The 71,565-nt window shown below is 47.4% G+C and overlaps 2 protein-coding genes and 1 non-coding gene across 4 annotated transcripts; all 3 read right to left on the bottom strand.

Annotated features, from left to right (window-relative positions):
- Positions 1–23,063: 23,063 nt before the first annotated feature.
- LOC124704939 lies at positions 23,064–23,172 on the bottom strand. Its single transcript, XR_007003799.1, has one exon. It is a non-coding gene; the product is annotated as a small nucleolar RNA Z279/snoR105/snoR108 (small nucleolar RNA).
- Positions 23,173–23,520: 348 nt separating this feature from the next.
- On the bottom strand, positions 23,521–29,479 carry LOC124698621 (diacylglycerol kinase 1-like). Of its 2 annotated transcripts, XM_047231099.1 has the most exons (9): positions 29,440–29,479; positions 29,254–29,353; positions 26,516–27,816; positions 24,978–25,344; positions 24,836–24,912; positions 24,532–24,651; positions 24,277–24,444; positions 24,060–24,197; positions 23,521–23,977 (listed from the first exon to the last, which is right to left on the bottom strand). In XM_047231099.1, exons 3-9 carry the CDS (start codon positions 27,710–27,712, stop codon positions 23,828–23,830), a joined length of 2,217 nt encoding a protein of 738 aa, XP_047087055.1. In that variant the 5' UTR covers positions 27,713–27,816; positions 29,254–29,353; positions 29,440–29,479; the 3' UTR covers positions 23,521–23,827. The 2 variants fall into 2 exon arrangements, with proteins under 2 accessions (XP_047087055.1, XP_047087056.1); XM_047231100.1 differs by lacking the exons at positions 29,254–29,353; positions 29,440–29,479 and adding an exon at positions 28,689–28,754.
- A 2,294-nt stretch (positions 29,480–31,773) lies between these two features.
- Positions 31,774–33,596, bottom strand: LOC124698620 (40S ribosomal protein S19). The gene is made up of 4 exons (XM_047231098.1): positions 33,429–33,596; positions 32,416–32,506; positions 32,138–32,321; positions 31,774–32,034 (listed from the first exon to the last, which is right to left on the bottom strand). Exons 1-4 carry the CDS (start codon positions 33,525–33,527, stop codon positions 31,956–31,958), a joined length of 453 nt encoding a protein of 150 aa, XP_047087054.1. The 5' UTR covers positions 33,528–33,596; the 3' UTR covers positions 31,774–31,955.
- Between the last annotated feature and the right edge of the window lie 37,969 nt (positions 33,597–71,565).

The raw sequence follows: 71,565 nt of genomic DNA, 5'->3' as shown, positions 1-71,565 counted from the left end.
TAGTTCTCCCCCGAGGCTGAGGGCTCTACCGGTAGCTATGTGGTTCATCTCTCTCTCCCATGGTGTGATCTTTATGTGATCATGAGCTTTGTGGTGCGTAGTTGACGTGGGAGTTAGAAATCTTTGTGGTGTAGCTTTTCTTCAAGTCCCCGGCAACGGCGCCAGAAATTTGCTTGATGCGTGTAGTTGACACGTCCGTTGGGAACCCCAAGAGGAAGGTGTGATGCGCACAGCAGCAAGTTTCCCTCAGTAAGAAACCAAGGTTTAATCGAACCAGTAGGAGTCAAGAAGCACGTTGAAGGTTGATGGCGGCGGGATGTAGTGCGGCGCAACACCGGAGATTCCGGCGCCAACGTGGAACCTGCACAACACAACCAAAGTACTTTGCCCCAACGAAACAGATGAGGTTGTCAATCTCACTGGCTTGCTGTAACAAAGGATTAGATGTATAGTGTGGATGATGATTGTTTGCAGAAAATAGTAGAACAAGTATTGTAGTAGATTGTATTCGATGTAAAAGAATGGACCGGGGTCCACAGTTCACTAGAGTTGTCTCTCCCATAAGATAAATAGCATGTTGGGTGAACAAATTACAGTCGGGCAATTGACAAATAGAGAGGGCATAACAATGCACATACATGACATGATGAATATTGTGAGATTTAATTGGGCATTACGACAAAGTACATAGACCGCTATCCAGACATGCATCTATGCCTAAAAAGTCCACCTTCGAAGTTATCATCCGAACCCCTTCCAAGTATTAAGTTGCAAAACAACGGACAATTGCATTAAGTATGGTGCGTAATGTAATCAATAACTACATCCTCGGACATAGCATCAATGTTTTATCCCTAGTGGCAACATCACATCCACAACCTTAGAACTTTCTCGTCACTGTCCCGCATTTAATGGAGGCATGAACCCACTATCGAGCATAAATACTCCCTCTTGGAGTTAAGAGCAAAAACTTGGCCGTAGCCTCTACTAATAACGGAGAGCATGCAATATCATAAACAACACATAGGTAATAGATTGATAATCAACATAACATAGTATTCTCTATCCATCGGATCCCGACAAACACAACATATAACATTACAGATAGATGATCTTGATCATGTTAGGCAGCTCACAAGATCCGACAATGAAGCACATGAGGAGAAGACGACCATCTAGCTACTGCTATGAACCCATAGTCCAGGGGTGAACTACTCACTCATCACTCCGGAGGCGACCATGGCGGTGAAGAGTCCTCCGGGAGATGATTCCCCTCTCCGGCAGGGTGCCGGAGGCGATCTCCCGAATCCCCCGAGATGGGATTGGCGGCGGCGGCGTCTCAGTAAGGTTTTCCGTATCGTGGCTCTCGGTACTGGGGGTTTCGCGACGAAGACCTTAAGTAGGCGGAAGGGCGGAGTCGGAGGGGTCACGGGGGCCCCACACAGCAGGGCCGCGCCGCCCTAGTGTGGCGGCGCCCCGTGGCTCCACTTCGTCTTCTCTTCGGTCTTCTGGAAGCTTCGTGGCAAAATAGGCCCCTGGGCGTTGATTTCGTCCAATTCCGAGAATATTTCCTTTGTAGGATTTCTGAAACCAAAAACAGCAGAAAACAACGAATCGACTCTTCGGCATCTCGTTAATAGGTTAGTGCCGGAAAATGCATAAATACGACATATAATGTGTATAAAACATGTAGATATCATCAATAATGTGGCATGGAACATAAGAAATTATCGATACGTCGGAGAAGTATCAGCATCCCCAAGCTTAGTTCCTGCTCGTCCCGAGCAGGTAAACGATAACAAAGATAATTTCTGGATTGACATGCCATCATAACCTTGATCATACTATCGTAAACATATGTAATGAATGCAGCGATCAAAACAATGGTAATGACATGAGTAAACAAATGAATCATAAAGCAAAGACTTTTCATGAATAGTACTTAAAGACAAGCATCAATAAGTCTTGCATAAGAGTTAACTCATAAAGCAATAAATCAAAGTAAAGGTATTGAAGCAACACAAAAGAAGATTAAGTTTCAGCGGTTGCTTTCAACTTATAACATGTATATCTCATGGATAATTGTCAACATAGAGTAATATAACAAGTGCAATATGCAAGTATGTAGGAATCAATGCACAGTTCACACAAGTGTTTGCTTCTTGAGGTGGAGAGAAATAGGTGAACTGACTCAACATAAAAGTAAAAGAAAGGTCCTTCAAAGAGGAAAGCATCGATTGCTATATTTGTGCTAGAGCTTTTATTTTGAAAACAAGAATTTTTTTGTCAACGGTAGTAATAAAGCATATGTATTATGTAAATTATATCTTACAAGTTGCAAGCCTCATGCATAGTATACTAATAGTGCCCGCACCTTGTCCTAATTAGCTTGGACTACCGGGATCATCGCAATACACATGTTTTAACCAAGTGTCACAAAGGGGTACCTCCATGCCGCTCGTACAAAGGTCTAAGGAGAAAGCTCGCATTTTGGATTTCTCGCTTTTGATTATTCTCAACTTAGACATCCATACCGGGACAACATAGACAACAGATAATGGACTCCTCTTTAATGCATAAGCATGTAGCAACAATTATTGTTCTCATATGAGATTGAGGATATATGTCCAAAACTGAAACTTCCACCATGATTCATGGCTTTAGTTAGCGGCCCAATATTCTTCTCTAACAATATGCATGCTCTAACCATTAAAGTGGTAGATCTCTCTTACTTCAGACAAGACGGACATGCATAGCAACTCACATGATATTCAACAAAGAGTTGTTGATGGCGTCCCCAGAAACATGGTTATCGCACAACAAGCAACTTAATAAGAGATAAAGTGCATAAGTACATATTCAATACCACAATAGTTTTTAAGCTATTTGTACCATGAGCTATATATTGCAAAGGTAAAGAATGGAAATTTTAAAGGTAGCACTCAAGCAATTTACTTTGGAATGGCGGAGAAATACCATGTAGTAGGTAAATATGGTGGACACAAATAGCATAGTGGTTGGCTCAAGGATTTGGATGCATGAGAAGTATTCCCTCTCGATACAAGGTTTAGGCTAGCAAGGTTATTTGAAACAAACACAAGGATGAACCGGTGCAGCAAAACTCACATAAAAGACATATTGTAAACATTATAAGACTCTACACCGTCTTCCTTGTTGCTCAAACTCAATACTAGAAATTATCTAGACTTTAGAGAGACCAAATATGCAAACCAAATTTAGCAAGCTCTAGGTGTTTCTTCATTAATGGGTGCAAAGTATATGATGCAAGAGCTTAAACATGAGCACAAAAATTGCCAAGTATCAAATTATTCAAGACATTTTAGAATTACTACATGTAGCATTTCCCGATTCCAACCATATAACAATTTAACGAAGAAGATTCAACCTTCGCCATGAATACTATGAGTAAAGCCTAAGGACATATTTGTCCATATGCAACAGTGGAGCGTGTCTCTCTCCCACACAATGAATGCTAGGATCCATTTTATTCAAACAAAACAAAAACAAAAACAAACCGACGCTCCAAGCAAAGCACATAAGATGTGATGGAATAAAAATATAGTTTCAGGGGAGGAACCTAATAATGTTGTCGATGAAGAAGGGGATGCCTTGGGCATCCCCAAGCTTAGACGCTTGAGTCTTCTTAGAATATGCAGGGGTGAACCACCGGGGCATCCTCAAGCTTAGAGCTTTCACTCTTCTTGATCATATTGTATCATCCTCCTCTCTTGATCCTTGAAAACTTCCTCCACACCAAACTCGAAACAACTCATTAGAGGGTTAGTGCATAATAAAAATTAACATTTTCATAGGTGACACAATCATTCTTAACACTTCTGGACATTGCATAAAGCTACTGGACATTAATAGAACAAAGAAATTCATCCAACATAGCAAAAGAGGCAATGCGAAATAAAAAGGCAGAATCTGTCAAAACAGAACAGTCCGTAAAGATGGATTTTATTGAGGCACCAGACTTTCTCAAATGAAAATGCTCAAATTGAATGAAAGTTGCGTACATATCTGAGGATCACGCACGTAAATTTGCATATTTTTATGAGCTACCTACAGAGAGGCAGGTCGAAATTCGTGACAGCAAAGAAATCTGTTACTGCGCAGTAATCCAAATCTAGTATGAACCTTACTATCAAAGACTTTACTTGGCACAACAATGCACAAAACCAAGATAAGGAGAGGTTGCTACAGTAGTAAACAACTTCCAAGACTCAAATATAAAACAAAAATACTGTAGTAAAAACATGGGTTGTCTCCCATAAGCGCTTTTCTTTAACGCCTTTCGCCTAGGCGCGAAAGTGTATATCAAGTGTTATCGAGAGGTGATGCATCTTCAGCGGGGTTTGGAGTTTTCTCAACCATGCATAGTATATTGGATACATAAGTTTCAGCGGCTCCCTTTTCATTAGTCTTGGGCTTGCTACTCTCATCAAACAAATTTTCGAGAACAAGCCAAGCATAGTTATTTTCTAGTGCTTCATTCATCGCTAGGAGCTTACATGGTATTGGTGCTTTGATCTCCCCACCATCATTAATATTATTAGTGTACCTTACTCTCTCCATGTCCATCTTTTCAAGGATACTAACAAAATTGGTATAAGAACCAAGCATCCTATATTTAATAAAGACCTTTCTAGCATCTCTTGCTATACTACCAAATTCTCTAAGAAGGGTTTCTAAAACAAAATCTTTCTTTTCCCCTTCTTCCATATCACCGAGTGTAAGAAACATGTGTTGGATTATAAGATTGAGATTAACAAATTTAGTTTCCAACATGCGAACTAAAGCAAGCAGACAGCAATTTCATAAGTAGGAGCAAGTTCTACCAAGTGTCTATCTTCAAAATCTTCAACGGTACTAACATGATTGAAAAATTCTTCTATATTATTTCTCCCAATTATAGACCCACGTCCTACCGGTATATCTTTTACGGTAAAATTAAAAGGAAACATGTTGAAATAAGTAAAGCAAATATAAGTAACTAATTTTTTTGTGTTTTTGATATAGTGTGCAAGACAGTAAATAAAGTAAAGCTAGCAACTAATTTTTTTGTGTTTTGATATAATGCAGCAAACAAGAAAGTAAATAAAATAAAGCAAGACAAAAACAAAGTAAAGAGATTGGATTGTGGAGACTCCCCTTGTAGCGTGTCTTGATCTCCCCGGCAACGGCGCCAGAAATTTTGCTGGTGCGTAGTTGACGTGGGAGTTAGAAATCTTTGTGGTGTAGCTTTTCTTCAAGTCCCCGGCAACGGCGCCAGAAATTTGCTTGATGCGTGTAGTTGACACGTCCGTTGGGAACCCCAAGAGGAAGGTGTGATGCGCACGAGCAGCAAGTTTCCCTCGAAGAAACCAAGGTTTAATCGAACCGAGTAGGAGTCAAGAAGCACGTTGAAGGTTGATGGCGGCGGGATGTAGTGCGGCGCAACACCATAGATTCCGGCGCCAACGTGGAACCCGCACAACACAACCAAAGTACTTTGCCCCAACGAAACAGAGTGAGGTTGTCAATCTCACCGGCTTGTCAGTAACAAAGGATTAGATGTATAGTGTGGATGATGATTGTTTGCAGAAAATAGTAGAACAAGTATTGCAGTAGATTGTATTCGATGTAAAAGAATGGACCGGGGTCCACGAGTTCACTAGAGGTGTCTCTCCCATAAGATAAATAGCATGTTGGGTGAACAAATTACAGTCGGGCAATTGACAAATAGAGAGGGCATAACAATGCACATACATGACATGATGAATATTGTGAGATTTAATTGGGCATTACGACAAAGTACATAGACCGCTATCCAGCATGCATCTATGCCTAAAAAGTCCACCTTCAGGTTATCATCCGAACCCCTTCCAGTATTAAGTTGCAAAACAACGAGACAATTGCATTAAGTATGGTGCGTAATGTAATCAATAACTACATCCTCGGACATAGCATCAATGTTTTATCCCTAGTGGCAACAGCACATCCACAACCTTAGAACTTTCTCGTCACTCGTCCCAGATTTAATGGAGGCATGAACCCACTATCGAGCATAAATACTCCCTCTTGGAGTTAAGAGCAAAAACTTGGCCAGAGCCTCTACTAATAACGGAGAGCATGCAAGATCATAAACAACACATAGGTAATAGATTGATAATCAACATAACATAGTATTCTCTATCCATCGGATCCCGACAAACACAACATATAGCATTACAGATAGATGATCTTGATCATGTTAGGCAGCTCACAAGATCCGACAATGAAGCACATGAGGAGAAGACGACCATCTAGCTACTGCTATGGACCTATAGTCCAGGGGTGAACTACTCACTCATTGTTGTGGGTATACTTCATAGGTGTACCATCGACAGTGCCTAGATCCGGCAAGCCCGGGTGGCCCACAGACGGTGATGAGGCATGTGGCCCATCGGGCGGCCCGATTGCTCGTTGATCATGAAGGAAGAAGTCCAGCCCAGGATCAGCAGGCCGGATCCGCACCGACATAGGAGTGACCCGGATCCATGGAGGCCCATGAGGAACCCGGATCCAGGAAGACGTGTATGGAAGGTGGATCCGTGACGTGCACGGCAAGATTTTGTACCATAGTTAGGTTATCTGTAATCCGGCTAGGACTCTCTGTGTAAACCCTAGATCCGTGCGCCTTTATAAGCCGGATCCCGGGAGCCCTAGAGGCACAACCACAACTCATTGTTACAACGCGAAAGCGCCCAGATAATTCCAGACAAGCAGCAGTAGGCCCTGTCATCGTGCAGGTGTTCCGAAGCTGGGTAACTCGCGTACCACCGTCCCGTGTGCACTCCGCCCTATGGCCCCTACTTCTTCTCCCCTCGTGAGGATCCCTCCTCCGAGGTACCGTCGATTAGGCAACGACGGTTGGCGCCCACCGTGGGGCCTGCGGCGTCTGGAGGCCGGAAGCGGGAGGGTTCCGCCATGGGAAGCTACGACGACACCATCGCTGTGGGGCGTGTCCTTTACGCCGGAAATCTGCCGATCGTCCCTCCGGATGAGTGTTGGATTCCGGCTAAAACCGACCCCGTCAAGCTCTCCATCGTCCCGGTTGGCGGCATACACATCTTCATCGGGGAAACCGTCGATTCCGACGGAAACCCACTGGTAAGTAGCGCTGACGCGACCGCCGCTGAGCAGGACGCAGCCGCGAAGATCCGATCCGAGACGCCGGAACTTCCTAGCGAAGATTCCGCCTTAGATCCGGAAAAATCGAAACCCACCCAATCCGCCCCCGAGCAGGAAGTAACGGTGGAAGACCAATGCGGATCCGCACGGGTCTCCCGGTGTTAGAGAAGCAAAGGTGTCACTTCGTACACTTTTTGGCCCATACCGCCGGAACCGCCCCTCATGAAGTCGGAGCCGGTCCCGTGCAGGTTGAGGCCCCGGAAAACAACGCTGCTCCGGATCGCGCAGGAGGTCGTCGGAGAAAGCGAGACTCCGGCTGAAGAATCGATCTTGGGAAACCTAAGCCCAATTTCCGGAGACTCCCCGTCCACGGAATCTGATGACTTCGTCCGCAAGCTAGGGGAGTACGGTTTCAGCGATCAACCTGAAGTCGACTCCGCCCAGCCTAAGCAGGTTCTCGCAATTGTAGCGGCGCTCGGAGAAGACGGATCAGAAGCGGCAGACACTCAATCCGACCCCCAGCCATCTCACCATGGATCTCCGATGTCGCGGGAACGACCCCGTAGGGATCCCTCCTCGGAGAGCCTCCTGTCGCCTGAAGAGATAGTTGCACAAGCACGCATGGATTTGGTCGCAAAATCAGACGTCCTCAACAAGCCAATAACTCCTGGCGATGCCGCAGATCCGGAGGCTTTAGAGGCCACCAAAAGGAGATGCTGGCCACGGCCAAAAGTTTGCCAATACCGCATCTGCTATATTGGATGAGAGGGAAGAAGCCGCACCGATCATGGATCGTTTTGAAAGACAGGATCGCGAAGTCACCGCAACACTCGAGCAAGTCAAGAGTATGAGAGCGGAGTGGGAGGTGAAAATGACCTACGCACGAGCGGAGGCCGATAGAATCGTCGGAGAAGCAATCCCTCCCCGCAGGATCAACTTCGCAACCCTCGCCGAACACGCAGCTGCTCGCCACCCCAAAGGATAATTTGGCAAGAGCTGCAGAAATTCCGAAGAAAAGTGACGAGGAGGTTGACATCAACTACTCGCGCACGCTCGTCGCTTCGGCGGTTAAACAGCGAGCAAGGCGGATACTTCGCGCAAGTTGGAATCCAACCCGGAGCATTGCGTCTCCACCGCGCAGAAGGACGCCCGCAACGATCGCCATCGAGATGACGAGTCGCGAACCGGATCCTCGGAACGCAGAAGGAGAGCCAGGGAACACCCAAATCCAATCCCCGTACCATCAAAGACGCCACCGTCAGATCCAAGAAAGGGAAAGGACGCAATGTACTCTGGACGAGACAAGTACCGCAACGCCTCTCCTCCGCCTAATGGTTACCCGCGTCCCCTCGTCGCCACAGTCCAGCTCGGAAACACCAGGCCTCAAGGGCATGGTGGAATTATTATCCGCGACATCGTGATGCCTTCCGGAAACCGGAACAGGGAGCGCACGCCGGAGCCTCGCCGGAATCAGAACAATGATCGTGAGCCCGAGCCTAGGAGGAGCCGGAATGAGGAGCGTGACCCGGAGCCCTGCCGGAGCCGGAACGACCAGTGGCAGCCGGCGTCATGGCGAGGGCAGCCACGAAGCCGGAGCCGCACCGGGAGGGCCGGGGAGAATCTGCAGGCGGAAGCGAGAGGTCGGATCGGCCCCCTCGCAGGTCTCCTCACCACCACCTAGCGGTGGCGGCGGAGGTGGAGGCGGAGGCGGTGGCCGGAGATCTCGCTCTCGCTCAAAGTCCCCCCGACACGGCTCGCGCGACGCGCGGGAACGCCTCAACGAATACAGAACCGACTACATCGGACCAAAGTGCTTTGGCAGGATGATTCGAGAGGAACCAAAGCCAAGGAGCTCCCTCAAGTTACCCGGAAACTTGAAGCATTATGATGGCACCGAAAGGCCGGATACCTGGATTGAGGATTACTACAATGCAAGTAACCTTCGCCGGAGGAACCCCTAACATCGCCCGCCGCATGCTCCAGCTTGTACCTTGTAGGACCAGCCCGGATCTGGCTCAGCGACCTCGAGAAAAACTCCATCTTTTGCTGGTTCGACCCGAAGACCGCTTTTGAGAAACACTTCAGGGGCACCTACAAAAGACCTGCCACGACAAGCGACTTACAAGCTTGTATCCGGAAGAAGGGAGAAACCTCAAGAAACTTCCTCACACGATGGTTGGCATGCGAGGAACGAGTGCGAAAACGTCGATCACACCACTCGCCATGTACGCCTTTATTGGTGGACTGCAGAGAGGAGGATTGCTGAGGCATAAGCTTACATGTTTGGCTAACGCCAACAAACCGACTTTGGATGAGATGATCTCCATTGCCGGTGATCACACCGCCGCCGATGACGACGCAGGCGGTGATATCGCAGCTACAAGCAATCCCCCGCACCGAGCAAAAGAAGAACCGTGATAACGGTAACAACAGCGGCCACAAGCGCAAAAACCCCGATGACCGGAAGAGTGGCGGATCCGAGATGGTCGCCATGGCGTTCCAACGCGGAGGTTCGGGAGGCGGAAGAGGACGCGGCCGTGGAGGCGGAGCCGGCGAGGGGTCGGCAGCATGGCACCGAGGTCACCGCCGGCGGATCCCGCGCCCCGCAAACCTACGAGGAGTACGGAGACATGCCCTGCCTGGCCCACTTGGATCCGGCTACAGGGAAGTCCACTCACACCAACCGCAACTGCAAGTGGGTCAACGACCTCAAGAACGACCCGGAGGCAGGATACAAGCGAGCCCGGAAGCACCGCCCACGCGGCAAAGGAGGCAAGGGCAAGAACAAGGACAAGGAGGAAGACAGTTCCGAGGCGATGGACGAGGATGATAACTCGCCGGATCCCAAAGCCGGATCCACAGGAAAATCCAACCCCTTCGAGAAAAAGAGCGTGGGGGCTTACCACACCTTCCTCGGAACCCCAACAGTCCGCGCTACAAAATCAGCTACCCGGATCCTGAACGCCACAGTTCCGGCTGTGCCGCAGTATGTCGGTGGTCGGAAGTTCCGTGCACATTTGACAGGGGAGGATCATCCCGCCATTGTGCCAAAAGAATACTACGCCTTGGTTGTGAGTCCTCGCATAGACGGGTATGACTTCTCCAAGTGCCTCATGGATGGCGGGGCCGGCTTGAACATCATGTACTCGGAGACTCCGGAGCGGATGAACCTCACCAAGGAACAGCTCAAACACAAGCACCACCGAGTTTCACGGCGTGGTTCCGGGTAAGAAGGCGAACTCCTCGGCAGCATCACACTTCCCGTGGCTTTCGGCGATGTTCATAATTTCCGCGAAGAGAAGATCACGTTCGAAGTTGTGCCCTTCAAGAGCTCCTACCATGTCATCTTCGGCGGGCCCACCTACCACAAGTTCCACGCAAGGGCGTGCTATATCTACAACAAGCTCAAGATGCCGGGTCCCAATGGTATGATCACCATAACCGGAGACTACAAGAAGGCTCATGAGTGCGAGTTGGGCGAAGCCGCCTTCGCAGAGTCCGTCATATCCGGAGAAGAGCCGAAAGGCTACAGGGCCGCGGTGGATCCGATCGAGATGCAAACCACCAAGAAGCGAGATCTCCGAACAGAAAAACTCCTTCGGGGCCGCGATTGAGACCAAGAAAGTCAGCTTCAAGGAAGATGACCCTAGCAAGCAAGTCTCGATCGGAGCCAACATGGACCCCAAATAGGAAAGCGCGCTCGTCGAGTTCCTCCGCGCTAACATGGATATCTTCGCATGGCAACCTTTCGACATGTCCGGAGTACCTAAGGAACTCGCCGAGCACTACCTCAACATAAATCCGGGGGCTAAACCGGTGAAGCAAGCTATGCGACGCTTTGGAGATAAGAAGCGCCGCGCCATAGGAATGGAACTAGCGAAGTTACTAGAAGCAGGTTTTGTAATAGAAGTTATCCACACCGATTGGGTCGCGAATCCCGTCCTTGTACCCAAAAAGAACACTGAAATACTAAGAATGTGCATTGATTACTCTGGCTTGAACAAGCATTGCCCGAAGGATCCGTTTCCCCTGCCGCGCATTGACCAAGTCATTGATTCGACGGCGGGGCGGAACTTCGTGTTTTCTTGATGCGTATTCCGGTATCATCGGATCCGGATGAAGGAATCCGACCAAAAGGCGACTTCATTCATTACCCCGTTTGGCACTTACTCGCTATGTCACTATGCCTTTTGGTTTGAAAAACGCAGGTGCCACCTACCAACGTACGATGCAGCGATGCCTGAAGGACCAAATCGGCCGGAACGTGCACGCCTACGTCGACGACATCACGGTCATGACCCGGAAAGGATCCGACTTGATCAGCGACCTCACAGAAACCTTTGAGAATCTCCGTCGGTACAAGATGATGTTGAATCCGCTGAAGTGCGTCTTTGGCGTGCCATCCGGAAAACTCCTTGGCTTCATAGTCTCTCACAGAGGCATTGAGGTTAACCCGGAAAAAATCAAGGCGATCTCGTGTATCAAACGGCCAACTTGTCTCAAAGATGTGCAACGACTAACCGGTTGTGTCGCAGCAATCGATAGGTTTGTTAGCCGTCTTGGCGAGAAGGCGCTACCTCTGTACAAGTTGCTTGAAGAAAACGGACAAATTTGTCCGGGACGATGCAGCCGACGCAGCTCTTCGAGGGTTGAAGGAAATACTTACCTCCCCACCTATCCTGGCAGCCCCAGCAGAGTCAGAGCCAATGCTCCTTTATCTGGCGGCTACCAACAAAGTCATCAGCCTCGTCATCGTGGTGGAGCGAAAGGAGGAAGGTCATGAATATGACGTCCAAAGACCTGTCTACTACATAAGCGAGGTGCTGACGGAGTCAAAGCAAAGATACCCTCACTTTCAGAAGCTAGCTTATGGAGTTTTCCTAGGCAGCCGGAAGCTGAGACACTATTTCCAGGAGCACCCAGTAACAGTTGTGAGCAACGCTCCGCTGTCAACAATTCTCAACAACGCTGACGCAACAGGACGAACAGCTAAATGGGGCATCGAATTATCCGCCTTCGACATCGCTTACAAGCCTAGGACTGCGGTCAAATCCCAAGTTTTGGCAGATTTCGTTGCAGATTGGACGAAGCTCCGGATGAAAGTCCGGAGCCGGAACCGAAACATGGGTCATGCACTTCGACGGATCCAAGCAGCATCAAGGCTCAGGAGCCGGAGTCACCCTGAAGTCCCCTACCGGAGAAGAACTGCAGTATGTCCCGCGATTCACTTCGAAGCTACAAATAACATGGCGGAATACGAGGCTCTACTTCACGGACTGCGCATCGCTAAGGAAATAGGGATCAAGCACATAATTTGTTGCGGAGATTCCGACCTGGTGGCACAGCAAGTAGCCGGAACCTGGAACGCCAGAAATTCCGTCATGGCGGCCTACAGAGACGAAGTTGACGAGATCGCCAAGAGCTTCCTCGGATACGAAGTCAAGTACGTCAGAAGAGACGACAATACAGCGGCGGACATGCTATCCAAGCTCGGATCCGGCAGAAAGCCAATTCCGCCCGGAATTTACCTAGAGCATCTCCGGATACCCTCGGTGAAGGGCGCTAACCCGGAAAACCCAGAAGTGGCAGTGTCTCCGGCTAAAGAGGTATTGGCTACCATTCCGGCTTGGACACAGCCTTTCCTGGACTACCTCATCGATCAGAAGTTGCCGCAGGACGAGGTCCTCGCGCGCCAGATCATCAGACGAGCACGATCCTACACAATCGTTGATGGACAGCTCTACAAACGAAGCGCAACAGGGGTATTTCTCAAATGCGTCTCCAATCAAGATGGCATTGAAATCCTCAGAGAGATCCACGCAGGGGACTCGCGGGCACCATGCCGCTCCCGGGTCACTCGTTGCAAAAGCTTTTCGGCTAGGCTTTTATTGGCTCACGGCTAAAGAAGATGCCGATAAGATAGTCAAGACCTGCCGAGGTTGTCGATACTACGCTACTCAACCAAACGCTCCAGCCCAAGAGCTGAAGACCATACCTATCACCCGGCCATTTGCGGTCCGGGGGCTCGATATGGTTGGTAAGTTAAAACGATCATCTCCCGGTGGTTGTGAATACCTCCCGGTCGCCGTTGACAAGTTCAAGCAAGTGGATCGAGGCCAAGCCAGTGAGAAAAGCCGACGGTGCTACGGCACTAAAATTTGTCATCAGCCTCGTAATGAGATTCGGCATCCCACACAGCATAATCACAGATAATGGCACAAACTTCGCTCGTGGAGAATTGAAGGATTATTGTGAGACAATGGGGATTCGATTGGAACTTGCATCTGTGGCTCACCCACAATCCAATGGTCAAGTTGAAAGAGCTAACGGTCTAATATTATCAGGAATCAAGCCACGCCTTGAAGAACCGCTACGACGAGCAGCTGGAGCTTGGGCCGACGAACTAGACGCTGTCTTGTGGAGTTTGCGAACTACCCCCAACAGGTCAACAGGGTTTACCCCTTGCTTCCTGGTATACGGATCCGAAGCCGTGATTCCCTCCGACATCATCCATGATTCACCGCGAGTTTCCGCCTATAGCGATGAAACAGCTGACGAGGCCAGACAGCTATCTGTGGACCTGATCGAAGAAGCTCGGAACCTAGCTGACCAGCGCTCCGCCATCTACCGACGCAGGCTCCGACGCTATCACGCGTCGTCGAGTTCGGAAACGCTCCTTCATGGCCGGAGACCCGGTCCTCCGCCTTCGACAGGTGAAAGACCATAAGCTGCAATCTCCATGGGAAGGACCCTTTGTCGTTAGCAAAGTGCTTCATAACGGATCGTATTACCTTGTCGATTTCCGCGAGCTGAGGGATAGACCTGCTAACTGGCGCCGGAAACGCAAGCGTGAGGATCCGGATGACATCTACGATGAAACAGATCGCCCTTGGAATATAGCACAGCTACGTCCTTTCTACACTTAGCATATTTTTCCGAGTTACAAACTCCGTAATAGTTATACATGATCAATGAAATAAAGCTTATGGTTCACTCTTTGAGTCTTTTACCTCCTTTACTTGTTCATTTTAGATCGTGTATGTTTTTTCCGACTAAAACCGCAGAGCTGGATGTTTTCCGCCTAGGCGTGTATAAAAGTTGTGATTTCTAAAATCGTCCTTTAGGACGTAAGCTTAAGTTTTCTGATTAAGTTGTTATCCGTTGCGAACTCGTGGATTCCTAGTAGCGATTTCCAGCACCTATGCCTGGGGGCTTGTTTCCGCGGTTATGGACGGATTGCCATTGGGCTTCGTCGCCGCTGGCGAGCATCTCCGGCTAGGTTTTCCGGCTCGTGGAAGGTCAAGCGGGTAAGCCGGAAAATGACGAGATCAGCACTTGCTTTCCGACATAAAACGAAACATGCACATAATATTAAAACGGATAGCAGGATAAGTGTTTCCGCCCCATGCATAATCGTTTCGTTCCTAGCTACTTAAGAATTTATAGTCTTATTACAAACCCTCGCTGGGGCCAAAAATGATGCAACTTGTTTCATTATTTCAAACAGGAACTCTACTCGGAGTCCTCCTCTTCGCATCGTCGGTAGCTGGAGCCGTCGTCACTGTCACCAGATCCGGCTTCAGAGTCGTTTCCAGAGTTTCCTCCGGAATGCTCGCTGCTGGACCCGGACCCTTCCCCATAAAACTCTGGCTCGCTCGCTCCCTCCTCTGCATCGGAAAAACCTTCGGGCAGGTTGTGCTTGTTATACCAGAACGAGTGATCCACTCGCCTGACAAACAACTCTTCATAGCCTTCAGTTTCCGCGAGGAGGGCGCTCATGTCGGAATTCTCGGGGGCTCCGCGTGCAACTTGCGCCAGGTTGAGTGAGGGGAAGAAAGCCTTGCAGGTGGCCAGGACCAAGGAGGCGGCTCCGCGCGCTGAAGATTTCTGCCAGTCCTTGATGAACTCCGGCACCTGTCGCATAAGATTGGTCATTGTATCGATGACTGAGGTTTTGGCCTTCTTTAGCGACAGAGCCGTGGCGATTCCGCGACAGGCTCCAAACAGCGCATCAATTGAGTTCCGCGCTTCCTCGTATGCCTCCGTCCTCGTCAGGTTTGAGTCTTTTGTCCACTCAAAGCCAAGGCTTGCTGTGGAAGAAAGAGGTTCAGTTCCGTCAGAGAAACCATGCAAGATGGTCGGAGCAACGACGCGGAAAAATGCTTACGGAAGATAAGTTTGTCAATGGCTTCCGCCTCCGTTTCCAGGGCTTTGTTCTTGGCAATTGTGGAGATCACGCGGCCTTGGCTCTTCTCCAGCTTGTCAATCAGCTCCGCCTTCTCGCGGGTATGCTTCTCGGAGAGTTCCCTCCTCGCTTCAGTCTCTTTGCTTGAGGATTCTTTCATAAAGTTTTGGAGGGACTCGTTCTCCGCCTCAAGCACCTTGACCTTGGCGGAAAGCTCATCAAGCGAGGAGCGCTTAGCAGATTCTTCTGAAGGCAGACAAGTTGCACATATTATGCATCATGAACTATGACAACACAAAAAGTAAAAAACCCGGATCTTGTACCTTTAAGGCGGGTCTCAAGCAGCTGGATAGCCTTTTGGCTGTTTTCCGCGTTCTGGCGCAGCCCCTCGATCTCCGTGATCTGCTCCAGCACATGGATGCGCAAATCTTCATGCAATTTCCGTGTGGTCTGTGAAGCGGCAGGGAGTTAGCCGGATATTTAAAATCTTGGGGGCTAGCGAGGAGTTCAGTTTGAGATATAAAAATTTTAAATTTCCGTCTAAAGTACATTTTGGGAAAGCATCGGATAATACACGTTATTCGGAACTATATCACCCAATGCTTGGGGGCTAGTATTACCCGCCGCACTTCCCTGTGCTTGGCGAAAAAATCCTTCAGGTTCTCCTCCAGGTCGGCGAGTTCACGCACCTCCTCCTCCGGTTTTCCCCATACCGTGTTCAGCATGACGGAAACCTTCGCGTGACGTTCTGCAAGGGTAAGCTTTTGGAGGGACGGAGTTGGTTGGAGGTTGACGCGGGTCGCGTTGGTAACTTGAAGTAGTTTGGCCTTTTGCTCCTGTTCTTCTCCGGTCGGCCCCGCGAAAGCGGAGCTTGGCTGATCAGGCGGAGGAATGGGTGAGGAGGTCCCCTTGGCGGAGTCGCCCTGGTAAACGGGATCCTCGGGAATGTCGTCAAGGTCAATGACGTCCTTCGGATCCGGCTTGCTGGCAGATGAAGCCTTGGGTGGAACTTCCACCTCAGGAGTGATAGGGACAGAAGCCGGAGATGGCTTGGCCTTCTTCTTGGTGACCCTTGGGGCCTTGGGAGGTTGGCTTCCGGAACTACAGGAAAAGCATACAAATATGAGAGCAAGTGTTAAAACTGGAACTTGGATCTCGGAAAGGAGACGCTTACCCGGAAGGCTTGAAAAAGTGCTGGATGGCAGGCTGCCCCTTGTTGCTGGTATTAATCAGCGCGAGGCGCTTCTTTTCCGCCTCAGCTTTCCGAGTAGCCGCGATACTGAGTGTTTCGCGGGGGCGTTTCGCTGGGGGGCTGGAAGGGGCTGGCCTTTTCCTCTTCGCAGGGCGGCTGGCTTCGGGAGCTTCCGCCTCCGATGCGGCTTCTGGATCCGGGTTACCGGTGGATGGGACTCGGAGGAGGTTTCCGAGTTCATTCTCCTCAAGCGCTTCGAGCTAATGCAAAGATAAACACTTAGACAAAGTTTGAAGAAAAACAATAAACCAAGTCCGAGATGCCGTACCGCGGTTCCGGATCCCTCCGTGTGGATGTCTTTGTTGCATACGTGAACATGGAGTTCACGTGGGATTTTGAGGAGGAGCCGGATCCTCTTATCAATAGCGTCGGCGGACAGATTATCTTTTGTGGCGCGCATTGAATCTTCGCGCCCTGTGTATTCAAACATCAGGCGGTCTCTGTGTTGGAGCGGCTGGATCCGCTTGGTAAACCAGGAGAGGGTTAAATCCTTCCCTGTGAGCCCCTCCTCCGTGAGCTTGCAGATCCGCCTTACTGCGCGGTTTAGCTGAGGCGAGTCGGAGATGTGGGGGCACTGTGTCCATGCCGGAGTTTCATTGGCGGGGCTGTTCTTGAATGTTGGAAGTTTTTTGTCGCTCGCCGGGTCGGAGACGTCCTTCAGGTAGAAGAAACCTCCGGACCAGTACCTCGCGGATTCATGGCGATCGGTGTGGGGGTAGACGCGACCCGGGCGGAGGAGGAAAGTGATGGATCCGCAAGTTGGCAATTCGGAAGTTTGGCGGATCTTCTCTTTCTTGACAGTAAAGAAATATTGGAACAAGGGAAGCTCTGGAGTTACCCGGAGGTGGCCTTCGCAGAGAGCGACGTGGTTGCTGATGGCGAGCACGCTATTCGGAGATATGTTATGAGGTTGGAGTCCGTACGTCTTCAGAATCTCCCGGAAGAAATCCGAAGGCGGGAATGAAAATCCACGCTCCACCAGTGCCTTCGTCAGCACCATCTCGTCGTCCCTTGGAGCCGGAGCTGGTTCATCTGGAACTGACCTCCAGCTTCCGGGTTGCAGGAAGCCTTCCGACTCGAGATTCTTCAATTCCATCTCGGTGGTGGTACAGGGCCACCACTTCCCCTTAGCTTCGGAGTCGCGCTTCCGAGCCTTTGATTTCTTGGCAGCCTCTTCTGTTTGCTGCTCCGACTGGCCCGCCCCGGAGGTTTTCTCCGGGTGAGCGGAGGTTCCCTCAGTCTCCTTGCCGGAATCCTTTGAAGGATCCAACTCGATGGGAACAAAGGGAGGAGGGGCGGAGGAGATTGGCGTCGCCATGATCGGTTCCGAGCTCGGAGGCGGAGTCGTTGAAGACATCTGAAGAAAAAGGTCGGCGGAAATTTTCCTTAGTCGGATCCCACTTCGTCTTCCCCAAGTTCATCCCTACCAACTGCGGTGCGAAAGTTGAGTTCGAGGTTTACCGTAATGGCGTGCGGTGGCCGGAGTTGCGGCAGCTCGTCGGAGTTATGAACACGAAGAACACTGCGGTGGCGGGTGTGCTCCGGTGATGCTCCGGTGGTTCTCCGGCGGGTTCCGGCACGGCGGCGAAGGAACTCTCGGGCGGCGCTCGGCAGAGAGGAGAGAAGGGGGTGAATGAGGGGTAAAGGGGTCGATGGCTGGTATTTATAGGCTGAGGGAATGAGATTCGTGTTCCGCATCCTGTGGTCGGAACGCAAGCGTCGCGCCGTTGGATGTGTGACACGTGTCCCAAACCCTAGCAGTAAAAATGGCTAGAGATAAGTTACCGCGCGAATCGCGGAAAAATGGCGCCAGAATTGGCGGAACCGTTTGAGTCTTTAAGATTCCGGGTAATTGCGTGAAGATAAGTTATCTCTCATTCGAGCGGGGAGTAACCCGGAGATGTTCTTTTGAACGTCGATGGATGAAGTCCCGCGGGGTGGGAGCATTTTCCGGCTATAAGTTGGAAAATAGAAAAAAATGCAAAGTTGGAGCTCTTCAAGTTTCTCCGCGTTACCAACGTTTGCCGGAGATTATAATGAACCAGCAAGGCGGAAACTGCAGGCGAAACTCGGAGAACTCTGGGGGCTACTGTTGTGGGTATACTTCATAGGTGTACCATCGACAGTGCCTAGATCCGGCAAGCCCGGGTGGCCCACGGACGGTGATGAGGCATGTGGCCCATCGGGCGGCCCGATTGCTCGTTGATCATGAAGGAAGAAGTCCAGCCCGGGATCGGCGGGCCGGATCCGCACCGACATAGGAGTGACCCGGATCCATGGAGGCCCATGAGGAACCCGGATCCAGGAAGACGTGTATGGAAGGCGGATCCGTGACGTGCACGGCAAGATTTTGTACCATAGTTAGGTTATCTGTAATCCGGCTAGGACTCTCTGTGTAAACCCTAGATCCGTGCGCCTTTATAAGCCGGATCCCGGGAGCCCTAGAGGCACAACCACAACTCCTTAACATACTGAAACGATTGCCATTATTCGTATCAAACCAATAGCGATTCATACAAGCTAAATCTTCTAATCAATGGTGGGCCAATAATGAATTTTTTTGCATATGTATTAAGACGCTCGGCCTGATTTCGAAATTGTCCAGAGTTTTATATGTTGTTTTCATTGACTCAGCTGATGATAAAGAAGGCTGCTCTACAAGGCTACCTATAGCACGGGAGATCTGCGCGTATGTTTTGTCTCTCCGTCTGGTTCAACGATGGAGTAAAAGCTGGTTTGTTTGATAGCTCTCTGTCGGCGGGCAAAGCATTCCAGGGGTGTGATCCGAGGACCACAATGGATAGCGCAAGCAAAGGTGTCACTTTCCCACTATCCAGCATCAAACTTATCGGAAAATCCAGCGGAAAAACACCTATTTCAAAACGGGATGCTCTTGATGGATAAAAAACCTATGCTAGGAGGCTTCGCCGATTGATAAAGGTGAGGTAATCAACAAAGCAGATATCGCACTGGGTGCACTCGAAAGCGCCCAGATAATTCCAGACAAGCAGCAGTAGGCCCTGTCATCGTGCAGGTGTTCCGAAGCTGGGTAACTCGCGTACCACCGTCCCGTGTGCACTCCGCCCTATGGCCCCTACTTCTTCTCCCCTCGTGAGGATCCCTCCTCCGAGGTACCGTCGATCAGGCAACGACACTCATCACTCCGGAGGCGACCATGGCGGTGAAGAGTCCTCCCGGGAGATGATTCCCCTCTCCGGCGGGGTGCCGGAGGCGATCTCCGAATCCCCGAGATGGGATTGGCGGCGGCGCGTCTCTGGAAGGTTTTCCGTATCGTGGCTCTCGGTACTAGGGGTTTCGCGATGAAGACCTTAAGTAGGCGGAAGGGCGGAGTCGGAGGGGTCACGGGGGCCCACACAGTAGGGCCGCGCGGGCCCCTCCTGGGCCGCGCCGCCCTAGTGTGGCGGCGCCCCGTGGCCCCACTTCGTCTTCTCTTCGGTCTTCTGGAAGCTTCGTGGCAAAATAGGCCCCTGGGCGTTGATTTCGTCCAATTCCGAGAATATTTCCTTTGTAGGATTTCTGAAACCAAAAACAGCAGAAAACAGCAACTGGCTCTTCGACATCTCGTTAATAGGTTAGTGCCGGAAAATGCATAAATAAGGGAGTGGTGTTTTGGAACATGGGAGCATATGCTCCCTCTATTTTGAAATGCACATTACACATGTTTTGGATTTCAAAAAAATTGAAACCAAAAATTCGCATGTAAATCTTCTCGTGCTACACGTTTACAAAGTTGTTTCATAAAAAATCGATTTATCATGTGATGTGTGTAAAAAAGACAAAACTCAGTGTTAAAATAATGCTTTTCACAAGATAAGTTTTCTCTTTTTTATATAGACCACAAAAATTATTGGTTTTTCGTGAAACTTGACGAACGAACATATATTATGAAGATGTACATGTAAAAATTTTTGTTAAATTTTTTCGACATTTTGAAATATGATTTTTTGGTAGAGGGTGCATACGCACCCGGGAGCCGAATTGAATTTCCGCATAAATACGACATATAATGTGTATAAAACATGTAGATATCATCAATAATGTGGCATGAAACATAAGAAATTATCGATACGTCGAAGACGTATCACTTTGTATCACTATTAATCTATGTGCTACTCTAGTGATGTTATTAAAGTAGTCTATTCCTCCTCCATGATGTAAAGAGGACAGTGTGTGCATCATGTAGTACTTGGCGTAGGCTATGATTGTAATCTCTTGTGGATTATGAAGTTAACTATTACTATGATAGTATTGATGTGATCTATTCCCCTTTCATAGCTATTGTTGACGAGTGTGTATGCTATGTTAGTACTCGATCTAAATTGCAACGGTATTATCTTGGATTATGATTTGATGAGGATATCCCTATGAGTGGTGTTTGTCAAGTACTTGATGAACTTTGAGTGGAGCTTTTGTAGCCACTACGTGATGATTAGTGATTCCAATAGGAGAGTAATTCAGAGTAGCACAAGTGAAGAGAAGTTATCTAATTGTCTAATTATGTGATCATTGTTGAGAGTGTCCACTAGTGAAAGTATGATCCCTAGGCCTTGTTTCTAAGCATTGAAACACCGTTTCCAACAAGTTCTGCTACATGTTCGCTTGCTACCATTTTTATTTCAGATTGCAATTACTACTTATAATCATCCATATTACTTGTATTTCACTATCTCTTCGCCGAACTAGTGCACCTATACATCTGACAAGTGTATTAGGTGTGTTGTGGACATAAGAGACTTCTTGTATCTTAATTGCAGGGTTGCTTGAGAGGGATATCTTTGACCTCTACCTCCCTGAGTTCGATAAACCTTGGGTGATTCACTTAAGGGAAACTTGCTGCTGTTCTACAAACCTCTGCTCTTGGAGGCCCAAAACTGTCTACAGGAAAAGAAGCGTGCGTAGACATCATGACACACGCACCATGACAAAGATAGAGATACAACACTTAATGTTCCATATGATTCTTCTCTATCAAGACACCATCACAATGGAACACCAAACTAATCGCAGAAAAATAACTTAAACTACTCTTAAACATCGTTGTATGGTTCTTCTGCATCTCGATGCTAGATATACTTGGGCATCTTGCAAACTAGGCCAGGCCGAGAAAAGCCCGACGTATGAAATCTGGGCCAGCCAGGCGCGTCCAAAAATCCTAGAAGCCCATCGGTCGGGGCACTTTCTTATCATTTTTGGGCCACCCATGTTCGTCTGGCTCGGTCATTAGTGTGACATCCTAGCCCAGGGTTTGGTAGGATTGGTAGGATACTAATACCAGCAAGTTGCAACTTCCTTTTTGGAAGCGCATCTCCAAAAACGTTGAGGTTAAGCGTGTTTGGTCAGGAGGGATTTGAGGATAGGTGATCGACCGAGAAGTCCTTCCCGAGTACGCACGAGTGAGGATAAATTTGACAGAAAAGACATGCCTTAATTTGTAGAGCTAGTCTAGATATCTTAGAGAGCTGCCAAGGGCCCGGCCAGGGGGTGGCCGGGGTGTTACAATCAGGCTAACTTTTGCAGGCCCAGGTCCAGAAATTTTGGCCCGGGCCCAGGGCCGAGCTGCCCATGGCCAAGCACAATGCTAGGACATTACGTGGACTATCAATGTGGCATCTTGGTCTTCTTCCCTTAGACTAGTCACAATGAAAAGTATCATACACTAGTATCATGCACATGATACTAGTTTATGATACTAGCCCACAATACATAGTATCATAAAATGGTATCATAGTATTATCATATTTAATGTTTTATAGAATCTCAATGCAAATGTGTGTACATGATGTGTTTGCTATTAAGTTTTCTAGTTTTACGTGCTATGATACGGTATCATATTATGATACCACTCCCATCTCTCACCTCATTAATTGGTGTGCCACATCAGATTTTTGCCAACATGGCATACATGATACTACTTATGATACTCTCATTGTGGCTAGTCTTACTTCCTCCTACTAGCACCATTTTTTCAACTATGTTACATTAATTAGAGAAAAAATGCAAAAGAATGGATATCATTGCTAACCACAAATAGGAGACACACGCACTAATTAGAAGAAGTCAATTTTCATGGTATTGATCAACTCACTTACGTTATGAATTGTAGGCGAAAGTTGCAAACATGGCACGTCTCTTTACCCCAACTTAAAATCTCCCATTGAAAAAAAGAATACACAACGTGCCACAATTCACAAGGCAGTCATCTCAACACAACTTTGCCATTACCGGGACATTGGCGTCAATTCATTACGTGGACGTACAAAGTCAAATATGCAGAAGTTGACTTCCTTTTACCAGAAACAACCTAATTTCCATAAGACATTTCTTTAAAGGTACAAAAACAGCAGAAAGCGAAAGAAAGAAACAAGGCAAGAACGCAAAATTAAAAGAAAAGCCAAATTCGAAAAAAATGGAAGGGTAAAATAAAAATTCGGGATCAGATGGTAAATCACTGGGGTGCCCCATTGTCGTAACAGGCTTAGTTGGGGCGGACACCCCTCTCGCAGTGAAATTTGCGAGCCGTTACCGCTCATCACATCCCTTGGCTGCCTGAAGGATCATGCTTTCTCACCGCGCACCCACATCCTCTCTTATAGCTTTCCGAAGCTCGTCACTCGCTCTCTGCTGCCGAGGTGGGAGTAAACACACAGACGCTGCGCTCCTGCGGTGCCCTGATTTCTCATTTCCCATGTGATGTGTGGGCTGAAGGTCACAATGGGTAACTCTGAAGCCCATGAACTCATGCTATGGGCCTGTGGCTAACAACGCATGGCTAACAACGCATAGTACGGTCGGCTCCATAGAACAAAGCTGAACCGAATTCGCCTGACAGACAGCTCACGGTAACAGCTGAACAGGAATACAGTCATTAGTGAAAACATCAGACAAAGAGCCACACCTGAAAGGCGCTAAGGAAAACCTTTGATTTTGTACATCACACATTCACATGGCAGGGAGTTTATGAGTGTTCAGCTTTTACACTCCATGACTTAACACACACACACGCACACTCACCATGTACCAGCACAACAACCACATTTCTTTACATCATCACATCCTTCCTTGCCTTCATCCACCATCGAGGAGAAGGTCCTTCTGCTCTTCAGTCACAGGTTCAGGTTATGCCAGCAGAAAGGTCTTCCTTGCAGTGCTAAGTGGAGAACATCACAAGCAATACTTTGCGAACTGGCAAGGACTTACGCGAGCCGTAGTGCCATTTCTTGGATGAGGGCTCTCTTCTGGGACGCGGTGATCAGCTGGCTGGTTTCGGCGTGCTCAATCACGTCCGTCACGATCGCGGCGGCGTGACCCAGCGACGCCTCGATTGTTCGCTTTAACATGAAAGCCTGCACAACATGAAGAGCCAGAGTAAGAAACTGCAGGCCGCATCAGACAAAGAACACTTCATCAAGAAAGAAAGAACCGAACCTGTCCATGGTGCGATATTTTCAGCGTGCAGGCGTGCTGGACCCAAGGCTCCCCATCCACTTGAACTGGAAAAGGAGCAGAAAACTGCAGCTTGATTGTTTGGCCCTGGGCGATCCTCCGTGCACGAGAAAGTCCAACCTGAATTCGGGACTGTTGTTTACCTTCCAGCACTATGTTTTTATTCATCAAAGAAGGTTATCTGATACTGCTTGCTCACCTGAAGTGTCCCCAGATGCCAAGTCCCGCTGATACTAACTACTTCGAGCACCTTGTCATGGATTGATTGTGGATCAAAGTTGTCGGCACTATCCTCGTCCTCATTTTGCCACAAATCAACCCCTCCCATATAGCTTGGAATGTTCGCAACGAGAACACCTTCTGAATCCTGGAACAGTCACAGACATTAGTGTGATAGTGAGGCTAGCGTCGTGTGTGCACGATAGAATAGTCACAAAGATTCTTCTTATCAAACCTCTGGTATATCAATCTCAGCTCCATCAACCTCTAGCCTAACTTGCCAAGGCAAGTCTACAAATGTCCTGTCAATCATGCTCTTCGCACCTTCCCTTGCATATAGCACCTTGTTGAGGAACTGAAACACAACAAAGAAGAAGAAAAATGTCACATGCATGACCTTGCCAAATAGAACTGAAGGAGCACTGTGATCAGTTTATTTAGGTAATACACCGATAAGTCTAAGCACCAAGAGGGGGAAATGTTAATCATACTCAGCTGTTCTCCTCTATGAGACTGCTATAGTTAAGTAGAGGAACTACCTGGCTGTAGAACTTTTCAGGATTTTCCTCGCGGAGATTATGAATGTCAAGTGCAACCTTTGCATCACAACCAATACCTGTCACCATGGAAAAGTAAGTTACTTTGATCAACTGCCCCGATAAACTAAATCTTCGCACCTACCTAGATAATTGTTCATATACTTCACCGGAAGCACATTCTTGGCTTGCTTATCTTCTACTGTAACTTTCCATCTGTCTAGAATGGTGACTGCCGCATGCTCTATGTCATGTAGAACTGTGCAGAGGCCTCCTTGCTTCTCAACAGAGCCGAGACCACCTCCCCATGACAAAACTCTTGAAAGATCATTGCCAGTGCCAGCTGGAAGAATCGCAACAGGCGGAGGTGATTCATAATTTTGTCTGTCTATCGCGTCAAGAACCCAACCAACAGTACCATCGCCACCACACACAAGGATCCTGAAATGTGGTACCTTTCGGAACAACAACAATCCTGCCTCTGGCCCTTGTGATGAACTCAACTCAAACACCTAAATAAAATAATACACATTAGCCCGCAAAGGAGTCATACTCAATTGTTAAGGATCTGAATAAAATAATACACCCAAGGATCTGAATAAGATTTTCTAATATATGGCATAGCCCGCAAAGGAGTCATACTCAATTGTTAAGGATCTGAATAAAATAATACACCCAAGGATCTGAATAAGATTTTCTAAGGTGGTCTGTGATCAATATATGGCATCACAAATAAACAAAATGGAGTCATACTCGATCGTTAAGTGTAATATTCACAAACCGTAAACTGATTGCCAATAGATGACGTGAGATGCTAGCTACCAGAGAAGAACTAAGCCATATGAGTTCTTTTACCTGGTCTTACATATCAGAGGGAGGCATTTGTACTACTTGCTGACATCTGAATTCTACCTGATCCTACATATCAGAGGGAGGGAATCAAGGTGCCGCTTTATATCCATCTTTGCCTACCATAAGGATCACAGTGTCCAAGTTTTACTCTCGCAGTGTACAGCGTGATGTGCCAAATTACGTGAGGCCCAACTACTTTTACAAAACATTAGAATAAACATCAGGATGCTAACGCGAATTGGATTCACAAGGAGGATACTAGCACCGCAAGAATAAATATTTTACACGGCACACTAAACATAAGATAAACATGGAAGGTATCAATTCCAACGGAATACTTGTGTAATATAAAATGATTCAATAGCATATAGGTTTCTTCATATATAAGACCCAGCATATGGGTGGTTCAAAGGATAGCAAGTGCCCAATATGGGAGCAGTTAATCCTGGCCCAAGGCTTAATAGGATTGATAGAATCCTCATACCAACAAGTTGCAACTTCTTTTCCGGAAGCTCATCCCCAAAGAACTCCGAGGTTAAGCGTGCTTGGCCTGGAGCGATTTGAGGATGGGTGTCCTTCCTAGGTGCACACGAGTGAGGACAAAGTGCGCAGGAAAGACATGTGTTGGTCTGTGGGGCTAGTCTAGACATCCTAGAGAGCTGCCAGGGGTGACATGTGACATGTCCGACCAAGGGGGTGGTCGGGGTGTTACATTACTGTACTCCGCACTAGAAACAACACAGACATAGGTAAAACATCAGGTCAATGATAATGTAAATAAAATTCAATGACTAGGCCATAAGCACAGTTAATGTGTGGATGTATCATGACCTGCACAGGGTTCAAAAGGAAATGTAGCCGGTGTTTGAGAGAATCTCCCCGCTGAGCTCCACTTCTCTTGTTGATGAATACTAGAAGAGGTCTGGCATCGGCAGGCAGGTCAGTCAACACATACGTGAGTTTGGCTCCTCCCGCATCATCGTTATATAGTCTTACTGGTTCTGACACGACTTCTTTACAGTCACTCTCACTGCTGTACAATTCATTATCAGCATACCTCTGAACACTTCCCACATTTGCTTTGGCATCCATAGTCCTCTGATTAGAATACGATGTTGTATCACTTGATGAATCATCATTACTCTCACCAGCCGTAGAGTCAGAAGGCAATCTGTTATGACGCTTCTGTCTTCTGGTTCGGCTCCTAAGGTGTCCACGTACGGTGGATGCAAATTCATTTGCGCCATGTGTTATAGAGCTTAGAATTCCACCAGGTTTGTTCTTTGTCACGACAAACAATGGGGAAAGAATAAGGCGTCTGAATGGACCAAGATCGCAAATATCACCTGCCTCATTAGACATGTTTGAGTGGCAATCAACATGAACCAGCCGTTGGCACCACATGCAGCAATATATAGGACCTCCAAGGAAAGATCCATTGCATGGCTCCTCACAGTGGCTACAGTATTGAGCTTCTTCAGGCTGGTCAGCTATATCTGTCCATAGCACGGTCCATTGATGGACCACATGTTTTGAGCCAAACAATGAGACACATTTGCAGTCCCTCTGAGAATTTGAAGAGCAGATCGTGTGTGCAGCGGCGCCGCAAACATCGCAGCGGTGAACGGTATTCTCTGATGTTATCACTGGCCCAAGGGGCTGACCAGGTGAAATGGATTCTAAGCATACACAGCACTTCAGTCCTTTTGCACGAAGCAATCGTTCTGCAGACCATATATGTTCCGCAGTAGGTACTTTTTGATTTCTCTCAAAATTCTTCCTTTTTGATCTGGCAATCACTTTCATCCAGCTTACACTGATCTTTCGCCTCCACAGCGATAAAAGGTACAGAAACACCAAAAGGCTGACTATGCCAACAGCGAAGTATGCAGCAATGGGGATCCAGAAATCTGATGGATTGGGAGATTCACTGTACAAACTAAACATGATTATATTAAATTGCTCCTTCAGCCAGTCCATTCTGGACACTGATGGCCCAATTGAATTATAACCATTCACTGAAGGCATCGTGACAAGAAACTACATCCTTTTAACCATGTTTAGAGCAACATGCATGGCCAATCATTTAGCCTTGAGAATGCTGATTGCTGAATAAGCTCCTAAAGGATGATCTGCAATCAGCAGAGAATAAATCAGCACAGCCGCAAACATGCTAGCAATGTGTGTCTACCAATAATGCTGGACACAATACCACGAAAGTTAAGTTTGTGTAGACTCATAAGTTATTGACTACGCTAAGAAATATATGCTTTTAGTAAGCAAAATACTTATGAATGCAAATATCAGTCTTACTAAATATCAGCATTCATGACTTTAGGTCGGCAAGAATTATCCGTTACTACGAACAGCACCGTGCTCCTGCTTGTACATTTTCAGTTGGCATTTAGCAATATCTTTCGAAAATAACATAGGAACGAGACACATGTTAAACTGCCTTGGTTCACCATGATAGTACTAATCAAGGTTGTCTCACATAGCCTTCCCACTCTGTAATCAGTCTCAATAATGCATTATGAAGAGTCAGCAGACCAAATAAATGAAGACAAGGCACTAAATTGTTTCATAGAAAAGCAGAGATATTCATCTCACACGCCACTATTATTATGCAAAATGCGAAATGATACAAACGAAAGGGATGGAATTGGAAAGGACCATTTGCTTAACGATTTTTCTTGTTTTTGCTTGGTCTCAACTCTGAAGATTAACAAAAAGAACTGGGTTATCAGTTCTAAGTTGTAAAGGTGAGCCGAAGAAATTGGTAAAACTGGATAGAGATAAAATAAAAATAACAAAAGCATAGTGCGGTAACAGAAACAAAGAAATACAGCGAAACAGGTTCGCTGAAACGAAATTGGTAAAGATGGATTCGCACGGGATTTCCGCAGGTACTAACAGAGCCATGGAAGAAACGAGTGCCACTTTTGCCTGGAAAGAAACAGCAAAATCGATACCAAAAAGGTTGGAAATCTGAAGCCTTGCCCACCTACGCCAAGAATCAGGGCGGGAACCTCCACCCTAGGCCCCAGCCGGCCTTGCCGTCTCCTCCTCTGGGGCCGCCGCCGCCGCCCGCCGACGAAGGAAGGTCAATACTTGACGTTTCCGGACTCCCCGGCTTTTGTTTGTTAATTTCCCTTACTTCCTCACTGTCAACTCAGGACAAGCAAGGAACCGCAGAGGAGGACATAGCGGAGAGAATCGGGCAGAGGGGTCTCCGGAGTCCGGACGCTTCCGCGTGTGGCCCCGGGAAGAGATTCGCCACATCGGGGCCGTCGGTTGCACCGCTGATCGGCACCGGCGGCCCAGATTAATCTGGGGTGTTGAATCTTCCGCCGACGACGAGAGAGAAGACCGAAAGATACCCCGGTCGCTGTCTTCCTCGTTGGATGGCCCTGAGGTTTGCGCCATTTCGTTTCCGCACTAGCGCGATCTTCATTCGTGCAATCTACCCAACTTTACCAATTCATCGCCACCGATGATCAAAATAAAACTCCACATATGTGTGCGAAGTAGGAACGGGGATGATAGTTTCGCCAGAGACGAGGGATTACCTAGCATATCAGACGACGGGGCTGCGAGGGAAGAAGCATGTCTTCAGGTTATCAGACGACGATTAGACTGCGGAGGAAGAAGCATGCCTTCATGTGATCACTGCGAAGTGCGAGAAGAAGAAAGAGGGCCATCAGCCGACCTGACCATCTGAAAAATAACAAGGAGAAGAAGTTAGGGTGGCTGACACGTCTCGCTCCAGGGCTCCAGAAGGACACGTATGCCGACGGAGGTGCGACACCGCAGCTCCACCGCGTGGTTCCTACTGTGCGCGTGTGAATCAACCCGTATATTCATCATCGCGGTAGCGGCATGTCGACAATGAATCCAGCGCCGTTTTTAATCAACTACAATAAATTTTAGTCAGCAAGCTATAAAAATTAAAATAAAATATTTGTGTTTAATTGAAAGAGAAAGAAGATGAGAGAGAATGCAAGAGCTAGCTGCACGTGTTTCTAGGTAATTTGTGCCCCAAATCTATTTTGTGCTAGAGCACTATCTCGCCTTACAGCGTGCCCTCCTCTCTAGCTCATCTGATGACGATCGTGTGGTCCCGCGTCTCACTAGTGTACCACACGCGCATCCATCGTCCGACCTGGTCCGGCGGTCAAAGGCGACAACGGATTTTGTGCAGCCCAGGGTAGAAAAAAATTCCCAATTCCCCTTCCCTTCTCTTCCCCGGTGAGCTCCACTGGTTGCTGCCGGAGTGCTCCACGGCGACGACGAGACGGCGGTTATTGAGGAGAGGTGCGGCGGCCCTTCCGCGCTCCCCTTGGCGTCCGTCCGTCCTCGCGTCACCTCCGCCTCAACCGGCCGCGTCCGCGCCGGAACGAGATCCTTTGTGGGCGGCCGGACGGCGGAGAAGGCGCGTCAGTTGCGGGCCTGGATGGTGGATACGGAGAGCTTCCACGATGCCATGTACCACTCCGCCATCGCCGTCGCACCCTCGGTGAGTTATCGTGCATGATTTCCGTGTCCCTCGTAATTTTGGCGGTGCTGCTGCTGCCAGCCGCAGATGCGCGCATCCTGAGCGTGTATACCGGCGACGACTGGCAGAGCGCAGACGTCACTTTCTACGGCGGCAGCGACGCCTCTGCACCATAGGTGCTAGTTGCACATGGTGAGGTGCCTGATTTTTGAGAGACGCGAGTCGATCCATTTTGTCCACGACCAGAATCATGGAGGATGTAACCATAGAAGTTTTTCTACATCCTGAATGGTCGAATGATATAACAAAAGTAAACTTTTTACATCCAAAATTATGTAAGGATGGGATAATATTATTTCGCCCAATTCTAGATGAAATATTTTTGGAACTAGATGTACCTGAACTATTTCTTTACATCTGGAGATGGAAGCTCAAGGTGTATTTCCCCAATTTTGGGTGTAATTTATTTTTCAATTAGATGTAATTTTTGTTATTTTTCTACATCCAGAGATGGAAGCTCAAGGTGTATTTCCTTACTTTTGGGCGGCGGCATCCCATGACAGCGACGAGGGCAGCTCGCTTCTGCCTCAATTTGGTGGGAAAACGCCGAGACAAGGCTCGTGGCGGGGCGGTGGAGGAATTGGGCGAATTTGGCGGTGATGTAGCCGAAGGTACAGGCAGCTGTAAGAGGGAGATGTGAAATATGTAGCATTGGAAGTTGAGGCGGGTCAAAAAAAAAAAGGGCACCAAAATGGCTGTAAGAATCGGTTGGAGGCAATTTCTTTTTCGCCCCCAAGTGCCAAAGAATTACTAAAATTCCATAAAACAGCACCACTTGCCTGGACAAGTTTTTATAGAATTTGGTTACGTTCTCGTAAGTAAATTTTCCAGTACAACCTGTGAATTGATTTTCCCTCCAATGAGTGAGGGAGCAGTTTTCTAGGCACCGCTCCTATAATACTCCCTCTCCCAAATTCTCCAAAATTTGGCTCAAAGTCAAACTTTGTAAAGTTTCACTAAATTTATAGAAAATTATAGCAAATCTACATCATTATCTCAATTTTATTAAAATCATCATGAAATTTCTTTTCATATATATATTTGATATTATAAAAGTTAATCCATTTTCATATAGTAAGACCAACTTAATAAAAGTTTGACTTTGACCAAACCTATTATGCATCCAAAATTGGGAATGTACATCTCGAGAGAATCTCAATGGACAACCAAAGGGATTAAAGAGGTGTACAAATTAACACAACGGGAACTGCATTGCATACATCCACTTCTGCAAATTTTCTTTTATCAAAATCAAGCAGAGCCAAATCTAGCTAGCTGGAAATATTCGCTTACAGCACGAAGCAAATCACCATAAAAAAAAGAATCTGCTGAAAGCAAAATGTAGGAATCAGCTCGGTTTGCTGCTAGAAGCAAACAAAAATATACTAATATTCAAAACTATGCACCATATGGATAACAGCTATAAGCCTTTAACCACAAGAATCGCTTGGCAAAATCTAATAGGCTGCTGCCATCTAGCATCAACACAAAATACTTTAAGAGCAAGAGATACAGCTATAATCATAAGAGTCGATTGATTTAGAACAGTAATGGTTGCGCATTAGACGTTCAGGAAATATAGTAATACCATAACTAGATGCATACAACTTTAAGATCTCATAAACATGCCAGGCCAAGTCCTAATTCAAAACTGCAAACAAACTCTGGCCAGCTCAACCAGCAAACATGACAGGCAGGGGAATGGTAGAGATGAAACTACTCCGCAACAACAGCAACAACCCGTCCAGCCACTTGGTCCAGATCACGCCTACCCTGGGAGGTGATGAGCCTTCCACTGCAATGCCAACAGAAAACACAATCAGAATGCTTATATTACAGTATGCACAATACTACAGTAGGCAGCAAAAGTAAGCACACAGATGACTTGAGAGACTTACCCCTTGGGGTCAAGGTCGATGATGCCCATGTTCTTGAGCTGCTGCAGGATGTTGCGGGAGAGGGCACCGCTGCTCTTGCAGAAGTGAGGAGGGCGTGAGCCATTCCTCTGTCGTCCACCATAGATTTTCTGGAAGCCACCGACCCCGATACCCTGCCTCAGGTAGATCTTCCTTGCAATTGAGGCTGCAGAATACCAATGAAGCAACAAACAAATAAGAGATGTAGTAAAGAATTTAAGGAAAAGAGCAACCATACTGAGAAGGTTAAGATTACTCACCAGCCCTGATGTAGTACCAGTCAGGGTCATAAGGAGGGAGCTCCTTGAACCTCGCAGTCTTCACGATGTCAACCCACTCAGGGAGCTCCATCTAAACAAACAATAAGAAATTTTAAACACAAGCACAAAGGTGCAGAAGAAATGTTCAGTCAATACATACAACCAATTCATGGAAGAACAAGTGTGTAGCTTGCAAATGTCAGTTAATATGGTAGCGGTTTCTTGCAACAAAAGTTGGAACATGCGTCCTGAAGAAACCTAGCAACTGAACTAGCCCACAAATGTATGCAAAGGCAAAAAAATAGATTCAGAGCTATGACAGCTACCACTTGACATGCAAAAAACTAGATTCAGAGCTATACCTACGTCTCAAGGAAGAGCATATATATTGCAGATATAGTTTGTAATTGATCAACGCTGACATAGCATCACAAGGAAAAATCATATTCAATACCAACTAAGACATGCAGGAGACTTAACATATTAAATAGCACTAAGTAGTATTTGACTGCTGAGGGTTCTATAATTATAAATGTTCTGGCTGATGCTAGAAATTTATTTATATGATCATGAGAACTTCAGATTGACATCACACAACATGATTTGGGGCACCCCACATTTGCTGTCCTAACAATCCTTATCATCGAGCATGATGTACAAATCCAAATTGTCCGTTTACGTAAGAAGCGAAGAGTGATGCACAAGTGACAAAGCTGCAGGCGAAATGAACTCAGCCAGATCAAGACAATACGGTCCTCTTAGGACGTTATTTCTAATTTAGGGGCAATACTGCGTACATCAACCCAACATAACAGAAAACAACACAACATTGGTAAAGCAAGTCATAAATCGTCGTCGCTACTTCTTATACTGCATTCGCGGAATGATTGTGAAGGGGTCGCACATACTAAGTGTCATCTGCGGTACGCACGAGGGCACGAAGGATAAGGGGTCACTTCATGATCTACCCTAGAACTGAATCTTCGGTGTAGGATCCGAGGGAAACGAGGTACCTTGCCGGAGCGCTTGAGGTGGGCGGAGTAGGCCTTGACGAAGTCGTGGGGGCTGACGTCCTTCACCGTCAAGGCGGTTGAGGCCGCCGGTTCCGCCATCCTGTAGCCGCCGCCGGTGCAGCTGTGGGGAGGGGAGATGGGGGGAGTGGGGTGGGCGCTGCGGCTGCTCACGGGCTAGGGTTTTGTGGAGGTGTGGCAGACCAGTCGGACTGGGGAATTTATATAATGCAGGTTTCGTTACGGAGCCGTCAGATCGGTGATGAACGGCCACGATGGACCGATCGGTTGGTTTAGGGTTCACGGACATCTATCGGGCTGAAGTGCATGGGCCTGTTAGGCCGACAGGGGACAAAACGGCTCCAGCCCACAGGTTGCTGAATCCAGTCGTCCATAGCCCAAGCCACTCATGTTCTTCTTTTCCTTTTTTGTTGAGCTCTAAGCAACTCTTTTTTTTTCTTCTTTTTTTCTGATAAATTGAAGATATATTCATCATGAATAACATTTCCACATGTTATTATAATTATTATAAAACCAAACATAACGACCCTCTATGTGCAACTCTATTACGACTCACTTCGGAAAGCAAGATATCATAGAATCTAGAAAGTCTTCTGATGCACCCTAACACATGTCTGGCGCGTTGTAAGCTTCTCTATGAATTTTCAAGTATATATCACACTATAATGTTCTATTATTATTTACTAATTATTTAGGTATTCCATACAAACTTTCTATTTAATTTTGAAAGTCACGATGCCCTTTTGTGTAATCTTTTGTTTTTGTATCCTTCTTAAAGAGAATAAAATCAATAGAAATTGGGATCAATATTTCTTATAGAAAAGAACAAGCACCGCACTTGGATACTCTGAAGGAGCACAAGCCTCGTGCGGCTTCCTGCGTGTTGGCCAAGTCGAGGTGCGCCCTCATGGCTCGTGGGCCCTATCTAACGCCACTTCTATGGCCCCTTTGGCTAGTGGACAACGCTAACTTAAAATTCACTATAAATACCCTACCATGATGTCTTGCGAAGAGAGAGTCACATATGGAGATAGAGCAAACAACTGAGAATAATTGAGGGTGTTGTCGAAGAATATTGGAGGGGAAGCATTGTCGGATCACCTCCAAATGCATCTCCACGTCCCATCCTCTCATATGATCGATGTTCTTTATGATGAATAGGGAACAGTCCGCATCCACACACATTGGGTTTGTGGATGTAGATTGACCATAAGAAGGGACACATTCTGGTCCCCAAAATCCCATGTCAGCGTACTTAAGTCAATTATGTATACTGTGTACTCACTTCGCGGTATGTCATGGACTACCACATTTGGAAGGAGTATTAGCTCATGCTGGCGCAGATTTGGAGTGTGGTGACATTAGGTCTCATAGCATTTGCATATTTGAATTTATCAGTTTTTCCATACATATGCTTAATATTTTTGTGCGAACATGTTTTTCGAGAGATGTCAAGTAAACGGTCAACAAGAACCATTTTTCTTCATAAGAAACACTATTTCTTTAGTTTGTTAGTTGTTTTATTGGTTGTAAAAAGAAATATTTTCTTATACAGTAGTTATCTTACTATCTTTTACTACTATTGTAACTGACATCTACTCCTGTATTGTTAGCGATAACAAGGTAGCTTTTAGATTTATTTGCATGTTGCTTAATGTGTGTGTGATGGGGTGGGGAATATTTACTACCTTTTGTCATCATCCAATATAGACCTAGAGTCAACACATCCGCGCATGTGGAGCCGATGAGCGCATGTGCCGTGGATCCTAGTAGGCGTGTTAGGACCACGTCCCGGCCACCAATGGTGCCTCTAGTTATGGCGAGGTCATTCCTTCCTATACCTCAAGATCTCCTAGGTCACGGAACTACCGTCTTGGAGAGATCCAATGCCCGGATATGTTGTTGTGGATGATGCGTTGATGTCTGCGGATGTCGCTAACCGTCTTCAAGGTGATGTCTACGCACGCTTCTATTCATGTAGACAGTGTTGGGCCTCCAAGAGCAGAGGTTTGTAGAACAGTAGCAAGTTTTCCTTAAGTGGATCACCCAAGGTTTATCGAACTCAAGGAGGTAGAGGTCAAAGATATCCCTCTCAAGCAACCCTACAATTAAGATACAAGAAGTCTCTTCTGTCCCCAACACACCTAATACACTTGTCAGATGTATAGGTGTACTAGTTCGGCGAAGAGATAGTGAAATAGAAGTAATATGGATGATTATAAGAAGTAATTGCAATCTGAAATAAAAATGGCAGCAAGCGAACATGTAGCAGAACTTGTTGGAAACGGTGTTTCAATGCTTAGAAACAAGGCCTAGGGATCTGATACGTCTCCAACGTATCTATAATTTCTGATGTTTCATGCTAGTTTTATGACAATACCTACATGTTTTGCTCACACTTTATAATGATTTTATGCATTTTCCGGAACTAACCTATTAACAAGATGCCGAGGTGCCGGTTCTCGTTTTCTCGCTGTTTTTGGTTCCGGAAAGGCTGTTCGGGCAATATTCTCGGAATTCGACGAAACAAAAGCCAAACATCTTATTTCACCGAGACGGACCAGAACACCGAAGGGGAGCCGGAGAGGAGGCCCAGGGCCCCCAGACCACAGGGCGGCGCGGCCTAGAGAGGGGGCGCACCCAGGTGTGGTGTGGGCCCCCCAGGCACCCCCTTGCGCCGCCTCTTCGCCTATATAATCTCTCGTGACGTGAAAACCCTACAACAATTGAACAAAACTCCAGAAAGACTCCAGGGACGCCGCCGCCATCGCGAAACTCCGTTTCGGGGGACAGAAGTCTCTGTTCCGGCACGCCGCCGGGACGGGGAATTGCCCCCGGAGTCATCTCCATCGACACCACCGCCATCTTCATCGCCGTTGTTGTCTCCCATGATGAGGAGGGAGTAGTTCTCCCCCGAGGCTGAGGGCTCTACCGGTAGCTATGTGGTTCATTTCTCTCTCCCATGGTGTGATCTTTATGTGATCATGAGCTTTGTATCACTATTAATCTATGTGTTACTCTAGTAATGTTATTAAAGTAGTCTATTCCTCCTCCATGATGTAAAGTTGACAGTGTGTGCATCATGTAGTACTTGGCGTAGGTTATGATTTTAATCTCTTGTAGATTATGAAGTTAACTATTACTATTATAGTATCGATGCGATCTATTCCCCCTTTCATAGCTATTGTTGACAGTGTATATGCTATGTTAGTACTCGGTCTAAATTGCAACGGTCTATTATGCACTCTAGAGGTTACTTTAATATGAACTCCGGATTCACTCTCCACGGTGTGACGGTGACAGTGTGCGCATCGTGTGTGATTTATTTATGAAGTTGTGGAGCTTGTTTACTCCGGCTTGAGGGTGCTCTTGTAGCCCTACACAATGAATGGTGTTTGTTATCCAACAAGAGAGTGTTTGAGAGTAGCATTTATTTATCCAATTATGTGATCATTGTTGAGAGTGTCCACTAGTAAAAGTATGATCCCTAGGCCTTGTTTCTAAGCATTGAAACACCATTCCCAACAAGTTCTGTTACATGTTCGCTTGCTGCCATTTTTATTTCAGATTGCAATTGCTACTTATAATCATCCATATTACTTGTATTTCACTATCTCTTCGCCGAACTAGTGCACCTATTGACGAGGGAACACCTTGCCAATGCCTACGTATTGTAGACTAGGGTTTCGGGAGAGAGCGACGATGGAGATTCCGCGGGCGAGATTAGTCACACGATGTACCCAGCTTCGGGTCCCCTCGGTGGAGGATCCCTACGTGCTGCTAGCAATCCAGTATATGATCATAGATGTGTTTACAGGGTGCCGCCGTAGGCGGAGCTATGTTTACTTGCTGCCATATTTATTTCAGATTGCTATTACCACTCATATTCATCCATATTACTTGTATTTCACTATCTCTTCGCCGAACTAGTGCACATATACATCTGATAAGTGTATTGGGTGTGTTGGGGACACAAGAGACTTCTTGTATCGTAATTGCAGGGTTGCTTGAGAGGGATATCTCTGACATCTACCTCCCTGAGTTCGATAAACCTTGGGTGATTCACTTAAGGGAAACTTGCTCGCTCGTTCTACAAACCTCTGCCCTTGGAGGCCCAACACTGTCTACAGGAATAGAAGCGTGCGTAGACATCAAGCTATTTTCTGGCGCCGTTGCCAGGGAGGTAAGGTAAAAGGTATTCACATCCTCCGACTACTAAGCTATTTCCTAGCACTGTTGCCGGTTTGTGAGTGCTCGAAGCTATCTCCTCTAGATCCTACAATTATATCTTTTTGTTTCTTGTTTTTATTTTCACTAGTTAGGCTTAATGGAAAACAACAACAAAATTAGAGATCTTTATGAACTTCATCGAGGACGTGGGCATAGCCCAATGGTTGGGGTCGCAGTGGCGCACCCCAACGACCAGGGTTCGAATCCTGTCAGGAACGAATTTCTGGAATTCTCACGCCGAGGTCCCGCTTCTACTATATCATTTAGTGTCTAGTTCCTCCTAGCACTAATTCATTTTTTTTCTTTATGAACTTTATCTTGAACTAGGACATGATGTGTTTGAAGAGAGAATTAAAAAACCCATGGAACTTTGTTTGCAAAATAGTTGTAGCAATGTTATTAGCATGAACTCTTTGAATACTATTATTGCTAATGCTATGGAAGAATTTAAGCTTGGGGAAGCTGGTTTTGAGGAGCATGATTTTTTTAGTCCCCCAAGTTTTGAGAAGAAAATTTTCTTTGATGATACTTTGCCTCCCATTTATGATGATTATAATGATAGTGGTATTTTGGTGCCACCTACTATGGAGGATAAAGTTTTGATTATACCATGCCTGCAATTATGATAATTACAATGATGGTTGTGATAGTTTTACTCCCACTATTACTAATAAAATTGATTATGCTTATGTGGAAAGTAATGATACTTTTATGCATGTGAATAAGAATGCTTTATGTGATAGTTATATTGCTGAGTTTGTTCATGATGCTACTGAAAGTTATTATGAGAGAGGGAAACATGGTCATATGCATCTTAATAATATTAAGCTTCCCCTCTTTATGTTGAAAATTTTGAAGTTACTCGTGTTTTATCTTCCTATGCTTGTCACTTTGTTCTTCATGAATTTATTTGTGTACAAGATTCCTATGCATAGGAAGTGGGTTAGGCTTAAATGTGTTTTGAATTTGCTTCATGATGCTCTCTTTTACTTCAACTCTTATTTCTTGCGCGAGCATCATTAAAATTACTGAGCCCATCTTAATGGCTATAAAGAAAGCACTTCTTGGGAGATAACCCATGTTCTATTTTGCTACTGTTTTGTTGTGTCTTGGAAGTTGTTACTACTGTAGCAACCTCTCCTTATCTTTATTTTATTGCATTGTTGTGCCAAGTAAAGTCTCTAATAGAAAGTTGATACTAGATTTGGATTTCTGCGCAGAAACAGATTTCTACCTGTCACGAATTTGAGTAGATCTCTCTGTAGGAAACTCTTAAAATGCTGCAAATTTTCATGCGTGGTCCTCAGATATGTACGCAACTTTCATTAGTTTTGAGTTTTTTCATTTGAGCCTGTTAAGTGCCTCTAAAAAATTCGTCTTTACGGACTGTTCTGTTTTGACAGATTCTGCCTTTTATTTCGCATTGCCTCTTTTACTGTGTTGAGTGGATTTCTTTGTTCCATTAACTTTCAGTAGCTTTGGGTAATGTCCGGAAGTGTTAAGAATGATTGTGTCCTTGCTGAACATGTGAATTTTTGATTATGCACTAACCCTCTAATGAAGTTTATGAGAAGTTTGGTGTGGCGGAAGTTTTCAAGGGTCAAGAGAGAAGGGTGATATAATGTGATCAAGAAGAGTGAAGAGTCTAAGCTTGGGGATGCCCCCGTGGTTCATCCCTCGCATATTTCAAGAAGACCCAAGCGTCTAAGCTTGGGGATGCCCAAGGCATCCCCTTCTTCATCAACAACTTATCAGGTCACCTCTAGTGAAACTATATTTTTTTTCCGTCACATCTTATGTACTTTACTTGGAGCGTCTGTGTGCTTTTATTTTCATTTTGTTATCTTAGTTCTCTGAATAAATTGGATCATACCTTGTGTGGGAGAGAGACACGCTCCGTTTTTTCATATGAACACTAGTGTTCTTCGCTTTTACTTTTAATGTTCATGGCGGAGTTGAAAACCGCTTCGTTAATTGCTATTTGGTTGGAAACAGAAAATGCTTCGTGTGGTAAATGGTATATGGTTTTTAATAATGGGATTTCTATTTTCGTGCCCTCCGGTCCTTAGTTGTACTCAGTTTTCCCCAGCTCCTTAGTTTTTCCTCAGTTTTCCCCAAGCCCTTGTTTGAAACCCGCGGAAGCAGCTCAGACGGCAGGATTCCCGTTTAGTTGACCGTTCGTCACGTGTGGGGCCGCGTCTTGTGGGGCCGAGTCGTGTGGGCCCGCGTCGCGTGGGGCTGGTAGAAAGGGCCCGCGTGGGACAGGACGAGAAGCGTTTGGTTGCACGTGAGCAGGAGCCGGGTTCTGTCTCTCTCGGCCCCAAATTGGCATCCCTATTAAGTGCACCTTTTTCCCCTCTTTCTCTCTGTCCTTTTCACCAAATTAGTATAAAATCTAGAGAAGCTTGCATTTCGACTTTCTTCAATTATTTGTGCCTTTTGGCCCTCGTTGTTTGCCCAATATGGCAGCAAATCTAGTACTCCCTCCGGTTCATATGTATGTAGTTAAATCTAGAAGCAAATCTCCAGGATAATGTACGATAAATTCACAGTCATAGTAAATCAAGAAAACTAAGTACGGCCAACAAAATATAGTAGACTAGGGATAGATAATCCCTAGATAATATGGATAGATAATAGGCTGCATACACGAGCAGCCAACATAGTAACAGGTTCTTCACAAGCACCATCATACTAACATAACAACAAGGGATCCCTAGCTAACAACAAAGGGATCCCAACAACAAACTAGGAGGCAAGCAGCAGCAGCGAAGACACGTCCGTGACTCCGCCTACCCCATCCGGCTCTCCCTCCACTTGTTGCTCTTGCTCCCCTTGGGAGCCTTGGGCTTGAGCGGAGGCATGCGCCCGGCGGAGATCTCCACCCGCCGGAAGCCGCGGAGGTGCATGCCGAGCGCCCCGTGCTTGGCGCGGAAGGAGTGGACGTTCACCGCCGTGCCGACCTTGGGGAAGGTGTTGCCGATGTTCTCGGCATGCGTGACGAGGCGGTTGAAGTCCGTGGCGCCGAGTCTCCCGGTGCGAAGGGGCACCCGTACACCTCCTTGGCGAAGTAGGAGATGTATCGGCCGACCCGCAGCCTCCGCAAGCACTCGGCGAGTCTTGACGTCCTCCTCGCTCTTCGTCGCCGCCGACGTCGCTGCCGTACATCCGATCCATATCAAACGTAAACTAGTGAATGAGTTGCAACGATGACTAACGTACATGATAACAAAGTTAAGAAAAACAGAGTCAGCCTCGCTTAGAGTGGACATGATTATATATCTACGAGGGAAGGGGTAAGCGAACTAAAGCTCATGCACAACGTATTTGTACACAGCAATGGTTCGCTGAACCCTCCCCGTAAAAATTTGTGCCCAACCATTCATCATAGGCAAAGAAACAGATTCTAGATCTGAACTAGATCTGAACTTGAACACATTCGAGATTATTTGCAAAATTAAACGGTTGATATCTTTTGATTAGTGCATAAAATAACCGATTGAGATCCCATGATTACTTGCATAAATTAACCGATTGAGATCCAATATTACTTGCATAAATTAACCGAACAGCCGAACCCCAAATCAAGAAGTGATCAAAACAAAATGGAATAAAATCGGCGCAAATATTAGCCCAATACAGATCCATCTACAGATCCATCTACACCAGCAAAAATAGGGTTCAAAAAGGAATGGGGAACAAAAAAGGAAGCAAACCGTAGTTACCTCGTTCCATGGGTCCTCCAGGGAGGTGTCGTAGGGGTTCGGGGGCGGGACGTACGGCACGGGGTCGTAGGGGTCCCATCCCGCCGGGATCTGATTGCCACCGGCGGCAGCAGCCTCCGATGCACCGGCGACGGCGGCGGCGGCGGCGTCCGTCGAGGGACGGGGCCGAAGATGGAGGCGTCGCGCTTCGAGCCAACCTCGACGATGGGATTGGCATTCTCCTTGTCCATCTCTCCGGCGGAGGAAGAGGAAGAGGAAGAGGGAGAGGGAGAGGGTTTTTGCTTTGGAGAAGATGATGGGACGTGGGAGAGAGTTGGCGATGCGTGAGCGAGTGAGAGTGACAGAGACAGTGGGAGGAGGCGTCTATAAAGGCGAGGGGTGGTTAATGCGACCCGCGTCCTACGCGTGCACAGGTGCACGTCTGCACGTCTTGGACTTCTGCAACGCGGCACGCGTCCACGATTGCACGTCTCGACTTCTCCACCGCGACCCGCGTCTACGCGTCAACAATTGCACGTGTCCTCGAGTCTAACCCTGGAAATTTAGATATACTCAGGTATACCCTCGAGTCTTATACTAGCATTTTTTGTGTGCTCAATTTTCCCCTCGAGTGCTAATACTGGCTAGTGCAATATACTCAGTTTTACCCTCAAGTGGCTGGTCAACGAGAGAGTCAACAAATGGGATTAACTAGTTAAATGAGTCATTTAATGTGCAAAAAAATCCTAAAAAGAGTGGCACTTACTCATGGAGTCTTTACCACAAATTGACACTTCTCAAATCATAGATAAATCATAGATAAATCAAGTTTTACCACAAATTGCCACTTCTCAAATCACCTAGTAGCTATGAAGGTGCATGGTTTTCCACAATAAGCCCTTCCCAAAACAAGCTTCCCCCAAATCATACTTTGTCTAAATGAGGCCACAATTCTCACACCGATGTATATTGGTATTGCAAATAGTTTGAGGTAGGCCAAGATGGGTTTCATTGTACAAAACACGCATTTTCCATTTTTTAAATCTCATATTTGAATCCCTTAGTCTATTTACTACTCGGGTGCCCTTGGTTTCTTGATAGTACTCGGCTTTGCCCTCTCTCTTGACAAATTCTCGCAGACGTGCATCATCGCTCCGATTGGTCTAGCCCATGTCACGCGGATCGTGCCCACCGACCGTTGATCGTATGATATAGGGAACGGGCAGGATAACCCCTCTCTCTCTCGTTGGCGGTTAATTAGCTTGTCGAAGGGCGGTTTTCCGTATTATTTTTCACGCGCTAAAAATTATAAACTGTTTTAGGCGTTATTTTTCACGCAAAAAATGATAAACCATCACCGATTTGTTGTTACCATTACTTTTCACGCAAAAAAATGATAAACCATCACCGATTTGTTGTTGCCATTACTTTTCACGCAAAAAATTGATAAACCATCAACAATTTGTTGTAGCCATTACTTTTCACGCAAAAAAAAATGATAAACCATCACCGATTTGTTGTTGCCATTACTTTTCACGCAAAAAATGATAAACCATCAACAATTTGTTGTAGCCATTACTTTTACGCAAAAAATGATAAACCATCAACAATTTGTTGTTGCCATTACTTTTCACGCAAAAATATGATAAACCATCACCGATTTGTTGTTGCCATTACTTTTCACGCAAAAAATGATAAACCATCAACAATTTGTTGTAGCCATTACTTTTCACGCAAAAAATGATAAACCATCAACAATTTGTTGTAGCCATTACTTTTCACGCAAAAAAATGATAAACCATCAACAATTTGTTGTAGCCATTACTTTTCACGCGAAAAAACCTAATTTGTTACAAAAGCTGGTTTCGATGAGACCTAACCAAGTTTGGCATACATGATGGCATACCTATAACAACAAGGAATATCTAAAAGGGAAAGTTTCAGAAAATTTAGGGTGAAAATGATGCCATACATGATGCTGTTTTTCGAGGTTTTGACCGGAAAATCAATTGGGTATTGTAAAGGGAAATAAAAAGTTCGAAAAATGTAAAAACGAAACAATCTATCTATCTATGTATAGAAGATCAGCTGTATGAAATTTGAGGTTATTTAGAGAAGGTAGAAAAAATCACCTTGTTAGAAAAGCTGGTTTCAGCGAGACGAAACGGCATGCGCTTAAGCAAAGTGATTTTTTCGAACATCTCCAAATGACCCCAAATTTTCCATACATGATGCCATACGTGTAACAACAAGGAACCCTATCTAAAAAGTGTCAAAAAAGTTTGCCCAACCGTATAGCTCTATCAAAAAGAACCTCACCATGGCGCTAGTATAATTTTGGGATAGTTACAAACTTTCGTTACCTAACCTTCAACATGAAACTTGTTTCAAATTCATTTTGGCCTACAAGAAACAAATCCCAACTTGATTCGAGCACCACAGCCTCCAAACGATGCCGATGCCGATATCGGCATGGTCGAACGGCTATGCTCGCCGCCACTCGCTAGGTCAACGTCGGGATGCACCCTCAATCCCGTCCCCTCATTCGATCACCGACACACCGGAGATACCGCCGAGGCCAATGCCGAACGTACATGCCGATGCCAATGCCGATCATGCATGCACGCCGCCGTGGGCACGGCCACGCCGACCCGCTATGCTCGGACGCCACGGACCGCCGCGAGATCTTTCCCTTCGCCACCACACTCTCCTAGCACCCACCTATACACGCCGGAAAGGAGAGACACTAGTTTTCTCTACATTGCTCGCGTTCGTGTCCGACACGGTCAGTCAAAGTTTTGAGGTGGTCGTCGATGTCGTCGACCATTTCTTCTCTTCTTTGCATGGTTAAACGCGTCTAGTTCATATCTATCTAATGCGTCCGGTCTCGCCTCATGCGGTTCTTTGTGGACGTCGATCTCATCTCGGCACCCCGCATGCCACCTCCTCCGTGCCATCGCTCGTAGAGCTCCGTTTAAAAATCTAATCCTACCCGTGTATTGCCCCTTGTATCGGCGTCATGGCCGTACTTGTCATTTGATATACCGAAGCCCCACTCGTTCGCGTTTTGGTCGGGGATACGGCGATGCTTACGGTCAAACAAAGATGGATGGTCCGACGTGTCTTTGCGGGCTCTACGTGGCCCCACTAGTCGGAAGATAACGGTCAACCGTCGGGAAACCGGCCGTTACATCACGTCTGATGGTTTCAGACAAACGCTTGGGTAAAACTGAGGAAAAACTAAGGAGCTGGGGAAAACTGAGCACAACTAAGGACCCGAGGGCACGAAAATAGAAATCCCTTTAATAATTTGATGCTTGGCAATTGTTTTGAGATCTCATAGATCATGTTTAAGCTCTTGCATCATGTAGTTTAAACCTATTAGTGGAGAACTACCGTAGAACTTGTTGAAATTTGGATTGCATGATTGGTCTCTCTAAAAGTCTAGATACTTTCTGGTGAAGTGTTTGAACAACAAGGAAGACAGTGTAGAGTCTTATAATGCTTGCAATATGTTCTTATGTAAGTTTTGCTGTACCGGTTCATACTTGTGTTTGCTTCAAACAACCTTGCTAGCCAAAGCCTTGTACTGAGAGGAAATGCTTCTCGTGCATCCAAAACCTTGAGCCAAAACTCATGCCATTTGTGTCCACCATACCTACCTACTATGTGGTATTTCTATGCCATTCCAAAGTAAATTGCTTGAGTGCTACCTTTAAAATTTCATTCCTTGTCTTTGCAATATATAGCTCATGGGAAAATAGCCTTAAAAACAATTGTGGTAAAGAATATGTAGCTTATGTATCTTATTTCTTATAAGTTGCTTGTTGAGCGGTAACCATGTTTCTGGGGACGCCATCAACTATTACACTTTTGTTGAATATCATGTGAGTTGCTATGCATGTTCGTCTTGTCTGAAGTAAGGGTGATTTATCATGATTAAATGGTTTGAGTATGCATATTGTTAGAGAAGAACATTGGGCCGCCAACCAAAGCCATGTATCATGGTGGAAGTTTCAGGTGGACATTAATCCTCAATCTCTTATGAGAATATTATCTGTTGTTGAATGCTTATGCATTAAAGAGGAGTCCATTATCTGTTATCTATGTTGTCCCGGTATGGATGTCCTTAGTTGAGATCTATCAAAAATGAGAAATCAAATGCGATATATCTCCTTGGACCTTTGTACAGGCGGCATAGAGGTACCCCTTTGTGACACTTGGTTGAAACATATGTAATGCAATGATAATCCATGGAAATCCAAGCTAATTAGGACAAGGTGCGAGCACTATTGGTATTCTATGCATGAGGCTTGCAACTTATAGGATGTCTTATGCATAACACATATGAATTATTACTACCGTTGACAAAATTGTTTCTATGTTTTCAAAATAAAAGCTCTAGCACAAAAATAGTAATCCATGCTTCCCTCTGCGAAGGGGCCTTTCTTTTACTTTTGAAAGGATCGTATGCCGCACCTAGAGGGGGGGTGAATAGGTGCTAACCAATTTTTAGTTCTTTTTCAATTTAGGCTTGACACAAAGGTAAATTCTCTAGATATGCAACTAAGTGAATTTACCTATATGACAAGATAAGCAACTAAGCAAGATATAGCTACACAATATAAGAGATAGAATAGGATAGAGGTAACCGAGAGTGGAGCACGCGATGACACGGAGATGATTCCCGTAGTTCCCTTCCTTTGCAAGAAGGTACGTCTACGTTTGGAGGAGTGTGGTTGCTACGAAAGCCAAACCAACAGCCACGAAGGCTTCACTCAGATCTCCTGTGAGCAACGCCACGAAGGCCTAGCCCACTTCCACTAAGGGATTTCCTCGAGGCGGAAACCTGGCCTTTACAAGGTTCTTGGGGCACACATCCACAACCGAATTGGAGGCTCCCAAATCTGTTACTACACAACAATCAACAACAATACATCAACACAAATCAACTAGGGATCCAAAGAGGAACACTAGCAAGGGGGCCCTCAACAAAATGAGGGGAAATGCAAATTGCTTCGGTGAAGATGTAGATCGGGGTCTTCTCCTTCGATTCTCCAAAGCACAAGGGATTTGGGTGGTTGAGGGAGGAGATCCGATGAAATTGGTGTTCTTGGTGGCTCAACAATGGTGTCTTGCTTTTTGGGGAAGGAGTGAGCAGCCCAACCTCTTGGAGAAGAAAGGTTTTTATACCCTGGCGAAAAATGGCCGTTGGAGGACCGAGCGGTAGTACCGGCCAGGTAGGGCCGGTACTACCGGCCACAGTCGAGCGCGCAGGTCGGGAGAGGAGCCGCCACGTGGCCAGCAGAGGGCCGGGCCGAAGGGGGAGGCCGGAGCCTCCGGCCGGGGTACCGGCCGTGGTACCGCCGGGGCTCCAACCTCCCTGGCCACCATACTGCGCCGCGGGCGCATAACCGGTACCTTGGGCGGTACCAAGGCCGGAGCCTCCGGCCGTGGCCAGGCCGGTGGTACCGCCCAAGCCTCCGGCCCCTTTTTTTCTTCTTCTTTATATCTTCTTCCCTTTTCTTCATTTTTCTTCCTATCTTCTTTTCTTTCTTTTCTCTTCCATACTTTCTTCCAATAACCATCCACAAACTAATGCCATTTGATATCTTGCAAGCTCTTCACATTTTGGGCATCTAGAGAATGCAACAACCTACAAATCTTATATACCGAAATGTTCATATATCATCAATGTCATCAACACCAAAACCACATATAAAATGAGATATGCTCTTTCAATCTCCCCCTTTTTGGTTTCTTGATGACAACATAAGATTTGCATAGGATGTGAGTATATGAGCAAAGAGAATATAAGACTATATAAGAAGCTCCCCCTAGACATGTGCAACCAAGAGAATTAACATTTGAATAAGAGGCACATAATCTAGGATCAATATACTCAAGAAAATACGATTTACCAACAAGTGCAAAGATAAAAGAGTAAGCAAATAAATTCACCACTTGCATTTGAGAATAAACAAGCATATGTGAGTAAAGACAAGTGTTGAGTTTAGAGATCATACCACATGAAGTTCACTTAGTCTTTACCATATATAGAAAGATAGGTAATGTCTCATACATAAATAGATAGCCCCTATGTCTTGCACACATAGATGAGGTTCATAAACCATAGTAAGTAGTTCTCAACAATAGATAACCATAAGTCACAAGCATAAAGAGTCAAAGAAAAACGCAAGCTTGTGACTTCCCATGCAAATCCCGAACCTAATAGAACTCTTCTCCCCCTTTGACATCAAGATGCCAAAAAGGTTGAAGAGTGATGCTATCGTCCCTACGCATCAAGGAAGTCCCCGGCAACATCGGAGTCGACATCGTAGGAGGGTCCGTCCTCGCCATCAGACCACTGGCTATGAGCAGAAATCCACTGAGGCTTCGGAAGGATATTCTCTTCAGATCCTGGAGGAGACACTTCCACACCAAGCTTTCTCATGATGCTCTTTTGACGGCGTCGAGCATTCTTCTCGGCCACATAGGCGTCATACATACGCTCCTGAATATCCAGCTGGAGGCAGAAGGTCTTCTTTACCTTGATCTTGAGCTTGGTGTACCAAGAGGGCTCGAGCATGGGATCATATGCGGAGTGAGCCGGAGGCCCCCCAAGGGCCATATGAGCAACAAAGCCATCAAACCGGCGAGCAGGATCTGCAAGACCTGCTGAAGGAGCTGCTGAGGCAGAAGGAGCTGCTGAAGGAGCTGCGGAGGCTGAGTTAGAAGCTAGGAGCCCATGATCTTTGATGAGAATGTTCTTGCGACGATGCTCAGTGAGGGATGTAAAAGGTTCCAGAATAGCACCCTCAAATTTCTGACGCCACACCTCAGAAATAAGCTTCATGATGAAGGGAGCAAAGGAAGGAGACCTCTTCTCCACCATACGCAGGAAAATCTGGTTCCACAGGCAATCCATGACATCCATCTTCACACCTTTGCCCTTCCGGAGATGAGTTTGAAGCATCAAATCAATGACAAAAGAGTGGATCTCATCAACGTTACCCACTTTGACGGCAACTGTCTCACGGTAGATGCGAAGCATAATATCATATACGGGTTGGAGACCGGAAGTGAATCCAAGCTTGCATCGACCGGGCATATAGAGCGGCTCAAGAACATCTTTGGTGCTTGCATTAGAATGCCCGTGAAACCTCCAACCACTAGTACTATCTTCGTCACAATTTTCCGGAAGAGGATAGCCAAGAATCTGTCCAAAGGTGCTCCAAGTGGTAGTGAGTACCTCATCACGAGTCATCCAAGTAATGGAGCGAGCTTTATCCTCATGGAAATAGACTGTGGCAAAAAACTGAGTCACAAGGTAAGGATCATAGTTGCATTGGAAAGTCATAATGGGAAGCAAACCAAACTCCTCGCAAATACCAAGAGCTTCATGAAAGTAGGCATCCTTCTTCAAATGGTCAATGTTGATATACCGTTGATCAACCACCTTCACCTTGGGAGGATAGACTTCATTGAATATGCGCTCTTGAACCTCGGTGTAGAAGTGGCGGTCGCGGGTGCGAGAAGACCGAGGCCCCAAATAGGGGTTAGAGGTGCGAATAGCCATGTATGCATGAAGGCGGACGCTACCATAAGACTCAATACCCGGTTTCCCTTTCTTTTTATTTGCCAAAGAAGCACCACGAGCAGTAGTGGCACGGGGTAACACTTCATCTTGTTCAACAAACTCATCCTCAAGAATTGGAACCCCTCGCCTCTTCCGTGATTTCGCCGAACCGGAACCACTAGCACCTGTGAAATAGACGAGCAGAGCCGAGGGAAATATGGGATAAGGGCACAAGCTCATCTCTAAAGAACAAAATTTTGACCCAAAATACACATGCATGATGGTAAAAAAAAATGGCCACACACTATAGGTAAAAATGCTACATAGTAGAGGTTAACGGTGCTACATACTAGTGGACTTAGATCAGCAATAGATACATCCTCTTAGTGTAAGATTTAGCCAAAAATCTAAGCATGTAGAACCGAAAACCAACAAGTATGTGAGCCAAAAATACGACCAAAATACGTGGAGAGAGGAGCTAATACCGGGAGCCATGGAGGAGGGGAGGTGGGGGAAGGCTCCCATGGAGTCGATCCGGCCTGAGGTGGCCGGCGGGTGGCCGGGAAGCGGGGGCGGCGCGCGGGCAGAGCGGCGGCCGAGTGAAGGAAGCTGGGAGGAGGAAGAGTGGGGCGAGCGAGGGGGTACCATGGGGATCGACCCCACTTGTGTGGAGGTACCGGCCCGAGGCCGGCGGTAGTACCGGCCAGGCCCCGGCGGTACTATCGGCCTGGTCAGGCCCCGGCGGTACTACCGGCCTGGTCAGGCCCGGGTCGGCCAGCCTCCTTCGTTTTTTTTTAAAGACACTCTCCTTTACTATAAACACAATTTGGTCAAGGATAAAAAAAAAATTTGGTATGCATTTTTGAGACGAGCTTGTGCACGAGATAGAATGTTTTTAGAGGTGAGAGAATGGCTTAGGATGGACACAAAGAGAGGTATGGTACTATGAACTCAAGTTTGCAAGGATCAAATCAAGAGAAAACCAAACATTGAGCCAATTCCCATAAAAACATGAAAGACCTCAAAGGAGCACCACGTTAAGATCCAATAAGAACAATACTTCACAAAAAAACGATCGGTGGCCTAGGCCACCGTATATGAGTGATAAGGTATGGCACCGCGAAGATATATCTTGGGTCCAAAACCAATACTCATCATTGAAGCTCACATATCATTAAATGATATAAAGAGAATGATTTTTATTAATGTTGGCATTATGGGGGGAGGGATAGCTCAATAATTTAAACCGCACTCCCCTATTTCCATGCCCACATCTAAACCAAATAAAGTTTTGAGACAAGGTGTGTTTGCAAGATGGTCAAGCTATACTCCTTGAATCAATGATATTTAGCTCATTCCTCAAATAAGAGAATCTTGCTTCATCAAGAGGCTTCGTGAATATATCGGCAAGTTGATCTTTGGTAGGAACATAGATAAGCTCAATATCACCACGGGCAACATGATCCCTAATGAAATGATTCCGGATCTCAATATGCTTCGTTCTTGAATGTTGCACCGGATTGTAGGCAATCTTGATGGCACTTCCATTGTCACATAATAGAGGCACTTTGTCACAAAAGACACCGTATTCCTTTAAAGTTTGCCTCATCCATAACAATTGAGTGCATCCACTTGCGGCGGCAACATATTCGGCTTCGGCGGTGGAGAGAGATATACAATTTTGCTTCTTAGAAGACCAACACACCAAGGACCTACCAAGGAATTGGCAAGACCCGGAAGTTTATTTCCTATCATCCTTGTCTCCCGCCCAATCCGCATCGGTGTATCCATTGAGAATAAAACTTGAGCCTTTGGGGTACCAAATACGATATCTTGGGGTATCAACCAAATATCGAAAGATTCTTTTGAGAGCCATCATGTGGCTCTCCTTAGGAGAAGCTTGATACCTTGCACACACACACAAACACTCAACACTATGTCCGGTCTAGATGCACAAAGGTAAAGCAAGGATCCAATCATGGAGCAATATACCTTTTGATCCACCTCTTTACCATTGGGATCTAGTGCAAGATGACATTTGGTAACCATAGGAGTGGCCACACCCTTCATCTCGGTCATCTTGAACCTCTTGAGCATGTCTTGGAGATATTTTGCTTGATTGATGAAGGTTCCTTCTCTCAATTGCTTGATCTCAAAACCAAGGAAGAACTTCATCTCTCCCATCATAGACATCTCAAACCTATCGGTCATAAGCTTTGAAAATTCATCATTGAAAGCTTTGTTAGTAGAGCCAAAGATAATATCATCAACATATAATTGGCAAACGAAAAGCTCCCCATTGACCCTCTTAGTAAAAAGAGTGGGATCGATTAGCCCAACATCAAACCCACGGTCTACCAACAATTCTTTAAGGTGCTCGTACCAAGATCTAGGAGCTTGTTTGAGACCATAAAGTGCTTTATCAAGCTTGTAGACATGGTTAGGAAAGTTGAGATCCTCGAACCCCGGGGGTTGCTTAACATAAACCTCTTCATGCAAAGGACCATTAAGAAATGCACTTTTTACATCCATTTGTTGTAACTTAAAGTTATGATGTGATGCATAAGCAAGAAGGATACGGATGGACTCAAGGCGAGCCACGGGAGCATAAGTTTCTCCAAAGTCAATTCCCTCAACTTGAGAGAAACCTTGAGCCACCAATCTTGCCTTGTTCCTCACCACATTTCCAAACTCATCTTGCTTGTTCTTGAAAATTCATTTAGTGCCTATAACATTGCGGCACCCCTTTGCCTTCTCTACTAAGGTCCATACTTTGTTGCGCTTGAAGTTGTTGAGCTCTTCGTGCATAGCTTCCAACCAATCCGAATATTCAAGGGCTTCGAATACTTTCTTGGGTTCCACCAAGGAGATATAAGCATGATGATTGCTAAAGTTAGCCAATTGCCTTCTTGTGGTAACACTTGCCCTAAAATCACCAAGGACCTTGTCATGAGTGTGTTCACGAATTTCAAGATTCCTTTCTCTTCTTGCTAGACGACGGGCCTCGATCTCCTCCTTGGTTCTTCTTGGCCTTGGAGGTATCACTTGATCAACTTGATCATTTGGGTCTCCGTCTTGACCTTCAACTTGAGCTTCCTCAATTTCTTGAGGTTGCTCGTCCTCATGTGCTTGATCTTGGACATTATCCGGTGAGAGGATAATGTTGAATGGATAATCATCGGATCCATCATGAATCCGTGGTTGATCTTGTCCTTGATCTTGTCCTTGATCTTGCACACAAGAGGGAGGGTTTTGTTCCTGTTCTTGGGTTGGTGCATTATTTGCTTCAAGAGATGGGGTTTGTTGATGTTGAGAAGATGAGGGCTCCACCGTGGTAGAGCATAGTCCTTCCCGAGACGCCACACCGTGTCCCTCAATGGGGCGGAAAAATCCCACACCCATTCTTACTATGGCATCTTGAGGTATTTCATCACCTGCACATACATCAACTTGCCCCACTTGGGAGCCATCATTTTCTTCGAACCTCACACTACAAGATTTGATGATAATCCCGGAGGCTATATCAAAGACTCTATAAGTGTGAGATTCGACACCGTAACCAACAAATATACCCTCCAAAGATTTAGGAGCAAATTTAGATAAACGAACTCCTTTGATTTTGTAGAAACACTTACACCCGAACACCTTGAAGTATGAGATATTAGGCTTGTTCCCGGTGAGTATTTCATATGGAGTCTTGTTCAAGCCCTTGCGGAGATAGAGCCGGTTAGAAGAGTGGCAAGCGGTGGAGATGGCTTCGGCCCAAAAATTATAGCGGGATTTATACTCCGCCATCATAGATCTTGCCATATCCATAAGAGTCCGGTTCTTCCTCTCCGCAACACCATTTTGTTGAGGGGTGTAAGCGACGGAATATTGATGACGAATCCCCTCATCACTAAGATAATCATTGAGTGTATAGTTCTTGAACTCGGAGCCGTTGTCACTTATTATTGCCATAATGAGGAGGTTGTGTTGGCGTTGCACCTCGGTAGCAAAGTCAATGAATATTTGTTGAGTCTCATCTTTCGTCTTGAGAAAGTAGACCCAAGTGTATCTTGAGTAGTCATCAACAATCACCAAGCAATGTTTCTTCGCACCAAGACTTGCATGAGTAACGGGACCAAAGAGATCCACATGAAGGAGCTCCAAGATCCTCTTGGAAGAGATAATGGTCTTGCTTGGATGCGGAGAGTCATGCATTTTGCCTTCAACACAAGCCCTACAAACACGATCTTTGGCAAAAGATACAATTTCCATTAGTCCCACAATATGGTTCCCCTTGTGAAGACTTTGCAAAGTTCTCATGTTGACATGGGCCAAGAGGCGATGCCACAACCAACCCACATCCGCCTTTCCGAATAGGCACATCGCACTTGAAGTGGTGGTCCGCGAAAAATCCACCACATACAAGTTATGTTCGCGATACCCAACGAAAGCGGCTTTTAGAGTCTTGCTCCACAAGAGGACCACAATATCATTATCAATAAAGACGGCGAAACCCATCTTGCCAAGGGCGAAAACGGAAAGCAAATTATAACCAAGGGTTTTGACAAGCATGACATCCACAAGAGTAATGTTGTGTGCAACCACAACCTTGCCAAAACCCATTACCTCGGATGTAGAATTATCGCCAAAGGAGACGGTGATATTATTTATATTGGGCCTCAACTCCTTGACGAGGTTCTTGCCGCCGGTCATATGACTTGTACATCCACTATCAAGTACCCATTTTGACCCTCCAGCGGCATAGTCCTACATGAGATCAATTCTTGGATTTAGGTACCCATTTCTCAATGGGTCCTCTTTTGTTAGCAACGAGGGTCTTTGGGACCCAAATAGACCAAGCAATGTAACCATCATATGGGCCAACATATTTAGCATAAACATCACCATAATAATCTTTAAATAGAACATAGTGAGGGTTAGCATTTCCCGCATCATCATCATTAATGGTTTTGCCCTTAGGAGCTTCACCATTAGTGATGACTTTCTTATTCTCTTGTGCGGGCTTGGCCTTTTGCTTGTTTGTCTTCTTTGCCTTGGCATTATAACCAAGGCCCTCCTTCCCATTGTTTGATCTTTGCTTACTCAAAAGATCATCCAAAGAAAGTTTACTTTGGGGAGAGGAGGCCTTAGCAAGTTCATCCTTCAACCTAGCATTTTCCTCAATAACATTTGCATGATCACATGAAGGAGTAGAGGAACTAGGCACATCATATGAAGCAAGCCTAATTTGAAGTTGCTCATAAGACTTGGATAGGAGAGTGTATTCACTCTTCAAAGCTTTGTGAGCTTTGTCTAGTTCATCTAGATCCTTCACAAGTTTCTCATGATCAACACCAAATTGGGCCTTTTCCTTTTTAAGCACTTTAGTCTTAGCCCTAGCAAGATCTCTAGCTTTAGTGAGCTTGTTAATTTTATCTTGAGGCTCTTCAAGAGTTTCTAGCCTATTTTCAAGAGAAGCTATGGTTTCTTGACTTTCCTCAAGAGCATTTTTAAGAGCATGTATTTCAAGAGAGTCTTCTCTCTCTATTTGACATTTTTTTCTCAAGAGTATCATTTAGTTGAGCTATACGAACCATGCCATTTGAAACATGCTTTTTAGTGTTACCTTGTAAGTTAAGAATGAATTCATCAAACTCTAGCATTTCTCGTTTCACTTTTAGACTAGCATGATCAACTCCTAGATCACTTGATATGTTAGGCATAGAGGGGCTAGGAGATGATACCTCGGAGGATTTAGCCATGAGGCAACTTTCTTCCTCCACATGAATGACCTCATTGAGAGATTCACTTGGTGATGAAGATTTAGTGGAGAGGGAGGCAAGAGCGACCAATCCATTAGAGGTTGCATCTTCTTCATCATCAACTTCATCATCTCCGGAGGTATATTCTTCTTGAGTTGATAGCACAATAGATGTGTCCAAGGTGGACCTTTCCATGAAGCAATGTGCATTCTTGATATGAGTATTCTCATTGGGGGATTCAAAGAGAGATGAAGAGGGAATGTTGGTAGTGACAATGGCGGCCACTTCCTTTGAGCTTTCTTCGTCTTCATCATCACTAGAACTTTCAACTTCATCGGAAGAGTATTCTTCTCTAGTCACTAGCACAACTCTTGAGGGCCTCTTGCCCTTCTTGGTCTTGTTGTTGTAGAACTTCTTGTTGGGGGCTTTTAAATATTTTCCCTTTGAGTCTTTGCTCTTGTCTTTGGGAATGAGCCTTCCATTATGATCCTCCCTATTCTCATAGGGGCATTCGGCGATGAAATGGCGCTTGTCATCACAATTGTAGCATGATCTTGTTTTTGGACCAAAGCTAGTGGATCCACTTTTGTTGTTTCTCTTGATGTTGTCTTCCTTGGCCTTGTAAGGATCAACCCAAAAGGATTTTGCATGGAAGGCCATGTGATCATGATAGTGGCATTTCAAATCTTCCGGATAGGACATACTCCAAGATGCCCTATATTGTTCTTGAGGGTGCACTTCTTCAATGGAGTTTATCATCAAGGCAAGATCGTTCCCTTTTGACATGCCAATGGCACGGTTGCGAGAATCACGGGAGTTTTGCTCGAGCACCTTGAGAGCTTGCATCTCATGCACGGCTTGTTGAGAAGTGAGAGAGGAATAGCATTCTCTCCCAACAAGAGTCTTGACATCAATGGGTTCAAACGGCATCATGCACTCGATATACTTCTCCTTGATCCAAGAGTCATTGATGTGGGTCGCACCCACATTCCGGAATGCATCGGCAACGGTGAGAAGCCTTCCATACATGACTTCATGATCTTCATTTGGTAGCCTCATGAATCCTTCGGCTTGATTCCGAAGATACTGGTACTTGTTCCTTCTCATGCTATCACTTCCAATGCAACTAGCGGCCAACCCATCCCAAGCTTCCTTGGCGGTGGTGTAATTCCGAACACGAGACAATTCTTGTGTCCCCACACTAGTTAGGATCATGTGCAAGGCGGTGTTGTTGAGTTGACTATCAATCGCTTCTCTTCTAGTCAACTTGTCGGGGTTGTATGGCTTGAAGCCATCCACGATGATTCTCCAAAGTTCATTGGAGGCACTGCAAACATGAGAGCGAAACTCAAATTGCCATGTATCGAAATCTTTAACATTAAACTTAGGTGGGTCGCCCCTAATGTTTACATGAGGATGAGGGACCGGGATATCGGGAGATAGGAAAGGCGGAGCCACTCGATTGTAGCTCTCACCTCCACTAGTTCCCTTAGGAGATGCAATGGGAGATTTGATAGAAGTTGAGTTATCACCATCCACGGGTTTGGTAGAGGAGGGTAATGCCGAAGCACTGATGTCTACGGGTGCTTCTATTCTTGTAGACAGTGTTGGGCCTCCAAGAGCAGAGGTTTGTAGAACAGCAGCAAGTTTCCCTTAAGTGGATCACCCAAGGTTTATCGAACTCGGGGAGGAAGAGGTCAAAGATATCCCTCTCATGCAACCCCGCAACCACAAATCAAGAAGTCTCTTGTGTCCCCAACACACCTAAGAGGTGCACTAGTTCGGCGAAGAGATAGTGAAATACGGGTGGTATGAATAAGCGATAGCAACGGCACCGGAAAAGTGCTTTGCCCGGGACAGGTAAACAAGCGGTAGTAACGCAGCGAGTAGTAACGCGATAAAACGAGTAAACAAACGGAGATTCGATGCTTGGAAGCAAGGCCCGGGGATCCTGCTTTCACTAGTGGACACTCTCAACAATGATCACATAATAGGGCTACTCTACACTCTTTTGTTGGATGATGAACACCGCTAACCGTGTAGGATTACACGAACCCTCAATGCCGGAGTTAACAAGCTCCACAATATTCAATGTTCATATTTAAATAACCTTAGAGTGTAAGATAGATCAACACAATTACACCAAGAACTAACATAGCATGCACACTGTCACCATCATACCATGAAGGAGGCATAGATCACATCAATACTATCATAGCAATAGTTAACTTCATAATCTACAAGAGATTACAATCATAGCCTACGCCAAGTACTAACACGGATGCACACACTTGTCACCATTACACCGTGCGGGAGGAATAAAACTACTTTAATAACATCACTAGAGTAGCACATAGAATAGTAGTGATACAAAACTCATATGAATCTCAATCATGTAAAGCAGCTCATGAGATTATTGTATTGAGGTACATGGGAGAGAGATGAACCACATAGCTACGGCGGAGCCCTCAGCCTCGGGGTGGATTACTCCCTCCTCATCATGGAGGCGGCGATGGCGGTGAAGATGGCGATGGAGACGGCGGTGGAGATGGCTCCGGGGCAATTCCCCGTCCCGGCAGGGTGCCGGAACAGAGAGTTCTGTCCCCCGAATTGGAGTTTTGCGACGGTGGCGGCGCCCCTGGAGTCTTTCTGGAGTTTCGTCAAGAGGTACTGCGTTTTTAGGTCGAAAGGGGTTATATAGGTGAAGAGGCGGCGCAGGAGGGCTGACAGGGTGGCCCCACCCTAGGCCGGTGCGGCCAGGGTCTGGCCCGCGCCGCCTTATGGTGTGGTGGCCCCCTGGCCCCTCTCAAACTCTTCTTCGGTGTTCTGGAGCCTTCCAGAAAAAATAGGAGGTTTGGCGTTGATTTCGTCCAATTCCGAGAATATTGCCCGAACAACCTTTCTGGAACCAAAAATAGCAGAAAACGACAGAATCGACCTTTCGGCATCTCGTCAATAGGTTAGTTCCGGAAAACGCATAATAATGACATAAAGTGTGAACAAAACATGTCGGTATTGTCATAAAACAAGCATGGAACATCGAAATTATAGATACGTTGGAGACGTATCGGCATCCCCAAGCTTAGTTCATACTCGTCCTCGAGTAGGTAAACGATAAAAGATAATTTCTGAAGTGACATGCTACCAACATAATCTTGATCATACTATTGTAAAGCATATGAGATGAATGCGGCGATTCAAAGCAATGTTAATGCAATGAGTAAACAATTGAATCATATAGCAAAGACTTTTCATGAATAATACTTTCAAGACAAGCATCAATAAGACTTGCATAAGAGTTACTCATAAAGCAATAAATTCTTAGTAAAAGCATTGAAGCAACACAAAGGAAGATATAAGTTTCAGCGGTTGCTTTCAACTTCAACATATATATCTCATGGATAATTGTCAACATAAAGTAATATAACAAGTGCAATATGCAAGTATGTAGGAATCAATGCACAGTTCACACAAGTGTTTGCTTCTTGAGGTGGAGAGAGATAGGTGAACTGACTCAACATAAAAGTAAAAAGAATGGTCCTTCAAAGAGGAAAGCATCGATTGCTATATTTGTGCTAGAGCTTTTATTTTGAAAACATGAAACAATTTTGTCAACGGTAGTAATAAAGCATATGAGTTATGTAAATTATATCTTACAAGTTGCAAGCCTCATGCATAGTATACTAATAGTGCCCGCACCTTGTCCTAATTAGCTTGGACTACCGGATCATCGCAATACACATGTTTTAACCAAGTGTCACAAAGGGGTACCTCCATGCAGCCTGTACAAAGGTCTAAGGAGAAAGCTCGCATTTTGGATTTCTCGCTTTTGATTATTCTCAACTTAGACATCCATACCGGGACAACATTGTCGTCGTGGTGAACAGACAGATGCCATAGGATGGCTTAAGTTGGGGCCGAATGGACGCAAGAGGATTCGGGGGAGGGTTTGTGATTAGATGGGATGAACTTCCGGATGGTTTCCTCAAGAACTTAGCCAAGGCTAGAGGTTGGAGAAGAAAGACATAAGGAAGAACTCGCTCTAGATCATCTTCTTTATAGATCTCAACAGGTTACAAGTTTCTCAGTACAAGTTCTTCTAAACCTAGCTCTCTTCATGCGTGCCCGTAAGAGGGGCAGCCTCCTCTCCTTATATAGGGGAGAGGTGGCTTACAGGGCAAGAAACCCTAATGGCATCTTTGACTAGACAAACTACTTTACAAAGCTACTTTAATCATAGAAGACACCGGAGTCCTCTTTAATCAGGGATGCTGACGTCCTCCGGCTTCTTTGACCGTCATCCTTCTCTTTATCGTCAGCCCTTCGTCTAAAGTTACTTTGCTTAGATCATCTTTGTCTTCTAGCTCGAAGAGAATCTTTGACCAGTCCTGCCGCGACCTGCTCGTTCTTCCGGTGGCCCGGTATCTTCTTACTCGGTTCCGGCATACCCCTCTTGGGGATACCGACTTAGCTTCACTTAGCTAAGTTCTTATCTTTAAGTTCCGGTACGAACATTAAACCGGTATCTTGATGGCTCAAACCATCCGGTTTGGCATGCCTTTGGCATACCGGGGTCATCCCCCAACATTAGTCCCCGAAGCTGGTATAGTCCGGCGGATCCTATCCAACGGACCATGCCGAGTTCTTTTTTTTAGGATACCGGTTTAATCTATCCGGCCTTAGGCTTGGATCCGGCATCTTTGCCCAGATCATCGCTATCTCTTCTCCGTAAGGCATTATCCGGTGTCTTATCCTCCGGCATCTTAATCATTAAACACTTCCTCGGCGACGTCGAGAATATCTCGGGCCCCGCGCCTGTCAGTGACATGCGCACTGTAACTGACATGCCAGTGTCAGGGGTCACTTCGCTTCGACTCCCGCGCGTCCGTTTAATGCACCGCTGCGGATCCCACTAGCCGTTTTGGATCCCGTGTGCGCCTCTGTGTGGCCTCCCCTTTTTTCGCGTGTACCTCTTTGCCACGTGGCGGCCCGTGGCGCGAACCGTCGCGGGCCGCGAGGCGAACCTCCGCGGCCCAGCGGTTTCCAGCCCATCTTCTCTCTCCTTTATAAGCACAACTGCCCCTTCTTCTTCCTCTTCTCCGCATTCCCCTACCTTCGCGCATAGTGCTCCTCGCCTCTGCGCCTTCGCCGCTCTCCGTCCGCCGTTGCTGGCTTGAGCTTCGCCGCCCGGCGAACTTACGCCGCGCTTCCGCCGGACCTCGTCGTGCGGGAATCTTCCGCAGCACTTTCTTCGAGCGCGCTGCATTCTTGCTTCTTCGTGACCTTCTCCGCCTCGCCGTCGACGGCGCTCGTCGGCTACCGCAGGTCCCTTCCTTCGCCGGCGAAAGTCTTCCTCAGTGACTGCGACGCTCAAGGTTAGTTCCAATCTTACTTCGCTCGCCATCTGCTTGCTTTTCAGATCTTGGGTCTACGGTGTTCTTATTTCCTCTTTTTCTTTGGTTTTCTTCTTACTCGTAGATCTTCACGCGGGGTCCAAGTGTGGGATTTCTGTTTTTTCGCCTACCCATCCAATGTCTGACGAGGAATATTCCTCCGCACCTTCTTCTTCTTTTCCCGTTAAGCGCCGTAGACAATCTCCCGGCGAATCCACGGCTTCAGATCCGATGGAGACCGATTCCGGCAACCGGCGGGGATCCGGTAGCCACCAAGAGTCCGGTGGCCATTTAGAATCCGGTAGCTTTAGCCAAGCATCCGGTAGCCACCTTGAAGCGAGTAGCTCTGGCGAAGCATCCAGTAGCTCCAGTCAATCATCCGGCGCAGAGCCTTCCCCAATCACCCGTGGAGCATGGATGGGCTCCGGTGTCACCGAATATGAGATCGATTGGTTGTACCGGTCCCGCAGGATTCCGGAAGGAGTCACTTGCCGGATTCCTGGCGACGAAATCGAACCGGACCCCAAGCCCGGTGAATATGTTGTTTTTCTTGCTCACTTTGAGCGTGGCTTCGGCCTTCCTGCCTCCCCTTTCTTCCGGGAGTTTTTAGATTTCTACAAACTCCAACCTCACCATCTTCTCGGCAACGCCATCTTCTATCTTTCTTGCTATGCCACCTTCATGGAGGCCTATATCGGCATTCGTCCCACTCGTGAGACGTTTGCCCGCTTCTTTTGTCTGCGGATTAACTCCGTCCAGGGCAAGGAAATCCCTAAGCCCAAGCCGCCCGTGGAGTGCGGATCTTGCATCGTTGGCTCTCGCCAGGGGAGCACCTTCCTTAAGTTTGCCGGCCTCGAATCCTGCCGCGTCTGGCAAGGAACCTTTTTCTACGTGAAGAACAGCGGCCGTGCCGATCTTATTGATCTTCCTCCGTTCCAAGCGGGGCCTCCCAGCAGAACCAATTGGAGCTACAACCCGAAGACGGACCATGCTGAAACCAACCGGGTGGTACGCGTCTTGGCCTCTTTGAAGAAGGAGACCAACATTTGCTCGGATGATATTATCCGCACCTTTATTTCACGCCGGGTGCTTCCTCTGAAGCGCCGTGCGCATAGGATGAGCGAGATGTATGGCCCAGGCGATCCTACCAAGATCACAGGCCGTCCCCTTAGCAAGAAAGACGTTGTTCGCAAGGCTAAGCAGATTTGCCAAACTGCTATGCCATTTGACTGGGAATGGGGCCTCCTTCCCCTCAGCACTACTAACCCTCCGACCCAAGAAGTAAGGGATTATGCAATTGGGGTCGTTTTTGGCCGGTAACTTTCCGCTCTTGCTAATCTTCTTTTTTTATGTTTCAGGCCAAGGACCGCTTCCCCCTCATTGAAGCAGAGCGGCGAGGACCCTGCCGGAAGCGCGCCCTTGACTCCTTCGACCCAGATCCCTACATTTTTTGGAAGGATCTGAAGATGGGCAAGACCCCGGCTGCGCATCTTGGCCGGACTCCGCCGGAGCCAACCGGGTCCTCCGATGACCTGACCATGCTTGAGGTATTTTCTTTTCCGGTTTCTTTTACTTTTCCACTATTGCTTTCCTGCGAATTGCTTCTTAGCCATATTCAATTCATAGATCCACGAGCACGTGCCGCCCCTGCGCGCCGAGGCCGGCTCCGAGTTTGTGGACAAACTCTTGTCCCAGGGCCACAAGAACAAGCAGGTCCCAGCCAGGCCCCTCCCTCCAAGCGCTTCCGGACCGAGCCCGTGGGGGAGAAGCAAGTGGGCGTGCGCCGCTACGGGCGCAAGGCGATGCCAACTACTTCCGGGTGAGTTTCATTTTCCGGCTTGCCTCTTTTTCGCCAAGTTCTTTTTTCTGGTTGCTCTTTTCCAACTATCTTTCTTTCTTTCTCTCAGCCCTGCGCTCAAGCTTGGCCCAAGGCCATCGGGCTCTGAAGGTTCCGCAAGGACTTCAACCCCTCCTCCTCGCTCAAGCCCGGCACCATCTGGTGCCGGTCACCTCTGCCTCCCTTTCGGGGGGCACAACAAATTCGGGGCGTGCGGCCCCTTCATCATCAGATCACCGCACGGAGGAGGATCTTTCCTTCTTCCCAGAGAACCAGGACACCGGCGCCAGCAACATCGGCGCCGGAGAAGAAGAAGCTGCCGGGCGGGCGGAGCCTCCGGCTCCTCCCGTCCTTGAAAAGATGACAACTTCCGCGCCGGAACCTTCCGCGCCGGAAAGTTCCAAACCGGGTGATGCGCCCAACGCTCCCCATTCTCCACGAACCATCCTCATGCCGCCGCCAGGCGCTCCTCGCGCCAAGCTTCCCGGGGCCGCTCCTACCGCGCCGCCGCCCAAGATCTCCAAGCTCATTAAGGGGAAGGCGACGGCCTCCAGCGCCCCTTCCGTCGGCCAGCAGCCTCTGGTGCTGCATGTCTCCAAGGCCGCCAGGGATACCGCCACGAAGGCCACCGGTCTTCTCGGCCGTATTACTGAGTTCCAACGCCAAGGCCGGGACCTGGGGCATCTTCTGCCCTACGCCCAAAAGTGGAACGCCGCGGACATGACTCCGGCGACCCGCGGTCTGGGCAAGGATTGGCTGCCGGCACCTGATCCTGTCGGGGACCGGTCTTCCGAGGAGCACTTCATGCGGCTTCGCAGTGCCGTGAAGGAGCTTGACAGCGCGTGGTACGATGCCACGAACAACCTGATGGTACGTTTTGCTAACTTTTTTCAATGTTTAGCGGTTTCTTCATTTCCGGCTTTGTTCTATCTTTTCTTTAGTTTCATGCCGGTTTCTCTCTTGTCTATTCTCCCAGTCCCCGAGTTTTGTGGTGAGAGCGCAGCTCTTAGCGCAAAACTTAACTTAAAAACTTAGCGCAAAACCGGCACTGCCAGTCCCCGAGTTTCGGGTTAAGAACTTTGCTCTTAGCGCAAAACTTATCTTAAAAACTTAGCGCAAAACCGGCACTGCCAGTCCCCGAGTTTCGGGTTAAGAACTTTGTTCTTAGCGCAAAACTCATCTTAGAAACTTAGCGCGAAACCGGCACTGCCAGTCCCCGAGTTTCGGGTTAAGAACTTTGTTCTTAGCGCAAAACTCATCTTAGAAATGCGCAAAACCGGCACTGCCAGTCCCCGAGTTTCGGGTTAAGAACTTTGTTCTTAGCGCAAAACTTAACCCATTTCTTCTTTCTGAAAGCTCACGGCTGACGCTCGGAAGGCCCTCTTTGAGGAGCTCTTATGGGAGCATCGGGAGCTCGCTGAGGCACACGATAAGTGCCAAGGTAAATTTTTGTCCTGCCGGCACCTTTCTTACCGGAAACCTTTTTGCCTCCTAACATTCGCAATTTCTGCTTAACAGTGATCCCGGAAGCTTCCATTGACACTCTCAAGGAGCAGCTCGCCACCGCCCAACGTATAACTTTTCTCCTTTCTCCTGTTACCTTGATTTCCTTTTCATATTTACTAGCATAATCTTGTTAATATTTTCTTTTCCGGGTTGCAGAGGAGAAGGACCAGCTCATCCGGCAGCATCAGGAGGAGCTGAGCGCCCACAAGACCAGCCACCAGGAGCTCAAGTCCCAGCTCATTCAGCTGGGGCTTGACCATGCCAAGGCCCTCAAAGCCGCTGAAGCTGATGCAGCGGCCAAGATGGACGAGGCTCTGGAGGACGCCAGCAATGCCACCGTGGTATTGCGGGTTGAGCTGGAGGAGCTGGCCAAGGCCCGGAAGGGTGCTGAGGAGAAAGCCGCGCGGCTGGAGGAGGAGCACAAGGAATGCAACCAGTTGATCCTGCAAACTGACGCACTTGCCTACCGTGAGTCCTTTTCCTTTGCACACTTTGACTTCTGCATATGAGCCTTTTTCTTAGCCTTTTTCTTTCTCTTTTTCTTCCGGATTCTTTTCCTTAGCCTTTTTCTTTCTGCACACAGGCCTCTTTTCGGACTCCCAGAAGTATGCTGTTAAGAAGGTTGACGCGCGCCGCAAGGACCAAGGCCAAGCGAATCTTACCGTGCCATGGACGCCCAACGACCATCTGGTCGCGCTTAACGCGCGGGTGTCTCATATGCGCGCCATAGATCGCAATTTATCTGACATTCCTGACGTAGCTACCTAGCTCTTCAGGACCCTGTGGCCTGGCGAGGAGGTGCCGGATACCTTCTCCCTCATCAGCGACCGTCTCAAGGGCGCCGGCAGGAGGATCCGCGAGTGGCAGTGCTCTGCTGCCCGCGCTGGAGCGGACTCCGCCCTCCGCGTCGCTTGTTCCTCGGTACCCGGAGCTCGACCTCGGATGCCCTCACCGGAGTGCGCGAAGGCGCGGAAACCGATCTGGACCCGATTCTCACCGCTAAGCGGCAGGATCGTGCGTACCATATCGCGGAGTACGCCGAAATGCGCACCTTCATCCCTCCCCCTCCTGACGTCCAAGATTATCTTGATGAGGAAGAGGATGAAGCCGAGGAGGAGCCTCTAGACGACGCTGATGCTGGCGACGCTCCTCCGGAAGCTCCCGCTGCTCGATTACCTCGCCTTAAGATTTACCTTGTCGTGTCGTTTGGCCCTGCGTGCCTTAAAACAATGCTCTGTTAAATTCTACCCCGGTATGCCGGGGTTTATGGTGTAAAACTTTAAATCTTCTTTTGGTTGTGGCACAACAGTTTATGCCGGTATGTTATACCGGTGTTAATTATCTTATGTTTGCCTTAGCATATTTGCTCATGGTTTTGCTTTTATCTTGTACTGCAAAGATTTCTAGATTGTTTCCGCATCCAATTCGATGCATACTTGGTTCTTTTGCCTTGGCTCTGCCTGCCTTCTCTGGGCGTTCTTTGGCGTATGAGCACAAGGTTCTTTCCCCAAAACAAGCATCTTCTTGAACTTAGAAATAACTCGAAATTTTTGCAAAAAACCGGTATAACCGGGGTTAGTTAAACTTTTCCGGATTGTTCTCTCCCGCTCCTCCTCTTCACAGTTCATGTGCTTATTCCCTACCGGTTTATCTTGCTTGCCATGAAGCTGGTTTGCGGACAGCAGCAGAGTCGAAGACTCCGGTAGGGTTTAGCACACTACTAAACCGGAAAGAAAAAACGTTCAATAAGCAACCGGTAAACCGAAAAAATAGACAAGTTACATGCAACTTAGTGGGGTAGTCCCCGAGATTCATTCGAGGTTCCGACATCTTTTATTCATAGCAAATAAGGTACAAAAAGGAACTTCTTACACCACAACTTCAAGAGTAGAAAGGACGCAACAAGGCTACATTCCATGGACGCTTGGTCTCCTCTCCGGACCTGTCCGCCTTTCCTTTCTTCCATTCCTGTGCATCAATCGGGTAGTAGGCATCATTGTGGAGAGCCTTGCTCACAATGAAAGGCCCTTCCCACGGCGGGGAAAGCTTGTGCCCGCCTTCGGTGCGCTGCACCGTGCGTAGCACCGAGTCCCCTTCCCGAACACTCTTGGGTTAACCTTCCGGCTGTGATAGCGTCTGAGGTTCTGCTGGTAAATGGCTGTTCTTGCCAAGGCCAGCTCTCTTGCTTCTTCTAGCAAGTCCACATCGTTCTCTCGAGCTTCCTTTACCTCTTCTTCATTATATAGTTGTACCCTTGGTGAATCATGGAGAATGTCGGTTGGTATGACCGCTTCTCGCTCCATAAACCATGAAGAATGGAGTGTATCCGGTAGACCGGTTTGGAGTAGTTCTTATGCTCCACAACGACCGATGGTAGCTCATTGAGCCAACACCCCGGCGATTTTTCCACCGCATCGATGAGTCTCGGTTTGATACCGGAAAGCACCAAGGCGTTCGTTCTTTCCACTTGGCCATTGCCTTGTGGGTGTGCGACTGAGCACAAATCCAACCGGATGTTGTTGTCCTCACAAAATCTTTTGAACTCACCTTGAGCAAAGTTTGTGCCATTGTCGATGATGATACTATGTGGGTATCCATACCGCAAAATGACATCTTTTAAGAATTTAATCATCGTGCGCCCATCACACTTTGCGATGGGTTTGACTTCTAGCCACTTGGTGAATTTGTCCACCATAACCAAGATGTGGGTCATGTTTCCCCTTGCTGTTTTGAATGGGCCAACCATGTCTAGGCACCAAACTGCAAACGGCCAAGTCAATGATATCGTTTTTAAGCCGGAGGCTGGGGTATGATTTTGCTTGGCGTACCTCTGGCACCCGTTGCATTTTCTTACCATATCCTCCGCATTCTCCAAAGCTATTGGCCAATAGAACCCATGCCGGAACACCTTTGCCACCAGCGCTCTTGAGGAACCGTGATGCCCACACTCTCCTCGGTGAATCTCCTCGAGCATTTCCTTTCCTTCTTCCGGTTCCACGCATCTTTGGAGGACACCGGTAACACTTCTCTTGTACATCTCGCCATTGATGATGGTGTAAGCCTTGGATCTCCTTTGAACTCTTCTTGACTCATTTTCGTCAACCGGCAAGGTGCCGTTGACCAGGAATTCCTTAATAGGTTTAACCCATGATGGCGTCTCCCGAACCAGGAACACCGGTACGTCTATGTCCATGCTGTCCACCAACATTGTCTCCCCCGGTACCTGCGCGGCAGCGGTCGATCTTACCGGAACAGTCCCCGAGGTTACCGGAACAGTCCCCGGGTTTCCTTCGTCGATATCCATTGGTACAATGTGTGACTCCGGTACAAAAATTGATTCCGACTCCGGACTTGGCTTGATTGATGGTACTCTCAGGTGTGCCAAGGCTATTCCGGGAGGAATTTCTTGTCGGGATGAGCCCAGCTTGGACAAAGCATCCGCAGCCTTCATTTTTCGCACGCGGTACATGATGAAATTCACACCCTTCGAAGAAGCCGGCAATCTTACGCACGTGAAAACGGTACGAGGCCATGTTGGCATCTTTTGCGTCCCAATCTCCGGAACACTGCTGTACCACAAGATCTGAATCTCCATAGCAAATGATCCGGTGCGCACCGATTTCTTTTGCGACCTTAAGCCCATGGATCAAGGCCTCATACTCAGCGACATTGTTTGATGCCCTGAAATGTACTTGTAAAACATACCGGAGATGATCTCCCTTTGGTGAGGTTAGCACCACACCGGCACCTAGACCCTCTTTGAGCTTGGATCCATCAAAGTGCATCTTCCAGTATTCCAGTCTTTGATCCGGGGGCTTGTATTGCATTTCCGCCCAATCGACCAAAAAATCAGCTAAAGCTTGCGATTTGATGGCGTCTCTTCTTTCGTACACCGGAACATACGGTGATATCTGTATTGCCCATTTCGCAATCCTGCCGCTAGCGTCCTTGTTGCACATGATATCGGAGATGGGTGCTTCACTCACCACCTTCATTGGATGTTCCTCAAAGTAGTGCTTGAGCTTGGTGGCGGCCATAAACACGCCATAAGTCATTTTCTGGAAGTGCGGGTAGTTTTGCTTTGAGAGGGAGAGCACCTCGCTCAGGTAGTATACCGGCCTCTGGACGGTTTTTCCTTCCTCTTCTCTTTCTACTACCACAACAACACTCACGACCCGATTGGTTGCTGCTATGTATAGCAACATTGGTTCTCTTTCCAACGGCGAAGCCAATATTGGCGCGGTAGCTAACATCGTTTTCAGCTCCTTGAACGCTGCGTCCGCCTGAGGGGTCCAGACGAATTTATCGGATTTTCTCATTAAAGCATACAGTGGCAAGGCCTTTTCTCTTATCCTGCTTATGAACCGGCTTAGCGATGCTAAGCTTCCGGTAAACTTTTGTATGTCCTTCAGATCCTGCGGTATTGTCATTCTCTCAATTGCCCTGATCTTTACCGGGTTGACCTCAATGCCTCGGCTTGAGACGAGGAAACCCAGCAGCTTGCCTAGCGAGGACACCGAAAGTACACTTTGCCGGATTGAGTTTCATCCGGAACCTTCTTAGGTTATCGAATGTTTGTCGGATATCATCAATTAGGGTATCTTTTACCTTAGTTTTTATCACGATGTCATCCACATACACCTGCACATTCTTTCCGATTTGATCAAACAAGCATTTTTGCATACAGCGCTAGTACGTTGCACCAGCGTTGCGCAAACCAAAAGGCATAGTGATATAGCAGTAAGCCCCGTGCGGGGTAATGAACGCAGTTTTTATTTGATCTTCCTTTTTCAAGGGGATTTGGTGGAAACCAGAATACGCATCCAGGAAAGACAACAACTCACACCCAGCAGTGGAATCAATCACTTGATCGATCCGTGGTAAAGGAAAAGGATCTCTTGGGCAAGCCTTGTTGAGGTTGGTGTAGTCGATGCACATGCGCCACACCTTTGGAGCTTTTGCCTCCAGGTTCTCATCTTTCTTCTTTTCGACCATCACCGGATTGGCCAGCCACTCAGTATGCGTGACTTCCACAATGAAACCGGCAACTAGCATTTTCGTCACCTCTTCTCCAATAATCTTCCTTCTATCTTCAGCGAAACGGCGCAATGGTTGTCGCACCGGCTTGGCATCTTTCCGAACGTTTAGAGAGTGCTCAGCCAGCTCCCTCGGAACACCCACCAAGTCGTCAGTAGACCAGGCAAAGATATTCCGATTCTCACGGAGGAAGCTGACGAGCGCGCTTTCCTATGCCTCACTGAGACCGGCACCGATACGAACGGTACGCTCAGGGAAAGCCGGGTCTAGCACGATGTCCTTTGTTTCCTTTGTCGGTTTGAACGCCGGAGCGCTCAGACTTGCACTCATTGCCGCTAAGCTCAACTGTGAGGACTGAGCCAGCGCAACTGCGGTTTGCATCCTTCTTTTTTCCTCCGCGATCACCAGCGATTCCGCTAGGTTCGATCCGGCAGACGCGGTTTCCAGTGAGATCTTGTAGTTTCCCACCACAGTCAAGGGTCCACGAGGTGCCGGCATCTTCATCTTGAGATACGCCGTATGGGTCGAGGCCATGAAGGCCGCCAGTGCCGGTCTCCCCAGCAATGCATGGTACGGACTATCTAAGTCCACCACCTCAAACTCAAGGATTTCCACCCGGCAATTGTCACGTCCTCCAAACGACACATCCACCCGGACTTTTCCAACCGGTGCGCAGGACAAACCCGGAACGATTCCATGGAACGTTGTGTGCGTTGGCTGAAGCATGTTTTCTGTTATGCCCAGTGTATGCATGGTGTGCTTGTACATTATGTTTATGCTGCTCCCATTGTCTATCAGCACCTTGCTGAACTTGACGCGAGTCGTGGGCCCTTTCATGATTGGGTCCACCACGAGAGCGTAGCCACCCGGGTTCTGCATGATTTTAGGGTGATCCCGGTATGACCACGAGAGTTCCTGATCTGCCCATGGCATGTATTTTGGCACTGCCGGCATCACCACGTTCACCTCCATGGAACGACGGCGCAGGCTTTGCTTGTCTGTCGGCTCGGTTACGAACACGACACAGCACACATCCGGGTCCTTATAAACGTTCCGGCCCAAGGGTGTCGGTGGAGGTGGTTGGCCGTAGCCTTCTCCCACCTGATTGACTTGCTGATACTCGCTGCTCGTTTTGTCGAGGGTGTACCGGCAAGGCGTTTGCCCCGGTAAGCGGTGGTGGTGGTGGTAGCTGCTGCGCCGACGCGGCATGTCCGGTGGTGGCATCATAGCATTGCCCCCTTGTCCTTGGGTGTCTTTTACCGCCCCTTTCGCATCAAGTACTTGGTCCAGGTACAATCTTTTGTCAAGTGGTTCGACGGGTGAGCCGGATTCGGCGTGTGCCACCGGCAAGGTTGGTCCATGGCAGCTTTCATGGTGTATTTCGCGGGTTCTTGCCAGTTCTTTTTCGGCCCTGTGGTTTCTTTTCGACCCATCGTTTCTTAGGACCAGCTCACGGCTGCGATCCGGTTCTTTGCCTCCGGCTGCCGCCGGCATCGAGTTTTCCTGCACCGCAGCAACTTGCTGCGAGCCATACCTTCGATCCGGGAAATCTTCCCTCCTTTTGTTGTTCCGGTTGTCCCGGTATTGCTGCTGAGGCGGGTTTGATTGTTCCGGCTCGGCTTGTATCGCCGGTTGCATTGGGTCTCCCAACGCGTAGTTATCCGCCACACGCATCATCTCCGCCAACGTTGTTGGCATGTTCCTCTGCAGCCTTTGCCACAAAGGCGAACCTCGCCGGCATCCTTGGCTGAACCAAGCGATGGCCTGTGCCTCTATCACTCCTTCACAAGAATTTCTGGTGGAGTTCCACCGGGTCAGGTAATCCCGGTCTGTTTCCTGCGGGCGCTGCACGCACAAAGCGAGCTGCTGAGGCCTGTTTGGCCTTCTGTAGGTGCTGCTGAAGTTGCTCACAAAAGCTTCCTCAAAGTCCAACCAGCCATTTATGCTTCCTTCCGGCAGGTTGTTCAGCCAGATTCTTGCCGGTCCTACTAGGAACGTCGGCACGATTCTCACGGCCCAACGCCGGTTTCCTCCTCCAGCTATGACTCCTCCGCCACCAGCAACGTATACCGCGGTCACGTAATCCGCGAGCCGCTCTTCCGGCTTAGTGGTGCCATCGTATGTTTTGGTGTCACGGGGCAACCGAAAGTTGCGAACCGGTGGTGGCTCTTTCATGATCCTTGGGCCAAAGCACTTTGGACCCGGAGGACCCTCTCGCCTCAATTATTTCGGACAGGTATACTCGTCCGGACGGTGCCTCGCATCCCGTTCCGGCAAGTTTCTTTCTCCCAACCGCTCTCCCAAAGGTTTCCGGTAAGCGGTGAGTCTTGTTGAATCAGCTTCATCGTAATGTTCCGGTGCCGCGGCCCTTGCCTGCCGGTACCTTGGTGGAGGCATCTCCTCATCATCATACGCTGCCCTTGCAGCCGGATAGTTTTGCCCGGTTTCGTGTCTACCGGCATGATTGTTTCCGGCATAGCCTTCCTTGGCGTAGCCTCGCTCGCCCCTTGGCTTTTTCTACCGGCATCGTGTTGCCCGGCTTGTTGTTTACCGGCAAGGACCGGATCGTACACGATCATCCGCCGTGCGTTCACTTCTTTTTCTCTTCTTCGTCCGGATGGGGGGACGAGGCCTGCCCATGGGACTTGCTTCCGGCATTCTTTGTTGAACGCGCGGATTTCGAGGCTATAGCCTTGTTCGGCTTAGCCGCCTGCTCGGCGTTCTGCTGCTCTACGGTATCTAGCAGCTCTCCGACACGCTCCTGTTGTTTTGCCGCAGCCTCTCCGGTAAGCGAGTCACACGGATCTACAGGCAGCCTTAGCAGCTTTTATGGTTTTATCCGGGCTACTCGTACTTAGGTTTCTCTACAATGTCGGCGGATGCGAGGTACTCTTGCCGGTAAGAACTTCCTTACGCAAATCCTGATCTAGATTGCGAGCCTTAAGCCGGTTTTCCGGTATCCTAGCAGCATGAGCGCTAACGAAGCAAAGCCATGGGCAGCGTTATACTCACGTACGGTTAGGTTCAGCTCGCGGCTGCGCCACGACGACGTCCTTGCCGCTCTCGAGTATCTTCGGCGCTGC

Source organism: Lolium rigidum, chromosome 3 (assembly GCF_022539505.1).
Source record: "Lolium rigidum isolate FL_2022 chromosome 3, APGP_CSIRO_Lrig_0.1, whole genome shotgun sequence".
Classification (NCBI taxonomy): Eukaryota; Viridiplantae; Streptophyta; class Magnoliopsida; order Poales; family Poaceae; genus Lolium; species Lolium rigidum.
Note: the sequence above shows the minus strand (reverse complement) of the source record. Positions and strands in the feature narration are given on the sequence as shown.

What these genes read in the sequence shown, in the direction of transcription:
- LOC124698621 (XM_047231099.1), bottom strand. Translation starts at nt 27,712, where the DNA reads ATGCCTTCAGTGAATGGTTATAATTCAATTGGGCCATCAGTGTCCAGA. An exon ending in TCCTTTTGAACCCTGTGCAG is followed by an intron (nt 25,345 to 26,515) that starts GTCATGATACAT and finishes TATTTTATTTAG; the next exon opens with GTGTTTGAGTTGAGTTCATC. An exon ending in CTGAGATTGATATACCAGAG is followed by an intron (nt 24,445 to 24,531) that starts GTTTGATAAGAA and finishes TGACTGTTCCAG; the next exon opens with GATTCAGAAGGTGTTCTCGT.
- LOC124698620 (XM_047231098.1), bottom strand. Translation starts at nt 33,527, where the DNA reads ATGGCGGAACCGGCGGCCTCAACCGCCTTGACGGTGAAGGACGTCAGC. An exon ending in CTGGTACTACATCAGGGCTG is followed by an intron (nt 32,322 to 32,415) that starts GTGAGTAATCTT and finishes GGTATTCTGCAG; the next exon opens with CCTCAATTGCAAGGAAGATC. An exon ending in ATCGACCTTGACCCCAAGGG is followed by an intron (nt 32,035 to 32,137) that starts GTAAGTCTCTCA and finishes TTGGCATTGCAG; the next exon opens with TGGAAGGCTCATCACCTCCC.